Here is a 72089-nt window from a genome sequence, read left to right as displayed (position 1 = left end):
GAATCACCACTCTGGATCCACACATCAAGGTTCCTTGGCACACTGACAGCTGTTCTCTTCTTTGCGAGAATGCTGGCAACAGTGGTTCGCCGTGTGCTGGCCATCCCTTCACTGTTAAATCGTAGACCCGTGAGAGAGTAGGGTCATTTCTTGTCTCCCTTTCAATGGCAGAATTTGTCACCGGTGGACATTCCACTATGGTAGAGTGGAATATCTCTACTGGGTCTACTGTAGGTGCCTCTTCTATCGTTGGCAACGGTAGGCATGATAAACCGTCAGCATTCCCATGCTGTTTTGACCCTTTGTATTCAATGTTGTATTGGTGTGCCCCTAGAAAAAGGGACCACCTCTGTAGTCTTTGTGCCGTCATAATGGGGACACCTTTTTTAGGGTTGAATATGGAGATGAGGGGTTGATGGTCAGTCAGCAAGGTAAATTTTTGTCCGTGTAGGTAATGGTTGAATTTCTTCACTCCCCATACCAGGCTGAGTGCTTCCCTGTCTATCTGGGCATAGTTACGCTCAGCTGAGTTCAATGAGCGTGACGCAAAAGCTATCGGCCGTTCCGAGCCATCAGGGAATCTATGGGACAATACCGCTCCTATGCCGTAAGGGGATGCATCGCATGCCAGTCTGATTGGTAGTGATGGGTTGTAATGAGCCAAAATTTTCTCGGATGTGATTAAGTCTTTACATTTATGGAAGGCACGTTTACATTCTTCGTTCCATTTCCAAATCACTCCTGTCTGTAGAAGATCATTAAGAGGGTGTAGAATAGTTGATAAGTTCGGTAAAAATTTATGATAGTAATTTATTAATCCCAGGAATGACCTTAATTGTGAAACATTTTCAGGTGCTGGGGCTTTTATAACTGCTTCAATTTTTTCAGGTGACTTATGCAACCCTTCCTTATTAATTATGTGGCCACAATATGATATCTGATTTTGGAAAAATTCGCACTTGGGGCGATTTGCTCGTAGGCCCCGTTCTTTCAGCCTAGTGAGCACCTGCTCCAAATTGGCAAGGTGCTCGTTGTCGTTTTCTCCTGTTATAAGGATGTCGTCTAGGTAGCATTGAGTCCCCGGAATCCCTTGCAGGACTTGCTCCATAGCTCTTTGCCAGATAGCTGGAGCTGATGCTATTCCAAAAACCAGTCGATTGTACTGGTACAGGCCTTTGTGTGTGTTTATTGTGAGATACTTTTTAGAGGTCTCCTCAACCTCCATCTGTAGATATGCCTGTGCCAAGTCAATTTTTGTGAAACGTTTCCCTCCGGATAGTGAGGTGAAAATATCTTCTATCCTCGGAAGAGGATACTGTACCGTGTGAAGGACCGGGTTTACAGTCACCTTAAAGTCCCCACAGATGCAAATTTTTTTCTGTTCCTCAGAGTTATTTTTCAATGTTTTTTTCATGACTGGAACGATGGGTGTTGCCCATTCGCTCCAATCTATTTTGGATAATACGCCTGCCTTTTCCAAATTCTTCAGCTCTGCCTCGACTGCCGGACGTATTGCGTATGGCACCGGTCTTGCCTTAAAAAATTTTGGAATTGCTGTATCTTCCACTTTTATTGAGGCGGTGATGCCTTTCAAGGTTCCTAGTTTCTCTTGAAACACTTCTTTGGCATTGGCCAAGATGTCTTTTAATCGTTCAGGTATGATGTCGTCATTGTTTTTTTCCTTACTGGTCACCGTCAATGCCTGAATGGAGTGCCAGTCTAAACGTATCTTCCTTATCCATTCACGTCCCAACAACGGTGGACCACCATCTTGTAGAATGTATAAATACAACTTTTGTATTTCCTTGCCGTTGTATACCACAGGCACCCTTATTTTTCCTTTGGGGTAGACTTTCTGCCCCGTATATGTTTTTAAGATAATGGATGTGTCTTTTAGAGGTATATGCGAAAATAGCTTCTCGTAATCTCGTCGATTTATTACGGTTAGAGCTGATCCTGTATCTAGCTCCATTTTAACTGGGGACCCTGCTATTGTGAGGGTAACCCAAATGGTTTGGTAATCCTCTTTGGCAAGTACATTATGTAATTTGAGACAGCTTAGTCTCTTGTTTCCGGAGTCGCTATCGCTATTCTGGTCTTCGGAGCTACTGTCCGCCATCATTTGTACCTTCCTGTACTTTTCTTTATTGATTTTTTGTTTTCTGTCAGTGGATTTATTTTGTCCAGATTGGCATACCCGTGCAATGTGTCCAATCTTACCACATTGCCTGCATGCTTTGCTCTTGAACCAGCAGTCCATCTGGTTATGGGTGGCTCTGCCGCAGCGATAACATCTTCCGAACTCCTGTGTCATTTTATGGGTGCCGAAGTCCTGTGTCTCTTGTTGTATCTCTGCAGCTCCTTTTGCTGCTGCTTCGTATGATACAGCCATACTGAAAGCTTTGTCCAATGTTGAATCTTTTTCAGAAAGCAGTCTTTTTTGTGTTCCTTCACTTAAGAGAACGCAAACAAATTTGTCTCGAAGATAATCCGATAGTCCTGCTCCGAATTGGCAGTACTTTGATAGCTTTCTTAATTCGGTTAGGTAATCAGCGTTACTTTCATTCTTGTGTTGATTTCTCTTGAAGAACTTGAATCGTTCTGCTATCAGCAGTGGTGTTGGGTTTAAATGCTCCTGCAGGGTATCAACAATTTCTTTAAAAGTCTTGTCCTTTGATTTGGCTGGAGTGATTACATTTCGTAACAGCCCGTATGTCTTCGCGCCCATTAAGTTCAGAAGTACTGAAGCTTTTTTTTCATCTGTTATTCCATTTGCAGTGCAATAAACCTCTACTCTTTCCACGTATGTGGTCCAATCTTCTATTTCGCCATCAAAAGCCTCAATATTACCAGATTTAGGCATTTCAGAAAAGATATGGCGCTTCCCGCGCTTTTTTTTTCTCTCTGTAGCAACGATATGGCGCTTCCCGCGCTTTCCCGCCGCTGCTACCGATAACAACGCTGTTTATTCACTGTTGGAGACTCGTTCCCGACGGAGGTCTAAACGCTGACCTGCTTGCCGCGCCGGCCGTCTCTCGAGTGCACCCTCCCAGTCCGTTATTGCTTGCCTCCGATTTCGCTGCCTGTCTCAGCTGTAGAGCCCGCCGCTGGAGCTCCAGCCTGACGCCCAGGAAGGATTAGCACAGTACCTGTCACCAGCTTGGACAGCTGGTGAAACCACAGTTTCTATTACTTCCTTGAGTCTTCTGGACGCTGGAGGAATCGATGTCCTTGAGGTGCTGCCGAATTGCAGGTAAGTCCGTTTCCACTTCGTCGCCACTGTGGTGTCCGTGTGTAGATAAAGACACTGAAGACAGGAGTTGGTTCATAGGTATTTACTAAGCAAGTCTGGGTGGGGGGTGGGGTTTCTAAAGGATATACACAATACACAGGCTTATATAGCCCAAGTGGCAATTACCGGCATTACGCACACCTGGGGCTCTTAAAGGCACATACACCATAATTGCTCTTAAAGGCACATACACCACAGAGATGATGCCCCACTCTGTTAATCAACTCTTTGACACATTTCCATTTCTTAATTTACAAAGATCACAACTCCATTAGTGAACAATGGATTGCCAGTCTGCCACTTTTTAGTGAGGCTTGAAAGGATTCGCTGTGAAGCTACACCTGCCCATCTGTCCATGTGTCAGTGTGTTTGGATTGTGTTAGACAACAGTCCTAATATCTCGCCTACATACATTACAATTTTTGGAATGTTAGACTGTACCTGGAAGAAGTTGAGTTTGAATCTAACAATTCTGAAATTGGGAGCTGTTAATGATTTCTGTTTTTCACATAACTATATAGTGATGTGATCAGTCAAAGTAAATTAAAAGATGCTGCTATTTACTGAACACAACTGAATAATTCTACAAGGATGCTTTCACAGTCTTCCTCAGTATTAACTACACCCTCCAATTTAGTGTCATCTGCAAATTTTGAAATTGAACTTCTGATTCCCGAGTCCAAATCATTCATGTAAATGGTGAACAACAGTGGTCCCAATACCGATCCCCATGGAACACCACTTCCCACCACCTTACTTGGTTTGGACTTGTCTCCATTCCTGTGCCGAGGGGATTGCTGTACCAGACGGGAGGGGCAACATTTGGGGACTCTCGATTCTCCACCAATTCCCATTCCCCTTCTTTCTGGTGGATAATGGAGGTGCCACTGTGTGTAATGTGCAAGTCAGTAAGAATTGTCAGCGAGGATTAATCAGCACTTTCTAATTGGAGATGTTAATCAGCGTAACCTTTCAGACACTGAATTGTACCAAAGATTAATATAGGATTGGAGTAAAATGTATAATTTAATTGTGAACTAATTTCTGATGAGAGAATTAAGCGGAAGGATCGCAGAGAGCGGTTCTTAAAGGGACACTGCAGTCCCGAGAACTCAATCAGCTATATATCCAGCACGGTGGCATAGTGGTTAGCACTGTTGCCTCACAGCGCCAGGGACCCGGGTTCGAATCCAGCCTCGGGTGACTGTCTGTGTGGAGTTTGCACATTCTCCCCGTGTTTGCGTGGGTTTCCTCCGGGTGCTCCGGTTTCCTCCCACAGTCCAAAGATGTGTGGGTTAAGTTGATTGGCTATGATAAATTGACCCTTAGTGTTAGGGGGATTAAATACGTAGGGTTACGGGGATAGGGTGGGATATGTGTTGGTGTAGGGGTTACGGGGATCGGGTGGGATATGTGTCGGTGCAGGCTCGATGGGCCGAAATGGCCTCTATCTGCATTGTGGGGTTTCTGTGATCTGTGATTAAACTCCAGCCCAATTATAGGGGTTATTAACATCAGCAGAAACCAACCCCACTGTCAGAATAAACATGGTTCAGTCGTGGATGTGATTAACAGCAGCAATAACAGCAGAATGCAACCTCTGCAGTCACTTGTGAACTCGCTGGTGTCTCAGCAGGTGTGATGACCGAGTGAATCCCTTCTCACACACGGGGCAGGTGAACGGTCTCTCCCCAGTGTGAACTCGCTGGTGTGCAATCAGGTTTGATGAACACCTGAACCTCTTGCCACAGTGAGAGCAGCTGAGTGGTCTCTCATCAGTGTGAATTCTCTGGTGTGACTGGAGGCAGAATGACTGAGTGAATCCCTTCCCACACTCGGAGCAGGTGAACGGCCTCTCCCTGGTGCGACTGCGCCTATTATTTTCCAGCTGGGACGGTGAATTGAATCCCTCCCACAGTCCCCACATTTCCACGGTTTCTCCATGGTGTGGGTATCCTTGTGTCTCTCCAGGTTGGACAATCGGTTGAAGCCTCGTCCACACACACAACACGTGTACGGTTTCTCCCCGCTGTGAATGGTGCGATGTTTTTTCAGGCTGTGTAACTAGTTAAAGCTCTTTCCACAGTCAGTCCACTGGAACACTCTCACTCGGGTGTGGGTGTCTCAGTGCTTTTCCAGTCACACTGATGTTTGAAATCTTTTCCCACAGCACAGACAAACATTTCTCCTTCCACATTCAAAGGCTGATGATATTCGGGTCCTGATGAATGGACTAGCTCTGTCAGATCTTGATGTGATGTTTGGTTTGAGTTTGTGGTGTGTAAATGCTGCCCTTCTTACAGCCTGTAAAAGGAGTTTACAAAAGCCATCACTGTGAGTCCAGGATAGAAAATGACAAGCTTCTCACCTCCTGGTCCCTGGCCAAGGGGGCCGTGCATGCGCCCTGCTGCCCCCGAGCCTCTCAAGATGGCGGCCGTTAACCCGGGCATGTCACCGGGAGAAAGCCCCGCAGCTGCCGCCCTGCTCGGGCTAAACGCCCGGTCGTGAGGCTCTTGTTCAGGGTCAGAGGCCCCCCACGGGTGTTGATAAAGCCTCCCCGCCGGTTCTATTGCTCCCCTGCGCTCCGCCGTCTGCTCCCCGCTCCGGAATCTTCTCTCCGCCTTCTGCCGCCATCACCTGACTGACGGCACTGCAGACGCGCGGGACCCGCCCCGCACCGAGCCCTCCCCGCGCCTGCATATACCAGCCCCCTGCAGCATTGATCGGACATATTCTAGAGCGCGGAGTGTTCTGGGTAACAATCATCACCATTTTGGGTCAACAACAAGGTGGCAGAAAAGTGAGGACTAGCTGAAGACAGAGATAACTTTGGAGGAGGGACTAGGAGGAGGATGAACGGTGTGGCACAGAGCTCGAGAATCTACTTAACGGAGAGACTTACTAAACAGAGTGGTAAGTGGAATTTGGTGAGAATGGGAATTGGATGCTGAGGGGGAAGGAGGTGCTCAGTAATTTAAACCAAGGAGCAACAGTAAATAATAAATAATCGCACCGGAGGACACTGAAAAAGTGGCATCATAACACACAGCAGAGCAAATTAACATAAGTATATCGGTTAGTGCATTGATATACATTTGTTAGTTTAGTCTCGTAAGTGGTTAGTGAAACAATGCCGCAGGAAAATCAACGCTGGAGCACTCATCTTCAAGAAAGAAGGCCCTATTCAGCCTGCGCCTCAAATAACCCGACGACTCCCAGTGATGCAGAGACACAGAGTGTCCACAGTGCCTGGTCTGCACTCAAGGCCTCCATAATCAGCACCTGTGAAGAGATGCTTGGTCACTCAACCAGGAAACACCAAGACTGGTTTGACGAGAATGACCAGGAGATCCAGGAGCTAATAAGCCGCAAGCGCAAGGCATTCCTGATCTGGAAACAGCAACAAAACTTGAGAGCAAGAATGCAGCGCTACAGACACCTGAAGGCCGAGGTCCAACAACAAACTCGCGACCTAAAGATCAGATGGTGGGTGGAGAAAGCGCAGGAGATCCAGCAGCTAGCCGACAACCACGACGTGCATGGATTTTTTAGCGCAGCCAAGACCATCTATGGCCCAAGCACCCAAGGTCCTACCCCTCTGCGGGCCAAGAATGGAGAGGTACTCATCAAGGTCAGAGAGGCAGTCAGTGCCCGCTGGAAGAAGCACTTCGAAGATCTTAACCGAGACTCTGTCTTTGACACAAGTGTCCTCAACTGCATCCCGCAGCATGCTACCCGCCACCATCTCAGCACAATCCCAGCCTGGCATGAGGTTGAAAAGGCCATCCGACAACTGAAGAACAACAATGCCTCAGGAGCAGATGGAATCCCCGCCGAGGCACTAAAGCATGGCGGAGAAGCACTACTGGCGCAAATTCATGAACTAATTTTCTCTTATCTGGCAGGAGGGGAGCATGCCAAGGGATCTCAGATGCTGTAATTGTGACCATCTTCAAGAAAGATGACAAATGCAGTAATTACAGAGGAGTTTCCCTGCTGTCTGTCACAGGGAAAGTCATCGCAAGAATCCTCAATCGCCTTCTCCCAGTGGCCAAAGAGCTCCTCCCAGAGCTGCAATGTGGATTCCGCCCACTAAGGGGCACAATGGACATGATCTTCACCGCACGTCAATTACAAGAGAAATGCAGGGAACAGCACCAACCACTGTACATGGCCTTCTTTGTCCTCACAAAGGCCTTCAACACTGTCAACCATGAGGGATTATGTAATGTCTTCCTCAAATTCGGCTGCCCTCAAAAGTTTGTCACCATCCTCTGCCAGCTTCACAACAGCATGCAAGCTGTGATCCTGACCAATGGTTCCACCACAGACCCAATTCACGTATGAACCGGGGTCGAGCAAGGCTGTGTCATCGCACCAACGCTCTTCTCGATCTTCCTTGCTGCAATGCTCCATCTCACCCTCAGTAGGCTCCCTGCTGGAGTGGAGCTAATTTACAGAACAAATGGGAAACTGTTCAACCTGCATCACCTCCAGTCTCAAGGTCGTCCCATCCTCTGTTGTCGAATTACAGTATGCAGATGACGCTTGTGTCTGCGCTCACTCGGAGGTCAAATGCCAAACCATCGTCAACATCTTCACCGAAGCATACGAGAGCATGGGCCTTACACTAAACATCCGTAAGACAAAGGTCCTCTACCAACCTGCCCCCACCACACAGTACTACCCTCTGATCATCAAAATCCATGACAAAGCCTTGGACAAAGTGGACCACTTTCCATACCTCGGGAGCCTACTGTCAACAAGGGCAGACGTCGACGACGAAGTCCAACACCGCCTTCAGTGTGCCAGTGCAGCCTTCGGTCGCCTGAGGAAGAGAGTGTTTGAAGACCAGGACCTCAAACTCGGCACTAAGCGCATGGTCTACAGAGCAGCAGTGATACCCACCCTGCTTTATGCCTCAGAGACATGGACCATATACAGCAGGCACCTCAAAGCACTAGAGAGGTACCACCAATGCTGCCTCCGCAAGATCCTGCAAATTCATTGGCAGCATAGGCATACCAATGTCAGTGTTCTCGCTCAGGCCAACATCCCCAGCATCGAAGCTTTGACCACGCTCAATTAGCTCTGATGGACGGGTCACATCGTCCGCATGCCCAATACGAGACTCCCAAAACAAGTGCTGTACTCAGAGCTCCGGCACGGCAAGAGAGCCCCAGGTGGGCAGAGGAAACGCTTCAAGGACACCCTCAAAGCCTCCTTGAAAAAGTGCAACATCCCCACCGACACCTGGGAATCCCTGGCCCAAGACCGCACAAAGTGGAGAAGCATCCGGGAAGGCGCCGAACACCTCGAGTCTCTTCGCCGGGAGCAAGCGGAAGCCAAGCGCAAGCAGCGGAAGGAGCGCACGTCAACCCAAGCCCCCCCACCCACCCGCCCCTTCAACCACCGTCTGCCCCACCTATGACAGAGACTGTAGGTCCCGCATTGGACTCATCAGTCACCTGAGAACTCACTTTTAACATGGAAGCAAGTCATCCTCAGTCCCCAGGGACTGCCTAAGAGAGAGTGTTAAGCTTGACTTAATAAGGATTTATTAGTGCAAGTGTATTCTTTTTGGGGAAGCAATAAACAAATAAACTAACTTAACAAATACATTAAATGAAATGTAACAACTTGAATTAAAATTTGGTTGCCGGGGGTGACGATGTGCTCCTATCCCTGCGGTGTCCACCAGTCTCGGAAGGCCTCGAATGTGCTGGTGGACACCGCGTGCTCCATCTCCAGGGCCACCCGGGCGTGAACGTGGCCACGGAAGAGAGGTAGGCATGCAAGTAACTGTAAGTCAAAGGAAAACGATGTAAGTGATTAAATTCTAACTACTGTTAAAGATGCTCATAACTGATAAATAGCGAAGTAATTAATCGCAGTTCCAGAAATAAACTACAGATAACAAAAAATAAATTCATTAATTCATTAATAAAGACCAGGCAGTGTGTGGGGATTGTAGTATGTGGGAGTTTGTGAACAACGAGACTGTCCCAGATGGCCACATCTGCAACAAATGTCTCTGCCTCATGACATTCCAGCTCAGAGTCAGTGAGCTGGAGTCCGAGCTAGAGACACTCCGACATATAAGGGAGGAGCAGAAATTACTGGATAATTTACTCGAGTACAGTCACACACCAGAAGAAAGCACAGGTGCAGGAAGGGGAGAGTGTGACTGTCAGTCAGCTGGGAATGGGGAATGTAGGAGAAGTAGTGAAGGAAGTCCAGCAGACACTGCTCCTGTCCAACAGGTACAAAGTACTCAATACCTGTGAGGATAAGGAGAAAGACTGGGAAGGACAACTAGAATGCTGCCCAAGGCACCATGGGACAAGAGGCTGTCCAAGGGGTGGAGGAGCAGAGTGGAAACGTAGTATAGGGGATTATCTAATTAGAAGGATAGATAGTTGTCTTTACAGTCCGGATCGAGAGTCCCGAAGGGTGTGTTGCCTTTCTGGTGTCAGGGTAAGGGACATCTCAAAATGGCTGGAAAAGAATCTGGAAAGGGAGGGCGAGACTCCAGTTATTGTGCTCCATGTCAGAATCAACGACGTAGGAAAGATTAGGGAAGACGTCCTGCTAAGGGAGTATCAGGAGTTAGGAGCTAACTCCTAGGTTAGGACCTCACGGATAATAATCTCGGGATTATTACCCGAGCCACGTGCAAATTGGCATAGGGAGAAACAGATTAGGAAAGTCAACACGTGGCTAAAGGAGTGGTGTGGGAAAGAGGGGTTCCATTTCATGGGACACTGGCAGTAGTACTGGAACAGGAGGGAGCTGTACCACCGGGACCCAAACCGGGCTGGGACCAAGGTCTGAGCAGAACGGATAACCAGGGCTGTAAATAATAAGACTAATAACATGGGGGGAGACAACTGCTAGAAATTAAAGAAACCAAACAATAAAAGAATCAGGAAAAGAGCGTAAAGGACAAACTAAAGGAAGGAATAAGGAGAACACGAATGACCAGAGATCAGATGAAGTCAAACAGCATAAAGGTAAAATAACTACTAAAAACAAAGAGAGGAATAATAAATAAAAACCATTAAAACTGTTGCTCCAGCAATGCACCTGGTATTCATAACAGAATGGATGAACTGGAGGCAACAATTTGTAGAGAGGATTCGGATACAGTAGGATGGCTGAACCATGGCTACATAGAGAATAGGATTGACAACTAAGTAATGCCAGATATAACACATTTAGGAAGGAGGGAGGGGAGGTGGAGTAGCTGTACTTGTTAAAGCTGTCAGAAATAAAAGATGCAACCAGCAGTAGGGTAGTTACAGAATCTCTCTGGATTGAGTTAAAAGATAAGAAGGGATCTATCACCCTAATAGGGGTAAACTATAGACCACCACATAGTGGAAGGGAATTGGAGGAAGAAATATTTAGGCAAATCTATGAGGTGAGTACCAGGCATAGAATAATAATCATGGGAGATTTAAACCCCCAAATAAACTGACCACCATTTAAAACATACTCTGCTTTTCTATTTTTCCCACCAAAGTGGACAACTTCACACTTCTCCACATTATATTCCATCTGCCACGTTCTTGTCTCGATCCCTTTTGCAGCCTCTTTGCGTCCTCCTCACAGCTTACTTTCCCACCTGACATTATATCGTCAGTAAACGTGGATACATTACACTTGGTCCCCTCATCCAAGTCACTGATATAGATTGTAAATAGCTGAGGCCCAAGCACTGATTTTTGCAGTACCCCACTAGTTACAGCCTGCCAACCCGAAAATGACTCGGTTATTCCTGCTCTCTGTTTTCTGTCCATTAACCAATCCTCAATCCATTCTAATATATTACCCCCAACCCCATGAGCCCTAATTTTGTGCAATAACCTCTTGTGTGGCACCTTATCGAATGCCTTTTGGAAATCCAAATACACTACATCCACTGGTTCCCCCTTATCTACCTTGCTAGTTACACCCTCAAAAAACTCTTCGATTTGTCAAATGTGATTTCCCTTTCATAAATCCGTGTTGACTCTGCCCAATCATATTCTGATTTTCTAAGTGTCCTGTTACCACGTCCCTAATAATAGATTCTAGCATTTTCCCTTGCATTAATGATTTGGACTTGGCATTAACGAACTCAATTTGCAGATGATACCAAACTAGGGGGTATAGCTAACACTGAGGAAGAATGCAACATAATACAAGAAGATATTTAAAAACTTGCAGACTGGGCAGTTAAGTGGCAAATGAACTTTAACATCGATAAATGTGAGGTGATGCACTTTGGTTGGAAAAACAGAAAGATCACCAACACCTTAGAAAATAACAAACTGAATGGGATAAAAGAGCAAAGGGATTGAGGGATACAGGTGAACAAATCATTTAAAAGCCGCATCGCAGGTCAGAAAAGCAATTAACAACGTTAACAAAGCAGTGGGATTTATTTCTAGGTGTATAGAATTCAAAAGTAGTGAAGTTATGTTAAACTTGTATAGGACCTGGTCAGGCCACACTTCCCACAGGCGTACTGTGCACAGTTCTGGTCTCCATACTATAAAAAAAGAGATAGAGGGACGGGAGAAGGTGCAAAAAAGATTTACAAGGATGGTACAAGGGCTGAGAAATTACAGCTATCGGGAAAGATTAAACACGTTGGGACTTCCTGAGAAAACTGAAGACTTAGAGGTGACCTGATAGAAATCTTTAAAATGATGAATGGGTTGGACAGGGTAGATGTGGAAAGAATATTTCCACTTGTGGGAGAATCTAAAATTATGGGCCATAAATACAAGAGAGTTACTAATAAATCCAACAGGGAAATCAGGTGAAATGTCTTTACTCAGAGAGTGGTTAGAATGTGGAACTCGCTGCCGCAGGAAGTGGTAAATAGCTCAGATGCTTTCAAAAAGAAACAAAACGAGTCCAGGAGAGGAAAGGGAATAGAAAGATATGCTGCAAGGCTGAGATGAGGCAGACAGAATGGGAGGAGACTCGTGTGGAGGATAAACAGCAGCACCAGAGACTAGTGGGGCCGAATGGCCTGTATCTGGGCTGTATATTCCATGTCATTCGATCATTAAAGTCAATGAAACTTCAACCCTGTGATTCCAGGCCCCAGACAGCTGGAGCCGCGCACGCTGGGATCCTCAGGAGCAACACTCGGATATACTCACAGCGCAGGCCCACCACTACAATTATACACAGCTTCAGAAAATCAATACAGTCACAGCACAGGGCCACCATTACAATTATACACAGCTTCAGAAAATCAATCCTCTGTAATTACCGCAATCGGACTTGTCACCTTTCTTGAAGATGGTCACAATTACGGCGTCTCTGAGATCCCCTGGCATGCTCTCCTCCTTCCAGATACATACATTGATAAATACATTGACATCAAATGTCTGATATAATGTGTATTGTGGGAAAGAGAAGTTTAGTCTGAGTTAGAAACTCAAACAGACGCTTCACTGCAGACAGGTTGCCATGGCAACACTGATAAGATGATAGCAAAATACTGCAGATGCTGGAAATCCGAAATAACAACAGAAAATGCTGGAAAAACTCAGCAGGCCAGGCAACATCCGTGGAGAGAAAATAGAGTCAACGTTTCGGGTGAACTCTTTGTCAACTCTCCACAGATGTTGCTTGGCCTGCTGAGTTTTTCCAGCATTTTCTGTTGTTAACACTGATAAGACATTCCATTCAGTGAATCTACTGGTTGGAATCTGTAATCAGATCAGGAGAAAGAACAGGTTTTGTCTGTTATTCACCATAAGATTAGAATCATAGAATGGTTACAGCACAGAAGGAGGCCATTCGGCCCGTCGAGCCCGTGCTAGCTCTCTGCAAGACCACTTCAGCTAGTCCCACTCCCCGCCCCTTTCCCCATAACCCTGCACATTTCTTTACTTCAGGTACTTATCCAATTCCCTTTTGAAAGCCGTGATTGAATCTGCCTCCTCCACCCTTTCAGGCAGTGCATTCCAGATCCTAACCACTCGCTGCGTAAAAAAGTTTTTCCTCATGTCGCCTTTGGTTCTTCCGCCAATCACCTTAAATCTGTGTCCTCTGATTCTCGACCCTTCCGCCAATGGGAACAGTTTCTCTATCTACTCTGTTCAGAACCCTCATGATTTTGAACACCTCTATCAGATCTCTCAACCTTCTCTGCTCTAGGGAGAACAACCCCAGCTTCTCCAGTCTATCCACGTAACTGAAGTCCCTCATCCCTGGAATCATTATTGTAAATCTTTTCTGCACCATCTCTAAGACCTTCACATCCTTCCTAATGTGCGGGGCCCAGAATTGGACACAATACTCCAGTTGAGGCCGAGCTAGTGTTTTATGAAGGTTCAGCATAACTTCCTTGCTTTTGTTGCCTCTTGTTGCTGGCTCCAGGCACTGGAGCGATTCCTGTGTGTTCAGCTCTCAGCTGCAGTCAGTACCTGGGCCGGGCTCAGCACTTTACCCAGCACATCTCGTCCACGTTGTCATACTTGACACGGAGGGGCTGCGCAGGCTTCTCGTCCACCTCGGTCAGGGCGAGAGGTCCCGACCACTTGTACAAGTCTACAGGCATGTTGCGGCCGCACTGCGGACAGCCCGAGCTAAGGCTGCGTGAGCTGGAGCTGCGTGAGCTACACTGGAGAAGGTTGAGATTCCAGAAATAGTGGGGAACCAAGGGGCTAATGAGAGTGAGGAACTTAAAGTAATTAATATCAGTCCAGAAAAAGTACTCGAGAAACTAACGGGACTAAAAGCCGACAAATCCCCTGGACCTGATGGCCTACATCCTAGGGTTCTAAAAGAGGTGGCTGCAGAGATAGTGGATGCATTGGTCGTGATCTTCCAAAATTCACTAGATTCTGGAAAGGTCCTAGCGGAATGGAAGGTAGCAAATGTAACACCGCTATTCAAGAAAGGAGGGAGAGAGAAAACAGGGATCTACAGGCCAGTTAGCCTGACATCAGTCCTCGGGAAAATGCTGGAATCCATTATTAAGGAAGTGGAACAGGGCACTTAGAAAATGATTATATGATTAGGCAGAGTCAACATGGGTTTATGAAAGAGAAATCGTGTTTGTATAAAGCTCAAAAGTGGGTTCCAAATCATTAATGCTCCAGCTTCTAAGATTGGGAAGTGAACAGCTGTGAAATGGTAGGTTTTAGATACATACATAGAGATAGGAACAGGAGTAGGCCATTCGGCCCTTCGAGCCTGCTCCGCCATTCAATGAGATCATGGCTGATCTTCGTCTGAGATCATAGCTGATCTTACCAGTTCAGTACCCCGTCCCCGCCTTTTCTCCGTAACCCTTAATCCCCTTAGCCTTCAGAAATATATCCAATTCTCTCTTGAAAATATTTATTGAATTAGCCTTCACAGCCCTCTGTGGCAGGGAATTCCACAGGCTCACCACTCTTTGAGTGAAGAAATTCTTCCTCATCTCTGTTTTAAATGATTTGCCCGCTATTTTTAGACTGTGGCCCCTGGTTCTGTGCTCCCCGGCCATTGGAAACATTCTCTCTGAATTCAGCCTGTCCAGGCCTGCCATAATTTTATATGTTTCGATGAGATCCCCTCTCAATCTTCTAAACTCCAGTGAGTACAAGCCCAAACTATTTAATCTCTCTTCGTAGGTCATTCCCGCCATTCCAGGTATCAGCCTGGTGAATCGCCGTTGCACTCTTTCCATGGCAAGAACATCCTTCCGCAGATGGGGCGACCAAAACTGTACACAATACTCCAGATGCGGTCTCACCAGCACCTTGTACAGCTGTAGTAAGGTATCCCTATTCCTATACTCGAACCCCCTTGATATGAAGGCCAACATACCATTTGCCTTCTTAATCGCCTGTTGCACCTGCATGCTCTCCTTCAGTGACTGGTGCACAAGAACACCCAGGTCCCTCTGCACTTCCCCATCTCCCAATCTATTGCCATTTAGATAATAATCTACCCTCCTGTTTTTACCCCCAAAGTGGATAACCTCGCATTTATCCACATTATAGTGCATCTGCCACGTATCCGCCCATTCCCCCAACCTGTCCAAATCACACTGTAGCCTCCTGACATCCTCATCAGAGCCCACCCCTCCTCCTAGTTTAGTGTCGTCAGCGAATTTGGAAATATTGCATCCAATTCCCTGATCCAGATCATTTATATATATTGTGAACAGCTGGGGTCCCAGGACAGATCCTTGCGGCACCCCGCTGGTCACTGCCTGCCACTCCGAAAACGAGCCGTTTATTCCAACTCTCTGTTTTCTATCCGCCAGCCAGTTCTCTATCCACGTTAATACTTTGCCCCCAATCCCATGAGCCTTAATTTTGCATGATGATCTTTTGTGTGGAACCTTATCGAAGGCTTTCTGGAAGTCAAGGTACACCACATCCACTGGCTCTGCCCCATCTATTCTACCAGTTACCTCCTCAAAAAATTCCAGCAGATTAGTCAAACACGATTTACCCTTTGTAAATCCATGTTGACTCTGTCCGATCCTTTCCCCATTTGTCAAGTGCTCCGCTATTTTATCCTTAATAATGGACTCTAGCATTTTGCCCACAACCGATGTAAGGCTTACTGGTCTATAATTCCCTGCTTTCTCTCTACCCCCCTTTTTAAATATTGGGATAACATTAGCTACCCTCCAATCCACGGGTACTGTTCCCGAGTCAATGGAGTTCCGGAAGATGATCCTTAGAGCATCTGCTATCTCCAGGGCCACCTCCTTAAGTACCCTAGGATGTAGTTTATCAGGCCCTGGGGATTTGTCGGCCTTCAGTCCCCTCAACTTACCCAACACCATATCCCTAGAGATACTAATTTCTGTCAGCTCCTCCCTCTCATTAGTCCCTATGTTTGCCGATATTCCTGGGAGGTTATTTGTGTCCTCCTTTGTGAATACAGAACCAAAGTATGAGTTTAATTGGTCTGCCATTTCCTTATTCTCCATTATATATTCTCCCGAATCGGACTGCAAGGGACCGACTTGGGATTTTACCAGTCTTTTCCTCCTGATATACCGATAAAAGCTTTTGCAGTCTGTCTTTATGTTTGCTGCAAGTTTACTTTCGTATTCTATTTTCCCCTTCCTGATTAATCCCTTTGTCCTCTTTTGCTGTATCCTGTACTGCCCCCAATCTTCCGGTCTGGTGCTTTTTTTTGCCAGTTGATATGCCCTTTTTTTTGATTTTATGCTGTCCCTAATTTCCCTCGTTATCCACGGTTGAGTCACCTTTTTAGGTTTATTTTTATGCCAAACCGGTATAAACATGTTCTGGAATTCTTCCATTCTATCTTTGAATGCTTGCCATTGTCTATCCACTGTCAATCCCCCCAGAAACACCACCCAATCAATCTTACCCAATTCCCGTCTCATACCCTCGTAATTCCCTTTATTTAAGTTCTGGACCTTAGTCTCTGATTCAATTTCCTCACTCTCCATCTCGACTGAGAGCTCGATCATATTATGATCGCTCTGACCCAAGGGGCCTCGTACAAGAAGATTGCTGATAAGTCCCTTCTCATTGCACAATACCCAGTCTAAAATGGCCTGATCTCGAGTCGGCTCCTCGACATATTGGTCCAGATAACCGTCCCGAAAACATTCCAGGAATTCCTCCTCCTCAGAATTTTTACTAATTTGGGTAGTCCAATCAATATGTAAATTAAAGTCACCCATGATGACAGCTGTGCTCTTATCGCACGCTTCTCTAATTTCCCTTTTTATGCCTTCCCTCACCTCCATATTACTATTTGGAGGCCTATATATCACACCCACTAACGTTTTCCTCCCCTTGCTATTTCTCATTTCTACCCATACAGATTCCGTTTCATCCGAGTTAATATCCTTCCTTTCCATTGCATTAATCCCCTCCTTTACCAGCAATGCTACCCCACCTCCCCTACCTTTTTGCCGATCCTTCCTAAATATTGTATATCCCTGGATGTTAAGTTCCCAGCCTTGCCCACCCTGCAGCCACGTTTCTGTAATCCCAATCAAATCATACTTGTTTACCTCTATTTCCACAACTAATTCATCCACCTTGTTCCTAATGCTTCTAGCATTAAGATACAAAGCCTTCAGGCTTGCTTTTTTCACACTCTCATTATGAATTAGTTTGGCCCTTTGTGTTTCTCTCCTTTGCTTATTGCTTCTCACCTTTCTACCATCTATTTCTGACTTCATATGACTTCCCTCTTTTCCACTACCTAGGTTCCCATCCCCCTTCTGGTTTTAGACCACTTCTGCAGCTTTCACCTATTCACAGCAATCCACAGTCATTGAGAACCCGGCATACTTACCTGACGTGATAGCCGCTCTCCGGGAACCTCATTAAAAACTTGGGAAAATGGTGCTTAACTATCTTTTAACAAGCTTTAAAGTATCTAAATTGACTGACCTGCCACTTGGTGTCGGGTCTGTTCAGGGATGACAGACCCGACACTTAGGAAACTCACAAGGAGGTGGTTCAGAGCAGGATACCGACCCGTTGTCAATCTTTTTGGTTTTGACAGCGGACTCGCCTCCAAACCCACACTCTGAGCGCTGGCAAAAATCAGCCCTTAGAGAACTGCGTCCAGTTCTGGTCACCATATTATAAATAGGATATAGAGGCACTGGAGAGGGTGCAGAGAAGATTTAGAAGGACGATACCAGAAATGCGAGGGTATACATATCAGGAAAGGATGAACAGGCTGGGTCTCTTTTCTCTTGAAAAAAGGCTGAGGGGTGACCTAATAGAGGTCCTTAAAATTATGAAATTTTTTTGATAGAGTGGATACAGAGAGAATGTTTCCACTTGTGGGGAAGAGCATAACTAGAGGCCATCAATATAAGATAAGTTAGCAAGAAATCCAATAGGGAATTCAGAAGAAACTTCTTTACCCAGAGAGTGGTGAGAATGTATCGATGCATTTAAGGGGAGGCTGGACAAGCAGATGAGGGAGAAGGGAATAGAGGGTTATGCTGATAGATTTAGATGAGGAAAGACGGGAGGAGGCTCGTGTGAGGCAACCACAGAAGGCAGTTGAGGCCAATTCATTAAATATATTCAAGAAGGAGTTAGATATATTTCTTAAGGCTAAAGGGATCAAGGGGTATGGGGAATGTACACTCTCGGGAGCCGCAAGCCTACATTTCGTTGTACTGCACTTGTGCACTAACAATGACGATGCGGTCTCCTCTACATTGGGGAGACCAAACGCAGATTGGGTGACCGCTTTGCGGAACACCTCCGTTCAGTCCGTAAGGGTGACCCCGAGCTTCCGGTCGCCTGTCATTTTAATTCACCGCTCCATTCCCACTCGGACCTCACCGTCCTTGGCCTCTTGTATTGTTCTACGGAAGCTCAACGTAAACTCGAGGAACAGCACCTCATCTTCCGATTAGGCAGTCTGCAGCCTTCCGGACTCAATATCGAGTTCAACAATTTCAGATCATAAGCTCGGCCCCCATTTCATTTTCTCTTGTAATTGTTCCACTCCTTTTCCCCCCCCTTTCCTTTTGTTTCTCTCTCACACCTGGCAGCTATCTTTTGCCCTGCCAGTACACTTTACACCTAATCCCAGCCTATTACTATCTCGTCTAGCTTCTAATCTCTTTTACTTCTTTTGTTTCTTTTATTCTTTTGTCCGATCGCAGCCCTGCCTCCGATCTAGTTTCTTTTCTTTCCAGTTTTGAAGAAGGGTCCAACCCGAAACGTCAACTCAAATTTCTCTCCACGGATGTTGCCTGACCTGCTGAGTTTTTCCAGCATTTTCTGTTGTTATAATGACAATAAAGTTGATTATTATTATTATTATTAAGGGATATGGGGAGAAAGCAGGGTCAGGTACTGAGTTTGGATGATCAGCCATGATCTCATTGAATGGCGGAGCAGGCTCGAGGGGCCGAATGGCCTACTCCTGCTCCTATCTTCTATGTTTCTATGAATGGAACAGAAACACCAGCATGGACTGGTTGGGCCGAATGGCCTGTTTCTGTGCTGTATATCCTGTGTAATCCTGTGTAAAACTAACAATCTCAGTTTTGCAATTTTCAATTCACTATTCCCTGTAAAGTGATTGTTAAAACCTGAGCCAGTGTGTTGTGAAACAAAGAGCCTTGTGTCCAATAAGGGGAATAAAGGCCCACAGCCTCCCCTGGCCCCGGGCCCTGAACAAGGGACTGGAGAAACTCGCTGCCCTGCGGATCAGACAATCAGCCGGCGCTAGTCCCGCCCCTCGGGCTCCCCGATTGGTTGGAGGACCCGCCGCCGGCTCGCTCCTCCAGCCCCACCCCGCTCGCTCCCTATTGGTCGGCAGCTCCCGTCAATCAGGCCCGGGTCACGTGCCCCCAAGGAGATCACGTGAACCGCCCAACTGACGCTGCTGTGTCCGGGGCCTCGCGGACTCTCAGGTTTTTCTATTCCTCTTTATTCTCTCCCGATCCACCCCAACCCCGCGCGATTCTCCACCCAATCGGAGCGGAGAAAACTCACTTTGCGTCACCGATCGCGACTCTGTAACCGACACCTAGGCCTTTCCCCACAATGCCCCGCGCCGACTCCGTCCGACAGGATCCGAATGCGCAGGCGCAGCTCCGAGTGGGGGAGGGATGGTGGTGTCCGTGGTTATTACCTTTGGTGACCGGGAGGGTTCGCTGTGCCGGACTCGGCCCAAACTGGCGTCCCGCGTACGCATGCGCGGACTCTGGGCTGTCAATCAACCAACAGCCAGAAGAGGTCGCTGGTGAGGCCAGTGAAGAAAAAGATTTGCATTTATATAGCGCCTTTCACCACCACCGGACGTTCCAAAGCGCTTTACAGTCAATGAAGTACTTTTGAAATGTAGTCACTGTTGTAATGTAGGAAACGCGGAAGTCAATAATCGCACAGCAAGCTCCCACAAACAGCAATGTGATAATGAGCAGATAATCTATCTTTTTGTTGTAGCGGTACTAGCGAGCTAATATATATAATTCCCTTTAACTTACCTGTACGGGACATTCCTCCTTTGGGAGCGCGGGCGAACGCGATGACGCGGGCGAATGTGATGATGCGGGCGAACGCGATGACGTCACGTCGCACATCACGTGACGGCCCCAAGTGCGGGCAAACGCGATGACATCACGTCGAAAGCGCGGGAAAACGCGGACAACGCGATGATGTCACGACGCAAACGTGATGATGTCATCGCGCAAACCTCCGGACTGCCTAGTCAGTCCTCGTGGTGTCCCCGCTGGGGAAAGACCTACTCCACGGCTCTCCTGTATCGATCTCTATTGTTTGCTGTACTTCGTCAAGTTCTTCATTAAAAACTTATTGGATTGTTTCTCCTGAGTCGACCTCAGTGATTTGGTTAGGAATACACCTATTCCTACATTGGTGACCCCGTATCCATGAATGTCTTTCGCAGAAGAAGCGCAGCCAACAACACCTACATTGGTGACCCAACGACGTGAGGACGGGAGCTCATCAATACCTACAATTGGTGACCCCGTTTTCCGTGAACGTTTTTCACGGAAGCAGCGCACAGCCTGAACCCCATCTCTGAACGATTTCACAGAGGAGGAGCCCGACGAGCAACTTCCGACGAACAACCTTCGACAAGCAACAACCGACGAACACCAATTCCTACATTGGCGACCCCGCCTTTGCGAACATATTCGCAAAGGAAGCGCAGCCTGGAGGTGAGCCCATTTTTCACGATCGAAACGCAGCCAGACCCCGATTTTTGTGAACGATTTTCACAAAAGAAGCAGGCCATGGAAGCATCAGCCGTTTCGCTGTCACTACCGCAATTCATGGAGCAGCAACCGCCCTCGTGCTTTCTTCTGGTAGAAGCCCCGTTCGCCAAGAACATCGATGCGGCGCAGACCACGCACCTGCTTACGGTCTCCGAATTCGACATTTCTACCGCCACACGGATCGTCTGCCTCCACGACATCTCCCAACGCAACAGCAAGTATGAATCCCTCCAAGCGCGGGTTCCGCAGATTTTCGGGCCCACAAGATCGGAGCGCGCCCCCGCGGAGACGCCACGAGGACTCGCTCCTCACAAACCATGAGGACGCACTCCTCGCGACCCACCCCTCGCAAACCACGAGTTCCCATCCCTCGTGAAACACGAAGACTCATGCCCCGCCGACGACGCACTAGCCCGTCAGCCTGCTGGTTGTGTTTGCTACCATGCTTTTCAGCGGGAAAGTGAAGCGTTACCACCCTCCCGGCAGTTTTCCCTTTCAATCAACTATAACTAGAAGTGTTGCCGCCCTCCCGGCAGTTTTTCCCCTCAAACAACAACTTGAAGCGTTGCTGCCCTCTACTGTGTTCCCCTCAACAAAAGCAAACATCTGCTGATGCTGCAAACATCGAGGACGGGTCCAGCGGGCATCCCGCGGCCGCAATCGGCCACGCGAAAGTAGCTGTCATCACCGATCAATGATCAACGCAGCAACGGTTCACTCTCTTTGGTGTTACCATCGTAGCACTACGGCACGCACCGTTCCATGTGTTCCCGACTGCCGAAGAGTTCGCTCGACCTGCCAGGACCCACGTTATTTCCTCCTGGATCGCCCGTTCGGTGTTCCTGCAGATTTCGTCAGGCTGGGGACTTTGTTTTTTTTTTCTAACGTCGACAGAGCCATAGTCCGCGCCTGCCCGGCTTGCAAGCCACCACGAGTTGGCCAGCGTATTTCGACCTCGCCCGCCTGACCATCAGCCGCTCATCGTTGTTATGGCACACCAGGTACGATCGTCCGCCTCTATGACGCGGCCAGCTGTTTCGCCCCGGCGCCCGCTTTGAACCACGGTCTGCAGAGGTCGCATGTCTTCACGGTCCTTCGCATGACGGATACGTTTTATTCACCACGACGCGCGTAAGGATCCGCTCACGATCAGCACCTCTAGACCTCGCCCTCCAAGACGAGACAGCATGACCACCGGCCACCGTCGTCGTTACGGCAGATCAAGCATGATCGTCCGCCTGACCACCAGCCACCCATCGTCCTTTCGCCAACCCAAGTACAACGCCCACCAGACCGGCAGCCACCCAACAGTCTCCATCTCGAGACTACAGGACTCATTCATTAAAGCGAATTCTGGGGGGGGGCGCATGTAGCGGTACTACCAAGTTAATTAATATATATAATTCCCTTTAACTTACCTGTACGGGGCATTCCTCCTTTGGGAGCACGGGCGAACGCGATAGCGCGGGTGAACGCGATGACGCAGGCGAACACGATGACGCGGGTGAACGTGATAATGCGGGCGAACGCGATGACGTCACGTTGCACATCACGTGACGGCTCCAAGCGCGGGCAAACGCGATGACGTCACGTCGAAAGTCACGTGACGCCCCAAGCGCGGGCAAACACGATGACGTCACGACGCACATCACGTGACCGTCCCAAGCGCGGGAAAACGCGGACAACGCGATGATGTCACGACGCAAACGTGATGACGTCATCGCGCAAACCTCCGGACTGCCTAGTCAGTCCTCGTGGCATCCCCGCTGGGGAAAGACCTACTCCACGGCTCTCCTGTATCGATCTCTATTGTTTGCTGTACTTCGTCAAGTTCTTCATTAAAAACTTATTGGATTGTTTCTCCTGAGTCGACCTCAGTGATTTGGTTAGGAATACAGCTATTCCTACATTGGTATGTTAATTGAGGGATACACATTGGCTAGGACACCGGGGATACTCAGGGATATATCTGTTTATACACTGTATGGATAGGTCTGCGTTTATGTGTTCAACCATAAATGTTTTTTCGATGCTTTGGCAACATAAGATGTACCTTGTCATCATGCCAATAAAGCGATTTGAATTGAATTGAATTGATAACTCCCCTGCTCTTTCCCACATTATAATAGTGACTACACTCCAAAAGTACCTCGTTGGTTGTAAAGCACTTCAAGACGTCTGCTGGTCATGAAAGCACTGTATAAATGTAAGCCTATTTTTCTCGAAATAGTGTCATGGGATCTTTTACATCCTCGTGAGAGAGCAGACAGGGCCTCAGTTTAATGTCTCATCTGAAAGACGGCACCTCTGACAATGCAGCTCTCCCTCAGCACTGCACTGGAGTGTCAGCCTAGATTTCTATGTTCAAGTTTCTGGAGTGGGACTGGAACCCACAACTTTCTGACTCTGAGGTGACAGTGCTACCCACTGAGTCACTGGCTGACACTAAAGATCAAGCAGTTCTGACGAAAGGTCATCGACCTGAAACGTTAACTCTGTTTCTCTCTCCACAGATGCTGCCTGACCTGCTGAGTATTTCCAGCATTTTCTGTTTTTATTAAAGAAACGAGGGAGTGATTGCTGACAGGAAGAATGTTGGGTCATCCTGCGCATGCACACCTCCCTGGCGGCTGAGGTGAAACACCGACTCGCCCCCACCTCAGCCGTGCACACGTACCAGATGTTGCGGCTCCGCATGCGCGCCCGGTGTTCCAACCGCGGGGTTTTGTGTGCTGAGCATGCGCGTTGCAGACCGATTGGGATGGGCGATTGTGGAGCAGGAGGGAGAGCGCGGGGGCCATGAGCACATGCGCGGGACTCAGAGTCAACAAAGCGCTTTCTGGAGCGCCGGGAGCTTGTGGGTATTACAGCCGCCATTAATGCTGATCCTTTCAACCAACCTGTGCAGCAGCTGGGGCCTGAAAATCAGCTTCACTGCCCCTAGGTTCGGAAAGGGGAAAATTAAACAACAGTTTACCTCTGATCCTTTTCTGAACTCAATTTACAGGGTTATAGAAGTGGAGCAGTTACAGGCGGAAAGCTCAGACCAAACATCACGTCAAGATCTGACAGAGTCGCTCGATTCATCAGGACCTGAATATCATCGGCCTTTGCACATGGAAGGAGAAAGCAGCGATCGCAACGATGACAAACCGCACACGTGTTCGGTGTGTGGACGCGGATTCAGCCGATCGTCTGACCTGGCGAGACACGTGCACCGTCACACCGGGGAGAAACTGGGTAAAGGTGGGGACGGCGGGAAGGGATTCAGTTTCCCATCTGCATTGGAAGTTCAACGGCGCAGTCACACCAGGGACAGTCCGTTCACCTGCTCCGTGTGTGGAAAGGGATTTGTTTGTTCATCCCACCTGCAAACACACCAGCGAGTTCACACTGACGAGAGACCATTTCAGTGTTCTGACTGTGGGAAGAGCTTTAAAAGCTCTGGGGATCTGAAGGGACACCAGCGAGTTCACACTGATGAGAGACCATTTCAGTGTTCTGACTGTGGGAAGAGCTTTAAAAGCCCCAGGCATCTGAAGGAACACCAGCTTGTTCACACTGGGGAGAGACCATTTCAATGCTCTGAGTGTGGGAAGAGCTTTAAAAGCCCCGGGGAGCTGAAGGGACACCAACTTGTTCACACTGGGGAGAGACCATTTCAGTGTCCTAACTGTGGGAAGAGCTTTAAAAGCGCCAGGGAACTGAAGGGACACCAGCTTGTTCACACTGATGAGAGACCATTTCAGTGTTCTGACTGTGGGAAGAGCTTTAAAAGCCCCGGGGAGCTGAAGCGACACCAGCTTGTTCACACTGGGGAGAGACCATTTCAATGCTCTGAGTGTGGGAAGAGCTTTAAAAGCCCCGGGGAACTGAAGGGACACCAGCTTGTTCACACTGACGAGAGACCATTTCAGTGTCCTAACTGTGGGAAGAGCTTTAAAAGTCCCCGGGATCTGAAGGAACACCAGCGAGCTCACACTGATGAGAGACCATTTCAATGTTCTGACTGTGGGAAGAGCTTTAAAAGCCTCGGGCAGCTGAAGGAACACCAGCTTGTTCACACTGGGGAGAGGCCGTTTAACTGTTCTGACTGTGGGACGAGCTTTAAAAGCCCCGGGAAACTGAAGCGACACCAGCTTGTTCACACTGATGAGAGGCCATTTAACTGTTCTGACTGTGGGACGAGCTTTAAAAGCTCCGGGGATCTGAAACAACACCAGCTTGTTCACACTGATGAGAGGCCGTTTAACTGTCCTGACTGTGGTAAGAGCTTTAAGAGCTCCAGGGAGCTGAAGCGACACCAGCGAGTTCACACTAGCGAGAGACCCTTTAAACGTTCTGACTGTGGGAAGTGTTTTAAAATCCCCCGGGAGCTCAAGCAACACCGGCTCCTCCACACTGGGGAGAGGCCGTTCAGCTGCTCCGTGTGTGGGAAGGGATTCACTCATTCATCCACCCTCCTGTCACACCAGCTTGTTCACACTGACAAGAGACCCTTTAAATGTTCTGACTGTGGGAAGAGCTTTAAAAGCTCCAAGAACCTTAAGGGACACCAGCGTGTTCACACTGATCATAGAATCTAACAGCACAGAAGGAGGTGATTCGGCCCATCGTGTCTGTGCCGGCTCTTTGAAAGAGCTGTCCAATTTAGTCCCAAACCCCAGCTTTATCCCCAGAACTCTGCAAACTAGTCCTCTTCAAGGACATGTCCAATTACCGTTTGAAAGTTCCTGTGGAACCTGATTCCTGCATCCTTTCAGATGGTGCGTTCCAGATCTGAACAACCCTCTGTGTGAAAACAATTCTCCTCATTTCCCTCTAGTTCTTTTAGCAACGATTTTAAATCTGTGTCCTTTGGTTACTGACCCACTTGCCCGAGTGAACATTTTTCCCGACTTGCTCGATCAAAACCCCTCATCATTTTGAACACCTCTATTAGGTTTCCTCTTAACCTTCTCTGCTCTAAGGGGAGCAATCCCAGCTTCTCCAATCTCTCCACATAACTGAAGTCCCTCATCCATGGTACCATCCTGGTCAACCTCCTCTGCACCCTCTCCAAGGCCTTGACATCCTTCCGAAAGTGTGGTGCCCAGAACTGTACACAAGACTTCAGCTAAGGCCAAAACCCTGCAGCTGTACAAAACCCTGGTTAGACCACACCTGGAGTACTGTGAGCAGTTCTGGGCACCACACCTTAGGAAGGATATATTGGCCTTGGAGGGAGTGCAGCGTAGGTTTACCAGAATGATACCCGGACTTCAAGGGTTAAGTTACGGGGAGAGATTACACAAATTAGGGTTGTATTCCCTGGAATTTAGAAGGTTAAGGTGTGATCTGATCGAAGTTTTCAGGATATTAAGGAGAACAGATAGGGTAGATAGAGAGAAACTATTTCTGCTGGTTGGGGATTCTAGGACTGGGGACATAGTCTAAAAATTAGAGCCAGACCTTTCAGGAGTGAAATTAGGAAACATTTCTACACACAAAGGGTGGTAGAAGTTTGGAACTCTCTTCCGCAAACGGCAATTGATGAGAGATCAATTGTTAATTTTAAATCTGAGATTGATAGGTTTTTGTTACCCAAAGGTATTAAGGAATATGGGCCAAAGGCGGGTGTATGGAGTTAGGTCGCAGATCAGCCATGATCTCATTGAATGGCGGAACTGGCTCGAGGGGCTGAATGGCCTCCTCCTGTCCTATGTTCCTAACTAGTGATTTGTAAAGGTTTAGTGTAACTTCCTTGTTTTTGTATTCAATGGCCCTCTTTGCAAAGCCAAGTATCCCATACGCTTTCTGAGCCGCCTCACCAACTTGCCGTGGCACTTTCAAAGATTTGTGAATATGGACCCCCAGGTCCCTCTGCTCTTGCACCCCCTCAAAATAGTCCCATTTAGATTATACGGCCTCTCCCTGTTGTTTCTCCCAAAGTGCATCACTTCACACTTATCCTCATTTAATTTCATCTGCCTTGTGTCTGCTCATTTCACAGTCTGTCTCTGTCCTCCTGAAGTCTGCTACTACTATGCTCACTAGCTACTACGTTGCCAAGTTTTGTATCATCCGTAAACTTCAAACTTGTACACCTATACCCAAGTCCAGGTCAGTTATATATAACAAGAAAAGCAATGGTCCTAATCCCGACCCCTGGGGGAACCCACTGCATACTTCCCTCCAGTCAGAAAAACATCCCTCAGCACTGCTCACTGTCTCCTATCCCTTAGCCAATTATATACCCAAATTACCATCAGCCCTTTAATTCCCTGTGCTTCTATTTTCCGAGTAAGTCTCTTATGTGGTACTTTATCAAATGCCTTTTAAAAGTCCATATATACAACATCTACTGCACTTCCTTCATCAACCCTCTGTTACTTCATCAAAGAACTCAATCAGGTTAGTCAGACACGATTTATCTTTAACAAATCCATACTGGCTGCCCCTTATTAACCCATGCTTCTCCAAGTGAGAATTAGTTTTGTCTTTAACAATGGTCTCTAGTCGTTCACCCACCACTGACATTAGACTGATTGGCCTGTAGTTACCAGGTTTATCCCTCTCCCCTATTTTAAACAGGCTGTAACATTTGCAATCCTCCAGTCTTCTGGCACCACTCCCATATATCTGAGGGAGATTGAAAGATTGTGGTCAGAGCTTCTGCTATCTCCACCCTAGCTTCCCTCAGCAATCTAGGATGCATCACATCTGGACCGGGTGACTTGTTAACTTTGAGTGATGACAACCTATTTAACACCTCCTTTCTATCTATTTTTATCCAATTTCTCTACTCCCCCCTCCTCTACTGCGACATTAACTTTGTCCTCTTCTTTTGTGAAGACAGATGCTAAGTACTCATTCAGTACCTCAGCCACACCCTCTGCCTCTGTATGATGAGCTCCTATTTGGTCCCTAATCGGCCCCACCATTCCTTTAACTATCCTTTTACTTTTCATATGTTTATAGAAGATTTTTGGGTTCTCTTTTATGTTACCCGCTAATCTTTTCCCATATTGTCTCTTTGCCCTTCTTATATCCTGTTTCAATTTCCCCCACACTCTGTATTCTGCCTGGTTTTTGACTGTATTCTGTACCTGACATTTGTCGTAAACCTTTTTCTGTTTTATTCTAACCTCAATATCCTTTCTCATCCAGGGAGCTCTAGCTTTGGATGCCCCATCTTTCCTCCTTATGGGAATATGCTTGGATTGAACACCATCGGATGTTCCCGATGGTTGGGGAGTCCAGAACCAGAGGTCACAGTCTAAGGATAAGGGGTAAGCCATTTAGGACAGAGATGAGGAGGAATTTCTTCACCTAGAGAGTGGTGAACCTGTGGAATTCTTTACCACAGAAGGCAGTTGAGGCCAATTCATTAAATATATTCAAAAAGGAGTTGGATATATTTCTTAAGGCTAAAGGGATCAAGGGATATATGGAGAAAGCAGGGACAGGGTACTGAATTTGGATGATCAGCCATGATCTCATTGAATGGCGGAGCAGGCTCGAGGGGCCGAATGGCCTACTCCTACTCCTATCTTCTATGTTTCTATGTTTACCCGAACTATCTCAGCCTTGAAGGCCTGCCATTGGTCATTCACTGTTTTCCTGGACAATCTTTGTTTCCAGTCCACCTGAGCTCGATCCCTTCTCAAATCACGGAAATTGGTTCTCTTCCAGCTGGGTATTTTCACTGTTGATTTTTCTTCATCGCTTTCCATAACTACTTTAAACCTAATGATATAGTGATCACTGTTGACCAGATCCCTCCTGCCCCAGAACCGATGAGAGACCCTTTAAATGTTCTGACTGTGCAAAGAGGTTTCAGAGTTCATCCAACCTGCTGAGTCACCAGCGAGTTCACACAGATCCTCAAAGAAAGGAAGATGTTTTAGAAAGGCTGGTGACACTAAAAGTTCGCAGCCATCTCAGAGTAGTGTCCCTTTAATTACAATCTCGCAGAACAAGGAGAATCACTGTCCCTTTAACTACCACAAATCCCTGTGTGGAGGAGAGGGGGAGATACAGTCTGTCCCAGTAACTGTCGCAGAACAGAATTAGCGACCCTGTCCCATAAGGGCTTGACCCTCCCCCACTCCCTGCTTTTCCTCAAGTGTCTCATCCTTAAAATTCTCATCCTTGTTTTCAAATCCCTCCGTGGCCTCGCCCCTCCCTATCTCTCTAATCTCTTCCAGCCCCACAACCCCCCGAGATATCTGCGCTCCTCTAATTCCGGCCTCTTGAGCATCCCCGATTTTAATCGCTCCACCATTGGTGGCCGTGCCTTCAGCCGCCTGGGCCCTAAGCTCTGGAATTCCTTCCCTAAACCTCTCCATCTCTCTACCTCTCTCTCCTTTAAGATGCTCCTTAAAACCTACTTCTTTGACCAAGCTTTTGGTCATCTGCCCGAATATCTCCTTATGTGGCTCGGTGTCAAATTTTGTTTTATAACGCTCCTGTGAACAGCCTTGGGATGTTTTACTACATTAAAGGTGCTTTATAAATACAAGTGGTTGTTGTTTCCTGAAACTAATAATAAATTCCCCAGAGGGAAAAAAACTTGTACTTTTACTCCCAAATATTAAAAAGTTTGTTCCACAGAAGCACGAAGTTTATCTGCTTTTATTGATGAATTTTAAAAGCCTATAGTAAAACCTGAGCCAGTGTGTTGTGAGACAAAGAGCCTGGTGTCCAATAAGGGGAATAAAGGCCCACAGCCTCCCCTGGCCCCGGGCCCCGAACAAGGGACTGGAGAAACAACAGAAAATGCTGGAAAAACTCAGCAGGCCAGGCAACATCCGTGGAGAGAGAAATAGAGTCAACGTTTCCGGTCGAAACCCTTCGTCAGGACTGAAAAAACACAGGAAATGAAACCGATTAAAAGGCCAATTTGGGGGCTGGGAAATGGGGATGAAAGAACAAAAGACAAGTGAAGAGACATTAAGAGGTATTCAAAACCAGACGAGATGGTGATCGGACTAGTGGAGACAAAAGACGGCTCTAGAATAGGTGTGAGATGTGCTGGCAGAATGAGAGACAGCTGCCATGTGGGAGAGAGAAAAAGGCGGAAGACCCAAAACAAAGGTGTGGATAAAAAATAATCATGAACTCTGTTTCAACAACAGTTTCTGGCAAAAAAATCCACACTCTGTAAAGAAATGTAAAATCCCCCTTCATTTTCAGACTCCCCGATGTTAATCTGAGGGCTTTAATTATCTCTACCGGTTAGTGCATTTGGGAAATGTGCCTTTCTGTAACAGTCATGAAACTCTCTTATTTTAAAGATGTAATAGCTGTGTTAAAATAGTGCACAAAGGAATTTTATGCAAAGGCATGTGTGACCAGAGGAGGGCAAACTCCTGGGTGTTCAAATGTGAAACTGTTCCATTCTTGCAGCAGAAAGCATCATGTCAAGACACAACACTGGCTGTATCTGAGTCAGAGTTAATGTCAAGACACGACACTGGCTGTATCTGAGTCAGAGTTAATGTCAAGAAACAACACTGGCTGTATCTGAGACAGAGTTAATGTCAAGACAACACTGGCTGTATCTGAGTCAGAGTTAATGTCAAGACACAACACTGGCTGTATCTGAGTCAGAGTTAATGTCAAGACACAACACCAGCTGTATCTGAGTCAGAGTTAATATCAGGACACAACACTGGCTGTATCTGAGTCAGAGTTAATGTCAAGACACAACACTGGCTGTATCTGAGTCAGAGTTAATGTCAAGACACAACACTGGCTGTATCTGAGACAGAGTTAATGTCAAGACAACACTGGCTGTATCTGAGTCAGAGTTAATGTCAAGACAACACTGGCTGTATCTGAGTCAGAGTTAATGTCAAGACACAACACTGGCTGTATCTGAGTCAGAGTTAATGTCAAGACACAACACTGGCTGTATCTGAGTCAGAGTTAATGTCAAGACACAACACTGGACTGGCTGTATCTGAGTCAGAGTTAATGTCAAGACACAACACTGGCTGTATCTGAGTCAGAGTTAATGTCAAGACACAACACTGGCTGTATCTGACTCAGAGTTAATGTCAAGACACAACACTGGCTGTATCTGAGTCAGAGTTAATGTCAAGACACAACACTGGCTGTATCTGAGTCAGAGTTAATGTCAAGACACAACACTGGCTGTATCTGAGTCAGAGTTAATGTCAGGACACAACACTGGCTGTATCTGAGTCAGAGTTAATGTCAAGAAACAACACTGGCTGTATCTGAGTCAGAGTTAATGTCAAGACACAACACTGGACTGGCTGTATCTGAGTCAGAGTTAATGTCAAGACACAACACTGACTGTATCTGAGTCAGAGTTAATGTCAAGACACAACACTGGCTGTATCTGAGTCAGAGTTAATGTCAAGACACAACCCTGGCTGTATCAGAGTCAGAGTTAATGTCAAGACACAACACTGGCCGTATCTGAGTCAGAGTTAATGTCAAGACACAATACTGGACTGGCTGTATCTGAGTCAGAGTTAATGTCAAGACACAACACTGACTGTATCTGAGTCAGAGTTAATGTGAAGACACAACACTGGCTGTATCTGAGTCAGAGTTAATGTCAAGACACAACACTGGCTGTATCTGAGTCTGAGTTAATGTCAAGACAACACTGGCTGTATCTGAGTCAGAGTTAATGTCAAGACAACACTGGCTGTATCTGAGTCAGAGTTAATGTCTAGACACAACACTGACTGTATCTGAGTCAGAGTTAATGTCAAGACACAACACTGGCTGTATCTGAGTCAGAGTTAATGTCAAGACACAACACTGGACTGGCTGTATCTGAGTCAGAGTTAATGACAAGATACAACACGCTGTATCTGAGTCAGAGTTAATGTCAAGACACAACACTGGCTGTATCTGAGTCAGAGTTAATGTCAAGACAGAACACTGGCTGTATCTGAGTCAGAGTTAATGTCAAGACACAACACTGGCTGTATCTGAGTCAGAGTTAATGTCAAGAAACAACACTGGCTGTATCTGAGTCAGAGTTAATGTCAAGACACAACACTGGCTGTATCTGAGTCAGAGTTAATGTCAAGACACAACACTGGCTGTATCTGAGTCAGAGTTAATGTCAAGAAACAACACTGGCTGTATCTGAGTCAGAGTTAATGTCAAGACACAACACTGGCTGTATCTGAGTCAGAGTTAATGTCAGGACACAACACTGGCTGTATCTGAGTCAGAGTTAATGTCAAGACACAACACTGGCTGTATCTGAGTCAGAGTTAATGTCAAGACACAACACTGGACTGGCTGTATCTGAGTCAGAGTTAATGTCAAGACACAACACTGACTGTATCTGAGTCAGAGTTAATGTCTAGACACAACACTGGCTGTATCTGAGTCAGAGTTAATGTCAAGACACAACCCTGGCTGTATCAGAGTCAGAGTTAATGTCAAGACACAACACTGGCTGTATCTGAGTCAGAGTTAATGTCAAGACACAACCCTGGCTGTATCAGAGTCAGAGTTAATGTCAAGACACAACACTGGCTGTATCTGAGTCAGAGTTAATGTCAAGACACAACACTGGCTGTATCTGAGTCAGAGTTAATGTCAAGTCACAACACTGGCTGTATCTGAGTCAGAGTTAATGTCAAGACACAACACTGGCTGTATCTGAGTAAGAGTTAATGACAAGGCAGAACACTGGCTGTATCTGAGTCAGAGTTAATGTCAAGACACAACAGTGGCTGTATCTGAGTCAGAATTAATGTCAAGACACAACACTGGCTGTATCTGAGTCAGAGTTAATGTCAAGACACAACACTGGCTGTATCTGAGTCAGAGTTAATGTCAAGACACAACACTGGCTGTATCTGAGTCAGAGTTAATATCAAGACACAACACTGGCTGTATCTGAGTCAGAGTTAATGTCAAGACACAACACTGGCTGTATCTGAGTCAGAGTTAATGTCAAGCCACAACACTGGCTGTATCTGAGTCAGAGTTAATGTCAAGACACAACACTGGCTGTATCTGAGTCAGAGTTAATATCAAGACACAACACTGGCTGTATCTGAGTCAGATTTAATGTCAAGACACAACACTGGCTGTATCTGAGACAGAGTTAATGTCAGGACACAATACTGGCTGTATCTGAGTCAGAGTTAATGTCAAGACACAACACTGACTGTATCTGTGTCAGAGTTAATGTCAAGACACAACACTGGCTGTATCTGAGTCAGAGTTAATGTCAAGACACAACACTGGCAGTATCTGCATCAGAGTTAATGTCAGGACACAACACTGGCTGTATCTGAGTAAGATTTAATGTCAGAACACAACACTGGCTGTATCTGAGTCAGAGTTAATGTTAGGACACAACACTGGCTGTATCTGAGTCAGAGCTAATGTCAAGAAACAACACTGGCTGTATCTGAGTCAGAGTTAATGTCAAGACACAACACTGGCTGTATCAGAGTCAGAGTTAATGTCAGGACACAACACTGGCTGTATCTGAGTCAGAGTTAATGTCAGGACACAACACTGGCTGTATCTGAGTCAGAGTTAATGTCAAGACACAACACTGGCTGCATCTGTGTCAGAGTTAAAGTCAGGACACAACACTGGCTGTATCTGAGTCAGAGTTAATGTCAGGACACAGCACTGGCTGCATCTGAGTCAGAGTTAAGGTCAGGACACAACACTGGCTGTATCTGAGGCAGAGTTAATGTCAGGATGCAGCACTGGCTGCATCTGAGTCAGAGTTAATGTCAAGACACAACACTGGCTGTATCTGAGTCAGAGTTAATGTCAGGACACAACACTGGCTGTATCTGAGTCAGAGTTAATGTCAGGACACAACACTGGCTGTAACTGAGTCAGAGTTAATGTCAAGACACAACACTGACTGTATCTGTGTCAGAGTTAATGTCAAGACACAGCACTGGCTGTATCTGAGTCAGCGTTAATGTCAAGACACAACACGGGCTGTATCTGAGTCAGTTAATGTCAAGACACAACACTGGCTGTATCTGAGTCAGAGTTAATGTCAAGACACAACACTGGCTGTATCTGAGTCAGAGTTAATGTCAAGGCACAACACTGGCTGTATCTGAGTCAGAGTTAATGTCAGGACACAACACTGGCTGTATCTGAGTCAGATTTAATGTCAGGACACAACACTGGCTCTATCTGAGTCAGAGTTTATGTCAAGACACAACACTGGCTGTATCTGAGTCAGAGTTAATGTCAAGACACAACACTGGCTGTATCTGAGTCAGAGTTAATGTCAAGACACAACACTGGCTGTATCTGAGTCAGAGTTAATGTCAAGACACAACACTGGCTGTACCAGAGTCAGAGTTAATGTCAGGACACAACACTGGCTGTATCTGAGTCAGAGTTAATGTCAAGACACAATACTGGCTGTATCTGAGTCAGAGTTAATGTCAAGACACAACAATGGCTGTATCTGAGTCAGAGTTAATGTCAGGACACAACACTGGCTGCATCTGAGTCAGAGTTAATGTCAAGACACAATACTGGCTGTATCTGAGTCAGAGTTAATGTCAAGACACAACACTGGCTCTATCTGAGTCAGAGTTAATGTCAAGACACAACACTGACTGTATCTGAGTCAGAGTTAATGTCAGGACACAACACTGGCTGTATCTGAGTCAGAGTTAATGTCAGGACACAACACTGGCTGTATCTGAGTCAGAGTTAATGTCAAGACACAACACTGGCTGTAACTGAGTCAGAGTTAATGTCAAGACACAACACTGGCTGTATCAGAGTCAGAGTTAATGTCAAGACACAACACTGGCTGTATCTGAGTCAGAGTTAATGTCAAGACACAACACTGGCTGTATCTGAGTCAGAGTTAATGTCAAGACACAACACTGGCTGTATCAGAGTCAGAGTTAATGTCAGGACAGAACACTGGCTGTATCTGAGTCAGAGTTAATGTCAGGACACAACACTGGCTGTATCTGAGTCAGAGTTAATGTCAAGACACAACACTGGCTGTATCTGAGTCAGAGTTAATGTCAGGACACAACACTGGCTGTATCTGAGTCAGAGTTAATGTCAGGACACAACACTGGCTGTATCTGAGTCAGAGTTAATGTCAAGACACAACACTGGCTGTATCTGAGTCAGAGTTAATGTGAAGACACAACACTGGCTGTATCAGAGTCAGAGTTAATGTCAAGATACAACACTGGCTGTATCTGAGTCAGAGTTAATGTCAAGACACAACACTGGCTGCATCTGAGTCAGAATTAATGTCAAGACACAACACTGGCTGTATCTGAGTCAGAGTTAATGTCAAGACACAACACTGGCTGCATCTGAGTCAGAGTTAATGTCAGGACACAACACTGGCTGTATCTGAGTCAGAGTTAATGTCAAGACACAACACTGGCTGTATCTGAGTCAGATTTAATGTCAAGACACAACACTGGCTGTATCTGAGACAGAGTTAATGTCAGGACACAACACTGGCTGTATCTGAGTCAGAGTTAATGTCAAGACACAACACTGACTGTATCTGTGTCAGAGTTAATGTCAAGACACAACACTGGCTGTATCTGAGTCAGAGTTAATGTCAAGACACAACACTGGCTGTATCTGAGTCAGAGTTAATGTCAGGACACAACACTGGCTGTATCTGAGTCAGAGTTAATGTCGGAACACAACACTGGCTGTATCTGAGTCAGAGTTAATGTCAGGACACAAAACTGGCTGTATCTGAGTCAGAGTTAATGTCAAGACACAACACTGGCTGTATCTGAGTCAGAGTTAATGTCAAGACACAACACTGGCTGTATCTGAGTTAGAGTTAATGTCAGGACACAACACTGGCTGTATCTGAGTCAGAGTTAATGTCAGGACACAACACTGGCTGTATCTGAGTCAGAGTTAATGTCAAGACACAACACTGGCTGCATCTGTGTCAGAGTTAATGTCAGGACACAACACTGACTGTATCTGAGTCAGAGTTAATGTCAGGACACAGCACTGGCTGCATCTGAGTCAGAGTTAATGTCAGGACACAACACTGGCTGTATCTGAGTCAGAGTTAAGGTCAGGACACAATACTGGCTGCATCTGAGTCAGATTTAATGTCAAGACACAACACTGGCTGTATCTGAGTCAGAGTTAATGTCAGGACACAACACTGGCTGTATCAGAGCCAGAGTTAATGTCAGGACACAACACTGGCTGTATCTGAGTCAGAGTTAATGTCAAGACACAACATTGACTGTATCTGAGTCAGAGTTAATGTCAGGACACAACACTGGCTCTACATGAGTCAGAGTTAATGTCAAGACACAACACTGGCTGTATCTGAGTCAGAGTTAATGTCAAGACACAACACTGGCTGTATCTGAGTCAGAGTTAATGTCAAGACACAACACTGGCTGTATGTGAGACAGAGTTAATGTCAAGACACAACACTGGCTGTACCTGAGTCAGAGTTAATGTCAGGACACAACACTGGCTGTATCTGAGTCAGAGTTAATGTCAAGACACAACACTGGCTGTATCTGAGTCAGAGTTAATGTCAAGACACAACACTGGCTGTATCTGAGTCAGATTTAATGTCAAGACACAACACTGGCTGTATCTGAGTCAGAGTTAATGTAAGGACACAAGACTGGCTGTATCTGAGTCAGAGTTAATGTCAGGACACAACACTGGCTCTACATGAGTCAGAGTTAATGTCAAGACACAACACTGGCTGTATCTGAGTCAGAGTTAATGTCAAGACACAACACTGGCTGTATCTGAGTCAGAGTTAATGTCAAGACACAACACTGGCTGTATGTGAGACAGAGTTAATGTCAAGACACAACACTGGCTGTACCTGAGTCAGAGTTAATGTCAGGACACAACACTGACTGTATCTGAGTCAGAGTTAATGTCAGGACACAACACTGGCTGTATCTGAGTCAGAGTTAATGTCAAGACACAACACTGGCTGTATCTGATTCAGAGTTAATGTCAAGACACAACACTGGCTGTATCTGAGTCAGAGTTAATGTCAAGACACAACACTGGACTGGCTGTATCTGAGTCAGAGTTAATGTCAAGACACAACACTGGCTGTATCTGAGTCAGAGTTAATGTCAAGACACAACACTGGCTGTATCTGAGTCAGAGTTAATGTCAAGACACAACACTGGCTGTATCTGAGTCAGAGTTAATGTCAAGACACAACACTGGCTGTATCTGAGTCAGAGTTAATGTCAAGACACAACACTGGCTGTATCTGAGTCAGGGATAATGTCAGGACACAACACTGGCTGTATCTGAGTCAAAGTTAATGTCAAGAAACAACACTGGCTGTATCTGAGTCAGAGTTAATGTCAAGACACAACACTGGACTGGCTGTATCTGAGTCAGAGTTAATGTCAAGACACAACACTGACTGTATCTGAGTCAGAGTTAATGTCAAGACACAACACTGGCTGTATCTGAGTCAGAGTTAATGTCAAGACACAACCCTGGCTGTATCAGAGTCAGAGTTAATGTCAAGACACAACACTGGCCGTATCTGAGTCAGAGGTAATGTCAAGACACAACCCTGGATGTATCAGAGTCAGAGTTAATGTCAAGACACAACACTGGCTGTATCTGAGTCAGAGTTAATGTCAGGACAGAACACTGGCTGTATCTGAGTCAGAGTTAATGTCAGGACACAACACTGGCTGTATCTGAGTCAGAGTTAATGTCAAGACACAACACTGGCTGTATCTGAGTCAGAGTTAATGTCAAGACACAACACTGGCTGTATCAGAGTCAGAGTTAATGTCAGGACAGAACACTGGCTGTATCTGAGTCAGAGTTAATGTCAGGACACAACACTGGCTGTATCTGAGTCAGAGTTAATGTCAAGACACAACACTGGCTGTATCTGAGTCAGAGTTAATGTCAGGACACAACACTGGCTGTATCTGAGTCAGAGTTAATGTCAGGACACAACACTGGCTGTATCTGAGTCAGAGTTAATGTCAAGACACAACACTGGCTGTATCTGAGTCAGAGTTAATGTGAAGACACAACACTGGCTGTATCAGAGTCAGAGTTAATGTCAAGATACAACACTGGCTGTATCTGAGTCAGAGTTAATGTCAAGACACAACACTGGCTGCATCTGAGTCAGAATTAATGTCAAGACACAACACTGGCTGTATCTGAGTCAGAGTTAATGTCAAGACACAACACTGGCTGCATCTGAGTCAGAGTTAATGTCAGGACACAACACTGGCTGTATCTGAGTCAGAGTTAATGTCAAGACACAACACTGGCTGTATCTGAGTCAGATTTAATGTCAAGACACAACACTGGCTGTATCTGAGACAGAGTTAATGTCAGGACACAACACTGGCTGTATCTGAGTCAGAGTTAATGTCAAGACACAACACTGACTGTATCTGTGTCAGAGTTAATGTCAAGACACAACACTGGCTGTATCTGAGTCAGAGTTAATGTCAAGACACAACACTGGCTGTATCTGAGTCAGAGTTAATGTCAGGACACAACACTGGCTGTATCTGAGTCAGAGTTAATGTCGGAACACAACACTGGCTGTATCTGAGTCAGAGTTAATGTCAGGACACAAAACTGGCTGTATCTGAGTCAGAGTTAATGTCAAGACACAACACTGGCTGTATCTGAGTCAGAGTTAATGTCAAGACACAACACTGGCTGTATCTGAGTTAGAGTTAATGTCAGGACACAACACTGGCTGTATCTGAGTCAGAGTTAATGTCAGGACACAACACTGGCTGTATCTGAGTCAGAGTTAATGTCAAGACACAACACTGGCTGCATCTGTGTCAGAGTTAATGTCAGGACACAACACTGACTGTATCTGAGTCAGAGTTAATGTCAGGACACAGCACTGGCTGCATCTGAGTCAGAGTTAATGTCAGGACACAACACTGGCTGTATCTGAGTCAGAGTTAAGGTCAGGACACAATACTGGCTGCATCTGAGTCAGATTTAATGTCAAGACACAACACTGGCTGTATCTGAGTCAGAGTTAATGTCAGGACACAACACTGGCTGTATCAGAGCCAGAGTTAATGTCAGGACACAACACTGGCTGTATCTGAGTCAGAGTTAATGTCAAGACACAACATTGACTGTATCTGAGTCAGAGTTAATGTCAGGACACAACACTGGCTCTACATGAGTCAGAGTTAATGTCAAGACACAACACTGGCTGTATCTGAGTCAGAGTTAATGTCAAGACACAACACTGGCTGTATCTGAGTCAGAGTTAATGTCAAGACACAACACTGGCTGTATGTGAGACAGAGTTAATGTCAAGACACAACACTGGCTGTACCTGAGTCAGAGTTAATGTCAGGACACAACACTGGCTGTATCTGAGTCAGAGTTAATGTCAAGACACAACACTGGCTGTATCTGAGTCAGAGTTAATGTCAAGACACAACACTGGCTGTATCTGAGTCAGATTTAATGTCAAGACACAACACTGGCTGTATCTGAGTCAGAGTTAATGTAAGGACACAAGACTGGCTGTATCTGAGTCAGAGTTAATGTCAGGACACAACACTGGCTCTACATGAGTCAGAGTTAATGTCAAGACACAACACTGGCTGTATCTGAGTCAGAGTTAATGTCAAGACACAACACTGGCTGTATCTGAGTCAGAGTTAATGTCAAGACACAACACTGGCTGTATGTGAGACAGAGTTAATGTCAAGACACAACACTGGCTGTACCTGAGTCAGAGTTAATGTCAGGACACAACACTGACTGTATCTGAGTCAGAGTTAATGTCAGGACACAACACTGGCTGTATCTGAGTCAGAGTTAATGTCAAGACACAACACTGGCTGTATCTGATTCAGAGTTAATGTCAAGACACAACACTGGCTGTATCTGAGTCAGAGTTAATGTCAAGACACAACACTGGACTGGCTGTATCTGAGTCAGAGTTAATGTCAAGACACAACACTGGCTGTATCTGAGTCAGAGTTAATGTCAAGACACAACACTGGCTGTATCTGACTCAGAGTTAATGTCAAGACACAACACTGGCTGTATCTGACTCAGAGTTAATGTCAAGACACAACACTGGCTGTATCTGAGTCAGAGTTAATGTCAAGACACAACACTGGCTGTATCTGAGTCAGGGATAATGTCAGGACACAACACTGGCTGTATCTGAGTCAAAGTTAATGTCAAGAAACAACACTGGCTGTATCTGAGTCAGAGTTAATGTCAAGACACAACACTGGACTGGCTGTATCTGAGTCAGAGTTAATGTCAAGACACAACACTGACTGTATCTGAGTCAGAGTTAATGTCAAGACACAACACTGGCTGTATCTGAGTCAGAGTTAATGTCAAGACACAACCCTGGCTGTATCAGAGTCAGAGTTAATGTCAAGACACAACACTGGCCGTATCTGAGTCAGAGGTAATGTCAAGACACAACCCTGGATGTATCAGAGTCAGAGTTAATGTCAAGACACAACACTGGCTGTATCTGAGTCAGAGTTAATGTCAGGACACAACACTGGCTGTATCTGAGTCAGAGTTAATGTCAAGACACAACACTGGCTGTATCTGGGTCAGAGTTAATGTCAAGACACAACATGGCTGTATCTGAGTCAGATTAAATGTCAAGACACAACACTGGCTGTATCTGAGTCAGAGTTAATGTCAAGACACAAAACTGGCTGTATCTGATTCAGAGTTAATGTCAAGACACAACACTGGACTGGCTGTATCTGAGTCAGAATTAATGTCAAGACACAACACTGACTGTATCTGAGTCAGAGTTAATGTCAAGACACAACACTGGCTGTATCTGAGTCAGAGTTAATGTCAAGACAACACTGGCGGTATCTGAGTCAGAGTTAATGTCAAGACAACACTGGCTGTATCTGAGTCAGAGTTAATGTCAAGACACAACACTGGCTGTATCTGAGTAAGATTTAATGTCAGAACACAACACTGGCTGTATCTGAGTCAGAGTGAATGTCAGGACACAACACTGGCTGTATCTGAGTCAGAGCTAATGTCAAGAAACAACACTGGCTGTATCTGAGTCAGAGTTAATGTCAAGACACAACACTGGCTGTATCAGAGTCAGAGTTAATGTCAGGACACAACACTGGCTGTATCTGAGTCAGAGTTAATGTCAGGACACAACACTGGCTGTATCTGAGTCAGAGTTAATGTCAAGACACAACACTGGCTGCATCTGTGTCAGAGTTAAAGTCAGGACACAACACTGGCTGTATCTGAGTCAGAGTTAATGTCAGGACACAGCACTGGCTGCATCTGAGTCAGAGTTAAGGTCAGGACACAACACTGGCTGTATCTGAGGCAGAGTTAATGTCAGGACGCAGCACTGGCTGCATCTGAGTCAGAGTTAATGTCAAGACACAACACTGGCTGTATCTGAGTCAGAGTTAATGTCAGGACACAACACTGGCTGTATCTGAGTCAGAGTTAATGTCAGGACACAACACTGGCTGTAACTGAGTCAGAGTTAATGTCAAGACACAACACTGACTGTATCTGTGTCAGAGTTAATGTCAAGACACAGCACTGGCTGTATCTGAGTCAGCGTTAATGTCAAGTCACAACACGGGCTGTATCTGAGTCAGAGTTAATGTCAAGACACAACACTGGCTGTATCTGAGTCAGAGTTAATGTCAAGACACAACACTGGCTGTATCTGAGTCAGAGTTAATGTCAAGGCACAACACTGGCTGTATCTGAGTCAGAGTTAATGTCAGGACACAACACTGGCTGTATCTGAGTCAGATTTAATGTCAGGACACAACACTGGCTCTATCTGAGTCAGAGTTTATGTCAAGACACAACACTGGCTGTATCTGAGTCAGAGTTAATGTCAAGACACAACACTGGCTGTATCTGAGTCAGAGTTAATGTCAAGACACAACACTGGCTGTATCTGAGTCAGAGTTAATGTCAAGACACAACACTGGCTGTACCAGAGTCAGAGTTAATGTCAGGACACAACACTGGCTGTATCTGAGTCAGAGTTAATGTCAAGACACAATACTGGCTGTATCTGAGTCAGAGTTAATGTCAAGACACAACAATGGCTGTATCTGAGTCAGAGTTAATGTCAGGACACAACACTGGCTGCATCTGAGTCAGAGTTAATGTCAAGACACAATACTGGCTGTATCTGAGTCAGAGTTAATGTCAAGACACAACACTGGCTCTATCTGAGTCAGAGTTAATGTCAAGACACAACACTGACTGTATCTGAGTCAGAGTTAATGTCAGGACACAACACTGGCTGTATCTGAGTCAGAGTTAATGTCAGGACACAACACTGGCTGTATCTGAGTCAGAGTTAATGTCAAGACACAACACTGGCTGTAACTGAGTCAGAGTTAATGTCAAGACACAACACTGGCTGTATCAGAGTCAGAGTTAATGTCAAGACACAACACTGGCTGTATCTGAGTCAGAGTTAATGTCAAGACACAACACTGGCTGTATCTGAGTCAGAGTTAATGTCAAGACACAACACTGGCTGTATCAGAGTCAGAGTTAATGTCAGGACAGAACACTGGCTGTATCTGAGTCAGAGTTAATGTCAGGACACAACACTGGCTGTATCTGAGTCAGAGTTAATGTCAAGACACAACACTGGCTGTATCTGAGTCAGAGTTAATGTCAGGACACAACACTGGCTGTATCTGAGTCAGAGTTAATGTCAGGACACAACACTGGCTGTATCTGAGTCAGAGTTAATGTCAAGACACAACACTGGCTGTATCTGAGTCAGAGTTAATGTGAAGACACAACACTGGCTGTATCAGAGTCAGAGTTAATGTCAAGATACAACACTGGCTGTATCTGAGTCAGAGTTAATGTCAAGACACAACACTGGCTGCATCTGAGTCAGAATTAATGTCAAGACACAACACTGGCTGTATCTGAGTCAGAGTTAATGTCAAGACACAACACTGGCTGCATCTGAGTCAGAGTTAATGTCAGGACACAACACTGGCTGTATCTGAGTCAGACTTAATGTCAAGACACAACACTGGCTGTATCTGAGTCAGATTTAATGTCAAGACACAACACTGGCTGTATCTGAGACAGAGTTAATGTCAGGACACAACACTGGCTGTATCTGAGTCAGAGTTAATGTCAAGACACAACACTGACTGTATCTGTGTCAGAGTTAATGTCAAGACACAACACTGGCTGTATCTGAGTCAGAGTTAATGTCAAGACACAACACTGGCTGTATCTGAGTCAGAGTTAATGTCAGGACACAACACTGGCTGTATCTGAGTCAGAGTTAATGTCGGAACACAACACTGGCTGTATCTGAGTCAGAGTTAATGTCAGGACACAAAACTGGCTGTATCTGAGTCAGAGTTAATGTCAAGACACAACACTGGCTGTATCTGAGTCAGAGTTAATGTCAAGACACAACACTGGCTGTATCTGAGTTAGAGTTAATGTCAGGACACAACACTGGCTGTATCTGAGTCAGAGTTAATGTCAGGACACAACACTGGCTGTATCTGAGTCAGAGTTAATGTCAAGACACAACACTGGCTGCATCTGTGTCAGAGTTAATGTCAGGACACAACACTGACTGTATCTGAGTCAGAGTTAATGTCAGGACACAGCACTAGCTGCATCTGAGTCAGAGTTAATGTCAGGACACAACACTGGCTGTATCTGAGTCAGAGTTAAGGTCAGGACACAATACTGGCTGCATCTGAGTCAGATTTAATGTCAAGACACAACACTGGCTGTATCTGAGTCAGAGTTAATGTCAGGACACAACACTGGCTGTATCAGAGCCAGAGTTAATGTCAGGACACAACACTGGCTGTATCTGAGTCAGAGTTAATGTCAAGACACAACATTGACTGTATCTGAGTCAGAGTTAATGTCAAGACACAGCACTGGCTGTATCTGAGTCAGAGTTAATGTCAAGACACAACACGGGCTGTATCTGAGTCAGAGTTAATGTCAAGACACAACACTGGCTGTATCTGAGTCAGAGTTAATGTCAAGACACAACACTGGCTGTATCTGAGTCAGATTTAATGTCAAGACACAACACTGGCTGTATCTGAGTCAGAGTTAATGTAAGGACACAAGACTGGCTGTATCTGAGTCAGAGTTAATGTCAGGACACAACACTGGCTCTACATGAGTCAGAGTTAATGTCAAGACACAACACTGGCTGTATCTGAGTCAGAGTTAATGTCAAGACACAACACTGGCTGTATCTGAGTCAGAGTTAATGTCAAGACACAACACTGGCTGTATGTGAGACAGAGTTAATGTCAAGACACAACACTGGCTGTACCTGAGTCAGAATTAATGTCAGGACACAACACTGGCTGTATCTGAGTCAGAGTTAATGTCAAGACACAACACTGGCTGTATCTGAGTCAGATTTAATGTCAAGACACAACACTGGCTGTATCTGCGTCAGAGTTAATCTCAGGACACAACACTGGCTGCATCTGAGTCAGAGTTAATGTCAAGACACAACACTGGCTGTATCTGAGTCAGAGTTAATGTCAAGACACAACTCTGGCTCTATCTGAGTCAGAGTTAATGTCAAGACACAACACTGACTGTATCTGAGTCAGAGTTAATGTCAGGACACAACACTGGCTGTATCTGAGTCAGAGTTAATGTCAAGACACAACACTGGCTGTATCTGATTCAGAGTTAATGTCAAGACACAACACTGGCTGTATCTGAGTCAGAGTTAATGTCAAGACACAACACTGGACTGGCTGTATCTGAGTCAGAGTTAATGTCAAGACACAACACTGGCTGTATCTGAGTCAGAGTTAATGTCAAGACACAACACTGGCTGTATCTGACTCAGAGTTAATGTCAAGACACAACACTGGCTGTATCTGAGTCAGAGTTAATGTCAAGACACAACACTGGCTGTATCTGAGTCAGAGTTAATGTCAAGACACAACACTGGCTGTATCTGAGTCAGGGATAATGTCAGGACACAACACTGGCTGTATCTGAGTCAAAGTTAATGTCAAGAAACAACACTGGCTGTATCTGAGTCAGAGTTAATGTCAAGACACAACACTGGACTGGCTGTATCTGAGTCAGAGTTAATGTCAAGACACAACACTGACTGTATCTGAGTCAGAGTTAATGTCAAGACACAACACTGGCTGTATCTGAGTCAGAGTTAATGTCAAGACACAACCCTGGCTGTATCAGAGTCAGAGTTAATGTCAAGACACAACACTGGCTGTATCTGGGTCAGAGTTAATGTCAAGACACAACATGGCTGTATCTGAGTCAGATTAAATGTCAAGACACAACACTGGCTGTATCTGAGTCAGAGTTAATGTCAAGACACAAAACTGGCTGTATCTGATTCAGAGTTAATGTCAAGACACAACACTGGACTGGCTGTATCTGAGTCAGAATTAATGTCAAGACACAACACTGACTGTGTCTGAGTCAGAGTTAATGTCAAGACGCAACACTGGCTGTATCTGAGTCAGAGTTAATGTCAAGACAACACTGGCGGTATCTGAGTCAGAGTTAATGTCAAGACAACACTGGCTGTATCTGAGTCAGAGTTAATGTCAAGACACAACACTGACTGTGTCTGAGTCAGAGTTAATGTCAAGACACAACACTGGTTGTATCTGAGTCAGAGTTAATGTCAAGACACAAAACTGGCTGTATCTGATTCAGAGTTAATGTCAAGACACAACACTGGACTGGCTGTATCTGAGTCAGAGTTAATGTCAAGACACAACACTGACTGTATCTGAGTCAGAGTTAATGTGAAGACACAACACTGGCTGTATCTGAGTCAGAGTTAATGTCAAGACACAACACTGGCTGTATCTGAGTCAGAGTTAATGTCAAGACAACACTGGCTGTATCTGAGTCAGAGTTAATGTCAAGACAACACTGGCTGTATCTGAGTCAGAGTTAATGTCTAGACACAACACTGACTGTATCTGAGTCAGAGTTAATGTCAAGACACAACACTGGCTGTATCTGAGTCAGAGTTAATGTCAAGACACAACACTGGACTGGCTGTATCTGAGTCAGAGTTAATGTCAAGATACAACACTGGCTGTATCTGAGTCAGAGTTCATGTCAAGACACAACACTGGCTGTATCTGACTCAGAGTTAATGTCAAGACACAACACTGGCTGTATCTGAGTCAGAGTTAATGTCAAGACAGAACACTGGCTGTATCTGAGTCAGAGTTAATGTCAAGACACAACACTGGCTGTATCTGAGTCAGAGTTAATGTCAAGACACAACACTGGCTGTATCTGAGTCAGAGTTAATGTCAAGAAACAACACTGGCTGTATCTGAGTCAGAGTTAATGTCAAGACACAACACTGGCTGTATCTGAGTCAGAGTTAATGTCAGTACACAACACTGGCTGTATCTGAGTCAGAGTTAATGTCAAGTCACAACACTGGCTGTATCTGAGTCAGAGTTAATGTCAAGACACAACACTGGCTGTATCTGAGTAAGAGTTAATGACAAGGCAGAACACTGGCTGTATCTGAGTCAGAGTTAATGTCAAGACACAACACTGGCTGTATCTGACTCAGAGTTAATGTCAAGACACAACACTGGCTGTATCTGAGTCAGAGTTAATGTCAGGACACAAAACTGGCTGTATCTGATTCAGAGTTAATGTCAAGACACAACACTGGACTGGCTGTATCTGTGTCAGAGTTAATGTCAAGACACAACACTGGCTGCATCTGAGTCAGAGTTAATGTCAAGACACAACAGAGGCTGTATCTGAGTCAGAGTTAATGTCAAGACACAACAGTGGCTGTATCTGAGTCAGAGTTAATGTCAGGACACAACACTGGCTGTAACTGAGTCAGAATTAATGTCAGGACAGAACACTGGCTGTATCTGAGTCAGAGTTAATGTCAGGACACAACACTGGCTGTATCTGAGTCAGAGTTAATGTCAAGACACAACACTGGCTGTATCTGAGTCAGAATTAATGTCAAGACACAACACTGGCTGTATCTGAGTCAGAGTTAATGTCAAGACACAACACTGGCTGTATCTGAGTCAGAGTTAATGTCAAGACACAACACTGGCTGTATCTGAGTCAGAGTTAATGTCAAGACACAACACTGGCTGTATCTGAGTCAGAGTTAATGTCAGGACACAACAATGGCTGTATCTGAGTCAGAGTTAATGTCAAGACACAACACTGGCTGTATCTGAGTCAGAGTTAATGTCAGGACACAACACTGTCTGTAACTGAGTCAGAGTTAATGTCAGGACACAACACTGGCTGTATCTGAGTCAGAGTTAATGTCAGGACACAACACTGGCTGTATCTGAGTCAGAATTAATGTCAAGACACAACACTGGCTGTATCTGAGTCAGAGTTAATGTCAAGACACAACACTGGCTGTATCTGAGTCAGAGTTAATGTCAAGACACAACACTGGCTGTATCTGAGTCAGAGTTAATGTCAAGACACAACACTGGCTGTATCTGAGTCAGAGTTAATGTCAGGACACAACAATGGCTGTATCTGAGTCAGAGTTAATGTCAAGACACAAAACTGGCTGTATCTGAGTCAGAGTTAATGTCAAGACACAACACTGGCTGTATCTGAGTCAGAGTTAATGTCAAGACACAACACTGGCTGTATCTGAGTCAGAATTAATGTCAAGACACAACACTGGCTGTATCTGAGTCAGAGTTAATGTCAAGACACAACACTGGCTGTATCTGAGTCAGAGTTAATGTCAGGATGCAACACTGGCTGTATCTGAGTCAGAGTTAATGTCAAGACACAACACTGGTTGTATCTGAGTCAGAGTTAATGTCAGGACACAACACTGGCTGTATCTGAGTCAGAGTTAATGTCAAGACACAACACTGGCTGTATCTGAGTCACAGTTGATGTCAAGACACAACACTGGACTGGCTGTATCTGAGTCAGAGTTAATGTCAAGACACAACACTGACTGTATCTGAGTCAGAGTTAATGTCGAGACACAGCACTGGCTGTATCTGAGTCAGAGTTAATGTCAAGACACAACCCTGGCTGTATCAGAGTCAGAGTTAATGTCAAGACACAACACTGGCTGTATCTGAGTCAGAGTTAATGTCAAGACACAACACTGGCTGTATCAGAGTCAGAGTTAATGTCAAGACACAACACTGGCTGTATCTGAGTCAGAGTTAATGTCAAGACACAACACTGGCTGTATCTGAGTCAGAGTTAATGTCAAGTCACAACACTGGCTGTATCTGAGTCAGAGTTAATGTCAAGACACAACACTGGCTGTATCTGAGTAAGAGTTAATGACAAGGCAGAACACTGGCTGTATCTGAGTCAGAGTTAATGTCAAGACACAACACTGGCTGTATCTGACTCAGAGTTAATGTCAAGACACAACACTGGCTGTATCTGAGTCAGAGTTAATGTCAGGACACAAAACTGGCTGTATCTGATTCAGAGTTAATGTCAAGACACAACACTGGACTGGCTGTATCTGAGTCAGAGTTAATGTCAAGACACAACACTGGCTGCATCTGAGTCAGAGTTAATGTCAAGACACAACACTGGCTGTATCTGAGTCAGAGTTAATGTCAAGACACAACAGTGGCTGTATCTGAGTCAGAGTTAATGTCAGGACACAACACTGGCTGTAACTGAGTCAGAATTAATGTCACGACAGAACACTGGCTGTATCTGAGTCAGAGTTAATGTCAGGACACAACACTGGCTGTATCTGAGTCAGAGTTAATGTCAAGACACAACACTGGCTGTATCTGAGTCAGAATTAATGTCAAGACACAACACTGGCTGTATCTGAGTCAGAGTTAATGTCAAGACACAACACTGGCTGTATCTGAGTCAGAGTTAATGTCAAGACACAACACTGGCTGTATCTGAGTCAGAGTTAATGTCAAGACACAACACTGGCTGTATCTGAGTCAGAGTTAATGTCAGGACAGAACAATGGCTGTATCTGAGTCAGAGTTAATGTCAAGACACAACACTGGCTGTATCTGAGTCAGAGTTAATGTCAGGACACAACACTGTCTGTAACTGAGTCAGAGTTAATGTCAGGACACAACACTGGCTGTATCTGAGTCAGAGTTAATGTCAGGACACAACACTGGCTGTATCTGAGTCAGAGTTAATGTCAAGACACAACAGTGGCTGTATCTGAGTCAGAATTAATGTCAAGACACAACACTGGCTGTATCTGAGTCAGAGTTAATGTCAAGACACAACACTGGCTGTATCTGAGTCAGAGTTAATGTCAAGACACAACACTGGCTGTATCTGAGTCAGAGTTAATGTCAGGACACAACACTGGCTGTATCAGAGCCAGAGTTAATGTCAGGACACAACACTGGCTGTATCTGAGTCAGAGTTAATGTCAAGACACAACATTGACTGTATCTGAGTCAGAGTTAATGTCAAGACACAGCACTGGCTGTATCTGAGTCAGAGTTAATGTCAAGACACAACACGGGCTGTATCTGAGTCAGAGTTAATGTCAAGACACAACACTGGCTGTATCTGAGTCAGAGTTAATGTCAAGACACAACACTGGCTGTATCTGAGTCAGATTTAATGTCAAGACACAACACTGGCTGTATCTGAGTCAGAGTTAATGTAAGGACACAAGACTGGCTGTATCTGAGTCAGAGTTAATGTCAGGACACAACACTGGCTCTACATGAGTCAGAGTTAATGTCAAGACACAACACTGGCTGTATCTGAGTCAGAGTTAATGTCAAGACACAACACTGGCTGTATCTGAGTCAGAGTTAATGTCAAGACACAACACTGGCTGTATGTGAGACAGAGTTAATGTCAAGACACAACACTGGCTGTACCTGAGTCAGAATTAATGTCAGGACACAACACTGGCTGTATCTGAGTCAGAGTTAATGTCAAGACACAACACTGGCTGTATCTGAGTCAGATTTAATGTCAAGACACAACACTGGCTGTATCTGCGTCAGAGTTAATCTCAGGACACAACACTGGCTGCATCTGAGTCAGAGTTAATGTCAAGACACAACACTGGCTGTATCTGAGTCAGAGTTAATGTCAAGACACAACTCTGGCTCTATCTGAGTCAGACTTAATGTCAAGACACAACACTGACTGTATCTGAGTCAGAGTTAATGTCAGGACACAACACTGGCTGTATCTGAGTCAGAGTTAATGTCAAGACACAACACTGGCTGTATCTGATTCAGAGTTAATGTCAAGACACAACACTGGCTGTATCTGAGTCAGAGTTAATGTCAAGACACAACACTGGACTGGCTGTATCTGAGTCAGAGTTAATGTCAAGACACAACACTGGCTGTATCTGAGTCAGAGTTAATGTCAAGACACAACACTGGCTGTATCTGACTCAGAGTTAATGTCAAGACACAACACTGGCTGTATCTGAGTCAGAGTTAATGTCAAGACACAACACTGGCTGTATCTGAGTCAGAGTTAATGTCAAGACACAACACTGGCTGTATCTGAGTCAGGGATAATGTCAGGACACAACACTGGCTGTATCTGAGTCAAAGTTAATGTCAAGAAACAACACTGGCTGTATCTGAGTCAGAGTTAATGTCAAGACACAACACTGGACTGGCTGTATCTGAGTCAGAGTTAATGTCAAGACACAACACTGACTGTATCTGAGTCAGAGTTAATGTCAAGACACAACACTGGCTGTATCTGAGTCAGAGTTAATGTCAAGACACAACCCTGGCTGTATCAGAGTCAGAGTTAATGTCAAGACACAACACTGGCTGTATCTGGGTCAGAGTTAATGTCAAGACACAACATGGCTGTATCTGAGTCAGATTAAATGTCAAGACACAACACTGGCTGTATCTGAGTCAGAGTTAATGTCAAGACACAAAACTGGCTGTATCTGATTCAGAGTTAATGTCAAGACACAACACTGGACTGGCTGTATCTGAGTCAGAATTAATGTCAAGACACAACACTGACTGTGTCTGAGTCAGAGTTAATGTCAGGACGCAACACTGGCTGTATCTGAGTCAGAGTTAATGTCAAGACAACACTGGCGGTATCTGAGTCAGAGTTAATGTCAAGACAACACTGGCTGTATCTGAGTCAGAGTTAATGTCAAGACACAACACTGACTGTGTCTGAGTCAGAGTTAATGTCAAGACACAACACTGGTTGTATCTGAGTCAGAGTTAATGTCAAGACACAAAACTGGCTGTATCTGATTCAGAGTTAATGTCAAGACACAACACTGGACTGGCTGTATCTGAGTCAGAGTTAATGTCAAGACACAACACTGACTGTATCTGAGTCAGAGTTAATGTGAAGACACAACACTGGCTGTATCTGAGTCAGAGTTAATGTCAAGACACAACACTGGCTGTATCTGAGTCAGAGTTAATGTCAAGACAACACTGGCTGTATCTGAGTCAGAGTTAATGTCAAGACAACACTGGCTGTATCTGAGTCAGAGTTAATGTCTAGACACAACACTGACTGTATCTGAGTCAGAGTTAATGTCAAGACACAACACTGGCTGTATCTGAGTCAGAGTTAATGTCAAGACACAACACTGGACTGGCTGTATCTGAGTCAGAGTTAATGTCAAGATACAACACTGGCTGTATCTGAGTCAGAGTTCATGTCAAGACACAACACTGGCTGTATCTGACTCAGAGTTAATGTCAAGACACAACACTGGCTGTATCTGAGTCAGAGTTAATGTCAAGACAGAACACTGGCTGTATCTGAGTCAGAGTTAATGTCAAGACACAACACTGGCTGTATCTGAGTCAGAGTTAATGTCAAGACACAACACTGGCTGTATCTGAGTCAGAGTTAATGTCAAGAAACAACACTGGCTGTATCTGAGTCAGAGTTAATGTCAAGACACAACACTGGCTGTATCTGAGTCAGAGTTAATGTCAGTACACAACACTGGCTGTATCTGAGTCAGAGTTAATGTCAAGTCACAACACTGGCTGTATCTGAGTCAGAGTTAATGTCAAGACACAACACTGGCTGTATCTGAGTAAGAGTTAATGACAAGGCAGAACACTGGCTGTATCTGAGTCAGAGTTAATGTCAAGACACAACACTGGCTGTATCTGACTCAGAGTTAATGTCAAGACACAACACTGGCTGTATCTGAGTCAGAGTTAATGTCAGGACACAAAACTGGCTGTATCTGATTCAGAGTTAATGTCAAGACACAACACTGGACTGGCTGTATCTGTGTCAGAGTTAATGTCAAGACACAACACTGGCTGCATCTGAGTCAGAGTTAATGTCAAGACACAACAGAGGCTGTATCTGAGTCAGAGTTAATGTCAAGACACAACAGTGGCTGTATCTGAGTCAGAGTTAATGTCAGGACACAACACTGGCTGTAACTGAGTCAGAATTAATGTCAGGACAGAACACTGGCTGTATCTGAGTCAGAGTTAATGTCAGGACACAACACTGGCTGTATCTGAGTCAGAGTTAATGTCAAGACACAACACTGGCTGTATCTGAGTCAGAATTAATGTCAAGACACAACACTGGCTGTATCTGAGTCAGAGTTAATGTCAAGACACAACACTGGCTGTATCTGAGTCAGAGTTAATGTCAAGACACAACACTGGCTGTATCTGAGTCAGAGTTAATGTCAAGACACAACACTGGCTGTATCTGAGTCAGAGTTAATGTCAGGACACAACAATGGCTGTATCTGAGTCAGAGTTAATGTCAAGACACAACACTGGCTGTATCTGAGTCAGAGTTAATGTCAGGACACAACACTGTCTGTAACTGAGTCAGAGTTAATGTCAGGACACAACACTGGCTGTATCTGAGTCAGAGTTAATGTCAGGACACAACACTGGCTGTATCTGAGTCAGAATTAATGTCAAGACACAACACTGGCTGTATCTGAGTCAGAGTTAATGTCAAGACACAACACTGGCTGTATCTGAGTCAGAGTTAATGTCAAGACACAACACTGGCTGTATCTGAGTCAGAGTTAATGTCAAGACACAACACTGGCTGTATCTGAGTCAGAGTTAATGTCAGGACACAACAATGGCTGTATCTGAGTCAGAGTTAATGTCAAGACACAAAACTGGCTGTATCTGAGTCAGAGTTAATGTCAAGACACAACACTGGCTGTATCTGAGTCAGAGTTAATGTCAAGACACAACACTGGCTGTATCTGAGTCAGAATTAATGTCAAGACACAACACTGGCTGTATCTGAGTCAGAGTTAATGTCAAGACACAACACTGGCTGTATCTGAGTCAGAGTTAATGTCAGGATGCAACACTGGCTGTATCTGAGTCAGAGTTAATGTCAAGACACAACACTGGTTGTATCTGAGTCAGAGTTAATGTCAGGACACAACACTGGCTGTATCTGAGTCAGAGTTAATGTCAAGACACAACACTGGCTGTATCTGAGTCACAGTTGATGTCAAGACACAACACTGGACTGGCTGTATCTGAGTCAGAGTTAATGTCAAGACACAACACTGACTGTATCTGAGTCAGAGTTAATGTCGAGACACAGCACTGGCTGTATCTGAGTCAGAGTTAATGTCAAGACACAACCCTGGCTGTATCAGAGTCAGAGTTAATGTCAAGACACAACACTGGCTGTATCTGAGTCAGAGTTAATGTCAAGACACAACACTGGCTGTATCAGAGTCAGAGTTAATGTCAAGACACAACACTGGCTGTATCTGAGTCAGAGTTAATGTCAAGACACAACACTGGCTGTATCTGAGTCAGAGTTAATGTCAAGTCACAACACTGGCTGTATCTGAGTCAGAGTTAATGTCAAGACACAACACTGGCTGTATCTGAGTAAGAGTTAATGACAAGGCAGAACACTGGCTGTATCTGAGTCAGAGTTAATGTCAAGACACAACACTGGCTGTATCTGACTCAGAGTTAATGTCAAGACACAACACTGGCTGTATCTGAGTCAGAGTTAATGTCAGGACACAAAACTGGCTGTATCTGATTCAGAGTTAATGTCAAGACACAACACTGGACTGGCTGTATCTGAGTCAGAGTTAATGTCAAGACACAACACTGGCTGCATCTGAGTCAGAGTTAATGTCAAGACACAACACTGGCTGTATCTGAGTCAGAGTTAATGTCAAGACACAACAGTGGCTGTATCTGAGTCAGAGTTAATGTCAGGACACAACACTGGCTGTAACTGAGTCAGAATTAATGTCACGACAGAACACTGGCTGTATCTGAGTCAGAGTTAATGTCAGGACACAACACTGGCTGTATCTGAGTCAGAGTTAATGTCAAGACACAACACTGGCTGTATCTGAGTCAGAATTAATGTCAAGACACAACACTGGCTGTATCTGAGTCAGAGTTAATGTCAAGACACAACACTGGCTGTATCTGAGTCAGAGTTAATGTCAAGACACAACACTGGCTGTATCTGAGTCAGAGTTAATGTCAAGACACAACACTGGCTGTATCTGAGTCAGAGTTAATGTCAGGACAGAACAATGGCTGTATCTGAGTCAGAGTTAATGTCAAGACACAACACTGGCTGTATCTGAGTCAGAGTTAATGTCAGGACACAACACTGTCTGTAACTGAGTCAGAGTTAATGTCAGGACACAACACTGGCTGTATCTGAGTCAGAGTTAATGTCAGGACACAACACTGGCTGTATCTGAGTCAGAGTTAATGTCAAGACACAACAGTGGCTGTATCTGAGTCAGAATTAATGTCAAGACACAACACTGGCTGTATCTGAGTCAGAGTTAATGTCAAGACACAACACTGGCTGTATCTGAGTCAGAGTTAATGTCAAGACACAACACTGGCTGTATCTGAGTCAGAGTTAATATCAAGACACAACACTGGCTGTATCTGAGTCAGAGTTAATGTCAAGACACAACACTGGCTGTATCTGAGTCAGAGTTAATGTCAAGCCACAACACTGGCTGTATCTGAGTCAGAGTTAATGTCAAGACACAACACTGGCTGTATCTGAGTCAGAGTTAATGTCAAGACACAACACTGGCTGTATCTGAGTCAGAGTTAATGTCAAGACACAACACTGGCTGTATCTGAGTCAGATTTAATGTCAAGACACAACACTGGCTGTATCTGAGTCAGAGTCAATGTCAGGACACAACACTGGCTGTATCTGAGTCAGAGTTAATGTCAGGACACACCAATGGCTGTATCTGAGTCAGAGTTAATGTCAAGACACAAAACTGGCTGTATCTGAGTCAGAGTTAATGTCAAGACACAACACTGGCTGTATCTGAGTCAGAGTTAATGTCAAGACACAACACTGGCTGTATCTGAGTCAGAGTTAATGTCAAGACACAACACTGGCTGTATCTGAGTCAGAGTTAATGTCAGGATGCAACACTGGCTGTATCTGAGTCAGAGTTAATGTCAAGACACAACACTGGTTGTATCTGTGTCAGAGTTAATGTCAAGACACAACACTGGCTGTATCTGAGTCAGAGTTAATGTCAAGACACAATACTGGCTGTATCTGAGTCAGAGTTAATGTCAAGACACAGCACTGGCTGTATCTGTGTCAGAGTTAATGTCAGGACACAACACTGGCTGTATCTGAGTCAGAGTTAATGTCAAGACACAACACTGGCTGTATCTGAGTCAGAGTTAATGTCAAGACACAACAGTGGCTGTATCTGAGTCAGAGTTAATGTCCAGACACAACACTGGCTGTATCAGTGTCAGAGTTAATGTCAAGACACAACACTGGCTGTATCTGAGTCAGAGTTAATGTCAAGACACAACACTGGCTGTATCTGAGTCAGAGTTAATGTCAAGACACAACACTGGCTGTATCAGAGTCAGAGTTAATGTCAAGACACAACACTGGCTGTATCTGAGTCAGAGTTAATGTCAAGACACAACACTGGCTGTATCTGAGTCAGAGTTAAGGTCAAGACACAACACTGGCTGTATCTGAGTCAGAGTTAATGTCAGGACACAACACTGGCTGTATCTGTGTCAGAGTTAATGTCAAGACACAACACTGGCTGTATCTGAGTCAGATTTATTGTCAAGACACAACACTGGCGGTATCTGAGTCAGAATTAATGTCAGGACACAACACTGGCTGTATCTGTGTCAGAGTTAATGACAAGACACAACACTGGCTGTATCTGTGTCAGAGTTAATGTCAAGACACAACACTGGCTGTATCTGAGTCAGAGTTAATGTCAAGCCACAACACTGGCTGTATCTGAGTCAGATTTAATGTCAAGACACAACACTGGCTGTATCTGAGTCAGATTTAATGTAAAGACACAACACTGGCAGTATCTGAGCCAGAGTTAATGACAAAACACAACACTGGCTGTATCTGAGTCAGAGTTAATGTCAAGACACAACACTGGCTGTATCTGAGTCAGAGTTAATGTCAAGACACAACACTGGCTGTATCTGAGTCAGAGTTAATGTCAAGACACAACACTGGCTGTATCTGAGTCAGAGTTAATGTCAAGACACAACACTGGCTGTATCTGAGTCAGAGTTAATGTCAAGCCACAACACTGGCTGTATCTGAGTCAGAGTTAATGTCGAGACACAACACTGGCTGTATCTGAGACAGATTTAATGTCAAGACACAACACTGGCTTTATCTGAGTCAGAGTCAATGTCAGGACACAACACTGGCTGTATCTGTGTCAGAGTTAATGTCAGGACACAACAATGGCTGTATCTGAGTCAGAGTTAATGTCAAGACACAAAACTGGCTGTATCTGAGTCAGAGTTAATGTCAAGACACAACACTGGCTGTATCTGAGTCAGAGTTAATGTCAAGACACAACACTGGCTGTATCTGAGTCAGAGTTAATGTCAAGACACAACACTGGCTGTATCTGTGTCAGAGTTAATGTCAGGCTACAACACTGGCTGTATCTGAGTCAGAGTTAATGTCAAGACACAACACTGGTTGTATCTGTGTCAGAGTTAATGTCAAGACACAACAGTGGCTGTATCTGAGTCAGAGTTAATGTCAAGACACAACACTGGCTGCATCTGAGTCAGAGTTAATGTCAAGACACAGCATTGGCTGTATCTGTGTCAGAGTTAATGTCAGGACACAACACTGGCTGTATCTGAGTCAGAGTTAATGTCAAGACACAACACTGGCTGTATCTGAGTCAGAGTTAATGTCAAGACACAACACTGGCTGTATCAGAGTCAGAGTTAATGTCAAGACACAACACTGGCTGTATCTGAGTCACAGTTAATGTCAAGACACAACACTGGCTGTATCTGAGTCAGAGTTAATGTCAAGACACAACACTGGCTGTATCTGAGTCAGAGTTAATGTCAGGACACAACACTGGCTGTATCTGAGTCAGAGTAAATGTCAAGACACAACACTGGCTGTATCTGAGTCAGATTTAATGTCAAGACACAACACTGGCTGTATCTGAGTCAGAGTTAATGTCAGGACACAACACTAGCTGTATCTGTGTCAGAGTTAATGACAAGACACAACACTGGCTGTATCTGAGTCAGAGTTAATGTCAAGCCACAATACTGGCTGTATCTGAGTCAGATTTAATGTCAAGACACAACACTGGCTGTATCTGAGTCAGAGTTAATGACAAGACACAACACTGGCTGTATCTGTGTCAGATTTAATGTCCAGACACAACACTGGCAGTATCTGAGTCAGAGTTAATGACAAGACACAACACTGGCTGTATCTGACTCAGAGTTAATGTCAAGACACAACACTGGCTGTATCAGAGTCAGAGTTAATGTCAAGACACAACACTGGCTGTATCTGAGTCAGAGTTAATGTCAAGACACAACACTGGCTGTATCTGAGTCAGAGTTAATGTCAGGACACAACACTGGCTGTATCTGAGTCAGAGTTAATGTCAAGACACAACACTGGCTGTATCTGAGTCAGAGTTAATGTCAAGACACAACACTGGCTGTATCTGAGTCAGAGTTAATGTCAAGACACAACACTGGCTGTATCTGAGTCAGAGTTAATGTCAAGACACAACACTGGCTGTATCTGAGTCAGAGTTAATGTCAAGACACAACAGTGGCTGTATCTGAGTCAGAGTTAATGTCAGGACACAACACTGGCTGTAACTGAGTCAGAATTAATGTCACGACAGAACACTGGCTGTATCTGAGTCAGAGTTAATGTCACGACACAACACTGGCTGTATCTGAGTCAGAGTTAATGTCAAGACACAACACTGGCTGTATCTGAGTCAGAATTAATGTCAAGACACAACACTGGCTGTATCTGAGTCAGAGTTAATATCAAGACACAACACTGGCTGTATCTGAGTCAGAGTTAATGTCAAGACACAACACTGGCTGTATCTGAGTCAGAGTTAATGTCAAGACACAACACTGGCTGTATCTGAGTCAGAGTTAATGTCAGGTCAGAACAATGGCTGTATCTGAGTCAGAGTTAATGTCAAGACACAACACTGGCTGTATCTGAGTCAGAGTTAATGTCAGGACACAACACTGTCTGTAACTGAGTCAGAGTTAATGTCAGGACACAACACTGGCTGTATCTGAGTCAGAGTTAATGTCAGGACACAACACTGGCTGTATCTGAGTCAGAGTTAATGTCAAGACACAACAGTGGCTGTATCTGAGTCAGAATTAATGTCAAGACACAACACTGGCTGTATCTGAGTCAGAGTTAATGTCAAGACACAACACTGGCTGTATCTGAGTCAGAGTTAATATCAAGACACAACACTGGCTGTATCTGAGTCAGAGTTAATGTCAAGACACAACACTGGCTGTATCTGAGTCAGAGTTAATGTCAAGCCACAACACTGGCTGTATCTGAGTCAGAGTTAATGTCAAGACACAACACTGGCTGTATCTGAGTCAGAGTTAATGTCAAGACACAACACTGGCTGTATCTGAGTCAGAGTTAATGTCAAGACACAACACTGGCTGTATCTGAGTCAGATTTAATGTCAAGACACAACACTGGCTGTATCTGAGTCAGAGTCAATGTCAGGACACAACACTGGCTGTATCTGAGTCAGAGTTAATGTCAGGACACACCAATGGCTGTATCTGAGTCAGAGTTAATGTCAAGACACAAAACTGGCTGTATCTGAGTCAGAGTTAATGTCAAGACACAACACTGGCTGTATCTGAGTCAGAGTTAATGTCAAGACACAACACTGGCTGTATCTGAGTCAGAGTTAATGTCAAGACACAACACTGGCTGTATCTGAGTCAGAGTTAATGTCAGGATGCAACACTGGCTGTATCTGAGTCAGAGTTAATGTCAAGACACAACACTGGTTGTATCTGTGTCAGAGTTAATGTCAAGACACAACACTGGCTGTATCTGAGTCAGAGTTAATGTCAAGACACAATACTGGCTGTATCTGAGTCAGAGTTAATGTCAAGACACAGCACTGGCTGTATCTGTGTCAGAGTTAATGTCAGGACACAACACTGGCTGTATCTGAGTCAGAGTTAATGTCAAGACACAACACTGGCTGTATCTGAGTCAGAGTTAATGTCAAGACACAACAGTGGCTGTATCTGAGTCAGAGTTAATGTCCAGACACAACACTGGCTGTATCAGTGTCAGAGTTAATGTCAAGACACAACACTGGCTGTATCTGAGTCAGAGTTAATGTCAAGACACAACACTGGCTGTATCTGAGTCAGAGTTAATGTCAAGACACAACACTGGCTGTATCAGAGTCAGAGTTAATGTCAAGACACAACACTGGCTGTATCTGAGTCAGAGTTAATGTCAAGACACAACACTGGCTGTATCTGAGTCAGAGTTAAGGTCAAGACACAACACTGGCTGTATCTGAGTCAGAGTTAATGTCAGGACACAACACTGGCTGTATCTGTGTCAGAGTTAATGTCAAGACACAACACTGGCTGTATCTGAGTCAGATTTATTGTCAAGACACAACACTGGCGGTATCTGAGTCAGAATTAATGTAAGGACACAACACTGGCTGTATCTGTGTCAGAGTTAATGACAAGACACAACACTGGCTGTATCTGTGTCAGAGTTAATGTCAAGACACAACACTGGCTGTATCTGAGTCAGAGTTAATGTCAAGCCACAACACTGGCTGTATCTGAGTCAGATTTAATGTCAAGACACAACACTGGCTGTATCTGAGTCAGATTTAATGTAAAGACACAACACTGGCAGTATCTGAGCCAGAGTTAATGACAAAACACAACACTGGCTGTATCTGAGTCAGAGTTAATGTCAAGACACAACACTGGCTGTATCTGAGTCAGAGTTAATGTCAAGACACAACACTGGCTGTATCTGAGTCAGAGTTAATGTCAAGACACAACACTGGCTGTATCTGAGTCAGAGTTAATGTCAAGACACAACACTGGCTGTATCTGAGTCAGAGTTAATGTCAAGCCACAACACTGGCTGTATCTGAGTCAGAGTTAATGTCGAGACACAACACTGGCTGTATCTGAGACAGATTTAATGTCAAGACACAACACTGGCTTTATCTGAGTCAGAGTCAATGTCAGGACACAACACTGGCTGTATCTGTGTCAGAGTTAATGTCAGGACACAACAATGGCTGTATCTGAGTCAGAGTTAATGTCAAGACACAAAACTGGCTGTATCTGAGTCAGAGTTAATGTCAAGACACAACACTGGCTGTATCTGAGTCAGAGTTAATGTCAAGACACAACACTGGCTGTATCTGAGTCAGAGTTAATGTCAAGACACAACACTGGCTGTATCTGAGTCAGAGTTAATGTCAGGCTACAACACTGGCTGTATCTGAGTCAGAGTTAATGTCAAGACACAACACTGGTTGTATCTGTGTCAGAGTTAATGTCAAGACACAACAGTGGCTGTATCTGAGTCAGAGTTAATGTCAAGACACAACACTGGCTGCATCTGAGTCAGAGTTAATGTCAAGACACAGCATTGGCTGTATCTGTGTCAGAGTTAATGTCAGGACACAACACTGGCTGTATCTGAGTCAGAGTTAATGTCAAGACACAACACTGGCTGTATCTGAGTCAGAGTTAATGTCAAGACACAACACTGGCTGTATCAGAGTCAGAGTTAATGTCAAGACACAACACTGGCTGTATCTGAGTCACAGTTAATGTCAAGACACAACACTGGCTGTATCTGAGTCAGAGTTAATGTCAAGACACAACACTGGCTGTATCTGAGTCAGAGTTAATGTCAGGACACAACACTGGCTGTATCTGAGTCAGAGTAAATGTCAAGACACAACACTGGCTGTATCTGAGTCAGATTTAATGTCAAGACACAACACTGGCTGTATCTGAGTCAGAGTTAATATCAGGACACAACACTAGCTGTATCTGTGTCAGAGTTAATGATAAGACACAACACTGGCTGTATCTGAGTCAGAGTTAATGTCAAGCCACAATACTGGCTGTATCTGAGTCAGATTTAATGTCAAGACACAACACTGGCTGTATCTGAGTCAGAGTTAATGACAAGACACAACACTGGCTGTATCTGTGTCAGATTTAATGTCCAGACACAACACTGGCAGTATCTGAGTCAGAGTTAATGACAAGACACAACACTGGCTGTATCTGACTCAGAGTTAATGTCAAGACACAACACTGGCTGTATCAGAGTCAGAGTTAATGTCAAGACACAACACTGGCTGTATCTGAGTCAGAGTTAATGTCAAGACACAACACTGGCTGTATCTGAGTCAGAGTTAATGTCAGGACACAACACTGGCTGTATCTGAGTCAGAGTTAATGTCAAGACACAACACTGGCTGTATCTGAGTCAGAGTTAATGTCAAGACACAACACTGGCTGTATCTGAGTCAGAGTTAATGTCAAGACACAACACTGGCTGTATCTGAGTCAGAGTTAATGTCAAGACACAACACTGGCTGTATCTGAGTCAGAGTTAATGTCAAGACACAACACTGGCTGTATCTGAGTCAGAGTTAATGTCAGGACACAAAACTGGCTGTATCTGAGTCAGAGTTAATGACAAGACACAACACTGGCTGTACCTGAGTCAGATTTAATGTCAAGACACAACACTGGCTGTATCTGAGTCAGAGTTAATGTCAAGACACAACACTGGCTGTATCTGAGTCAGAGTTAATGTCAAGACACAACACTGGCTGTATCAGAGTCAGAGTTAATGTCAAGACACAACACTGGCTGTATCAGAGTCAGAGTTAATGTCAAGACACAACACTGGCTGTATCTGAGTCAGAGTTAATGTCACGACACAACACTGGCTGTATCTGAGTCAGAGTTAATGTCAAGACACAACACTGGCTGTATCAGAGTCAGAGTTAATGTCAAGACACAACACTGGCTGTATCTGAGTCAGAGTTAATGTCAATACACAACACTGGCTGTATCTGAGTCAGAGTTAATGTCAGGACACAACACTGGCTGTATCTGAGTCAGAGTTAATGTCAAGACACAACACTGGCTGTGTCTGAGTCAGATTTAATGTCAAGACACAACACTGGCTGTATCTGAGTCAGATTTAATGTCAGGACACAACACTGGCTGTATCTGAGTCAGAGTTAATGACAAGACACAACGCTGGCTGTATCTGAGTCAGAGTTAATGTCAAGACACAACACTGGCTGTATCTGAGTCAGAGTTAATGTCAAGACACAACACTGGCTGTATCTGAGTCAGAGTTAATGTCAGGACACAACAATGGCTGTATCTGAGTCAGAGTTAATGTCAAGACACAACACTGACTATCTGGATCAGAGTTAATGTCAGGACACAACAATGGCTGTATCTGAGTCAGAGTTAATGTCAAGACACAACACTGGCTGTATCTGAGTCAGAGTTAATGTCAAGAAACAATACTGGCAGTATCTGAGTCAGAGTTAATGTCAAGACACAACACTGGCTGTATCTGAGTCAGAGTTAATGTCAAAACACAACACTGGCTGTATCTGAGTCAGAGTTAATGTCAGGACACAACACTGGGTGTATCTGAGTCAGGGTTAATGTCATGACACAACACTGGCTGTATCTGAGTCAGAGTTAATGTCAAGACACAACACTGGCTGTATCTGAGTCAGAGTTAATGTCAAGACACAACACTGGCTGTATCAGAGTCAGAGTTAATGTCAAGACACAACACTGGCTGTATCTGAGTCAGAGTTAATGTCAAGACACAACACTGGCTGTATCTGAGTCAGAGTTAAGGTCAAGACACAACACTGGCTGTATCTGAGTCAGAGTTAATGTCAGGACACAACACTGGCTGTATCTGTGTCAGAGTTAATGTCAAGACACAACACTGGCTGTATCTGAGTCAGATTTATTGTCAAGACACAACACTGGCGGTATCTGAGTCAGAATTAATGTAAGGACACAACACTGGCTGTATCTGTGTCAGAGTTAATGACAAGACACAACACTGGCTGTATCTGTGTCAGAGTTAATGTCAAGACACAACACTGGCTGTATCTGAGTCAGAGTTAATGTCAAGCCACAACACTGGCTGTATCTGAGTCAGATTTAATGTCAAGACACAACACTGGCTGTATCTGAGTCAGATTTAATGTAAAGACACAACACTGGCAGTATCTGAGCCAGAGTTAATGACAAAACACAACACTGGCTGTATCTGAGTCAGAGTTAATGTCAAGACACAACACTGGCTGTATCTGAGTCAGAGTTAATGTCAAGACACAACACTGGCTGTATCTGAGTCAGAGTTAATGTCAAGACACAACACTGGCTGTATCTGAGTCAGAGTTAATGTCAAGACACAACACTGGCTGTATCTGAGTCAGAGTTAATGTCAAGCCACAACACTGGCTGTATCTGAGTCAGAGTTAATGTCGAGACACAACACTGGCTGTATCTGAGACAGATTTAATGTCAAGACACAACACTGGTTGTATCTGTGTCAGAGTTAATGTCAAGACACAACAGTGGCTGTATCTGAGTCAGAGTTAATGTCAAGACACAACACTGGCTGCATCTGAGTCAGAGTTAATGTCAAGACACAGCATTGGCTGTATCTGTGTCAGAGTTAATGTCAGGACACAACACTGGCTGTATCTGAGTCAGAGTTAATGTCAAGACACAACACTGGCTGTATCTGAGTCAGAGTTAATGTCAAGACACAACACTGGCTGTATCAGAGTCAGAGTTAATGTCAAGACACAACACTGGCTGTATCTGAGTCACAGTTAATGTCAAGACACAACACTGGCTGTATCTGAGTCAGAGTTAATGTCAAGCCACAATACTGGCTGTATCTGATCAGATTTAATGTCAAGACACAACACTGGCTGTATCTGAGTCAGAGTTAATGTCCAGACACAACACTGGCAGTATCTGAGTCAGAGTTAATGACAAGACACAACACTGGCTGTATCTGACTCAGAGTTAATGTCAAGACACAACACTGGCTGTATCAGAGTCAGAGTTAATGTCAAGACACAACACTGGCTGTATCTGAGTCAGAGTTAATGTCAAGACACAACACTGGCTGTATCTGAGTCAGAGTTAATGTCAGGACACAACACTGGCTGTATCTGAGTCAGAGTTAATGTCAAGACACAACACTGGCTGTATCTGAGTCAGAGTTAATGTCAAGACACAACACTGGCTGTATCTGAGTCAGAGTTAATGTCAAGACACAACACTGGCTGTATCTGAGTCAGAGTTAATGTCAAGACACAACACTGGCTGTATCTGAGTCAGAGTTAATGTCAAGACACAACACTGGCTGTATCTGAGTCAGAGTTAATGTCAGGACACAAAACTGGCTGTATCTGAGTCAGAGTTAATGACAAGACACAACACTGGCTGTACCTGAGTCAGATTTAATGTCAAGACACAACACTGGCTGTATCTGAGTCAGAGTTAATGTCAAGACACAACACTGGCTGTATCTGAGTCAGAGTTAATGTCAAGACACAACACTGGCTGTATCTGAGTCAGAGTTAATGTCAAGACACAACACTGGCTGTATCTGAGTCAGAGTTAATGTCAAGACACAACACTGGCTGTATCTGAGTCAGAGTTAATGTCACGACACAACACTGGCTGTATCTGAGTCAGAGTTAATGTCAAGACACAACACTGGCTGTATCAGAGTCAGAGTTAATGTCAAGACACAACACTGGCTGTATCTGAGTCAGGGTTAATGTCAAGACACAACACTGGCTGTATCTGAGTCAGAGTTAATGTCAGGACACAACACTGGCTGTATCTGAGTCAGAGTTAATGTCAAGACACAACACTGGCTGTATCTGAGTCAGATTTAATGTCAAGACACAACACTGGCTGTATCTGAGTCAGATTTAATGTCAGGACACAACACTGGCTGTATCTGAGTCAGAGTTAATGACAAGACACAACGCTGGCTGTATCTGAGTCAGAGTTAATGTCAAGACACAACACTGGCTGTATCTGAGTCAGAGTTAATGTCAAGACACAACACTGGCTGTATCTGAGTCAGAGTTAATGTCAGGACACAACAATGGCTGTATCTGAGTCAGGGTTAATGTCAAGACACAACACTGACTATCTGGATCAGAGTTAATGTCAGGACACAACAATGGCTGTATCTGAGTCAGAGTTAATGTCAAGACACAACACTGGCTGTATCTGAGTCAGAGTTAATGTCAAGAAACAATACTGGCAGTATCTGAGTCAGAGTTAATGTCAAGACACAACACTGGCTGTATCTGAGTCAGAGTTAATGTCAAAACACAACACTGGCTGTATCTGAGTCAGAGTTAATGTCAGGACACAACACTGGCTGTATCTGAGTCAGGGTTAATGTCATGACACAACACTGGCTGTATCTGAGTCAGAGTTAATGTCAAGACACAACACTGGCTGTATCTGAGTCAGAGTTAATGTCAAGACACAACACTGGCTGTATCTGAGTCAGAGTTAATGTCAAGACACAACACTGGCTGTATCTGAGTCAGAGTTAATGTCAAGACACAACACTGGCTGTATCAGAGTCAGACTTAATGTCAAGATACAACACTGGCTGTATCTGAGTCAGAGTTAATGTCAAGACACAACACTGGCTGCATCTGAGTCAGAGTTAATGTCAAGACACAACACTGGCTGTATCAGAGTCAGAGTTAATGTCAAGACACAACACTGGCTGTATCTGAGTCAGAGTTAATGTCAAGACACAACACTGGCTGCATCTGAGTCAGAGTTAATGTCAAGACACAACACTGGCTGCATCTGAGTCAGAGTTAATGTCAGGACCCAACACTGGCTGTATCTGAGTCAGAGTTAATGTCAAGACACAACACTGGCTGTATCTGAGTCAGATTTAATGTCAAGACACAACACTGGCTGTATCTGAGACAGAGTTAATGTCAGGACACAATACTGGCTGTATCTGAGTCAGAGCTAATGTCAAGAAACAACATTGGCTGTATCTGAGTCAGAGTTAATGTCAAGACACAACACTGGCTGTATCAGAGTCAGAGTTAATGTCAGGACACAACACTGGCTGTATCTGAGTCAGAGTTAATGTCAGGACACAACACTGGCTGTATCTGAGTCAGAGTTAATGTCAAGACACAACACTGGCTGCATCTGTGTCAGAGTTAAAGTCAGGACACAACACTGGCTGTATCTGAGTCAGAGTTAATGTCAGGACACAGCACTGGCTGCATCTGAGTCAGAGTTAATGTCAGGACACAACACTGGCTGTATCTGAGGCAGAGTTAATGTCAGGACACAGCACTGGCTGCATCTGAGTCAGAGTTAATGTCAAGACACAACACTGGCTGTATCTGAGTCAGAGTTAATGTCAGGACACAACACTGGCTGTATCTGAGTCAGAGTTAATGTCAGGACACAACACTGGCTGTATCTGAGTCAGAGTTAATGTCAAGACACAACACTGACTGTATCTGAGTCAGAGTTAATGTCAAGACACAGCACTGGCTGTATCTGAGTCAGAGTTAATGTCAAGACACAACACGGGCTGTATCTGAGTCAGAGTCAATGTCAAGAAACAACACTGGCTGTATCTGAGTCAGAGTTAATGTCAAGACACAACACTGGCTGTATCTGAGTCAGAGTTAATGTCAAGACACAACACTGGCTGTATCTGAGTCAGAGTTAATGTCAGGACACAACACTGGCTGTATCTGAGTCAGAGTTAATGTCAGGACACAACACTGGCTCTATCTGAGTCAGAGTTTATGTCAAGACACAACACTGGCTGTATCTGAGTCAGAGTTAATGTCAAGACACAACACTGGCTGTATCTGAGTCAGAGTTAATTTCAAGACACAACACTGGCTGTATCTGAGTCAGAGTTAATGTCAAGCCACAACACTGGCTGTACCTGAGGCAGAGTTAATGTGAGGACACAACACTGGCTGTATCTGAGTCAGAGTTAATGTCAAGACACAATACTGGCTGTATCTGAGTCAGAGTTAATGTCAAGACACAACACTGGCTGTATCTGAGTCAGAGTTAATGTCAGGACACAACACTGGCTGCATCTGAGTCAGAGTTAATGTCAAGACACAACACTGGCTGTATCTGAGTCAGAGTTAATGTCAAGACACAACACTGGCTCTATCTGAGTCAGAGTTAATGTCAAGACACAACACTGACTGTATCTGAGTCAGAGTTAATGTCAGGACACAACACTGGCTGTATCTGAGTCAGAGTTCATGTCAAGACACAACACGGGCTGTATCTGAGTCAGAGTTAATGTCAAGACACAACACTGACTGTATCTGAGTCAGAGTTAATGTCAGGACACAACACTGGCTGTATATGAGTCAGAGTTAATGTCAGGACACAACACTGGCTGTATCTGAGTCAGAGTTAATGTCAAGACACAACACTGGCTGTATCTGAGTCAGAGTTAATGTCAAGACACAACACTGGCTGTATCAGAGTCGGAGTTAATGTCAAGACACAACACTGGCTGTATCTGAGTCAGAGTTAATGTCAAGACACAACACTGGCTGTATCTGAGTCAGAGTTAATGTCAAGACACAACACTGGCTGTATCAGAGTCAGAGTTAATGTCAAGACACAACACTGGCTGTATCTGAGTCAGAGTTAATGTCAAGACACAACACTGGCTGTATCTGCATCAGAGTTAATGTCAAGACACAACACTGGCTGTATCTGAGTCAGAGTTAATGTCAAGACACAACACTGGCTGTGTCTGAGTCAGAGTTAATGTCAAGACACAACACTTGCTGTCTCTGAGTCAGAGTTAATGACAAGACACAACACTGGCTGTATCTGAGTCAGAGTTAATGTCAGGACAGAACACTGGCTGTATCTGAGTCAGAGTTAATGTCAGGACACAACACTGGCTGTATCTGAGTCAGAGTTAATGTCAAGACACAACACTGGCTGTATCTGAGTCAGAGTTAATGTCAGGACACAACACTGGCTGCATCTGAGTCAGAGTTAATGTCAGGACACAACACTGGCTGTATCTGAGTCAGAGTTAATGTCAAGACACAACACTGGCTATATCTGAGTCACAGTTAATGTCAAAACACAACACTGGCTGTATCTGAGTCAGAGTTAATGTCAAGACACAACACTGGCTGTATCTGAGTCAGAGTTAATGTCAGGACACAACACTGGCTGTATCTGAGTCAGAGTAAATGTCAAGACACAACACTGGCTGTATCTGAGTCAGATTTAATGTCAAGACACAACACTGGCTGTATCTGAGTCAGAGTTAATATCAGGACACAACACTAGCTGTATCTGTGTCAGAGTTAATGATAAGACACAACACTGGCTGTATCTGAGTCAGAGTTAATGTCAAGCCACAATAGTGGCTGTATCTGAGTCAGATTTAATGTCAAGACACAACACTGGCTGTATCTGAGTCAGAGTTAATGACAAGACACAACACTGGCTGTATCTGTGTCAGATTTAATGTCCAGACACAACACTGGCAGTATCTGAGTCAGAGTTAATGACAAGACACAACACTGGCTGTATCTGACTCAGAGTTAATGTCAAGACACAACACTGGCTGTATCAGAGTCAGAGTTAATGTCAAGACACAACACTGGCTGTATCTGAGTCAGAGTTAATGTCAAGACACAACACTGGCTGTATCTGAGTCAGAGTTAATGTCAGGACACAACACTGGCTGTATCTGAGTCAGAGTTAATGTCAAGACACAACACTGGCTGTATCTGAGTCAGAGTTAATGTCAAGACACAACACTGGCTGTATCTGAGTCAGAGTTAATGTCAAGACACAACACTGGCTGTATCTGAGTCAGAGTTAATGTCAAGACACAACACTGGCTGTATCTGAGTCAGAGTTAATGTCAAGACACAACACTGGCTGTATCAGAGTCAGACTTAATGTCAAGATACAACACTGGCTGTATCTGAGTCAGAGTTAATGTCAAGACACAACACTGGCTGCATCTGAGTCAGAGTTAATGTCAAGACACAACACTGGCTGTATCAGAGTCAGAGTTAATGTCAAGACACAACACTGGCTGTATCTGAGTCAGAGTTAATGTCAGGCTACAACACTGGCTGTATCTGAGTCAGAGTTAATGTCAAGACACAACACTGGTTGTATCTGTGTCAGAGTTAATGTCAAGACACAACAGTGGCTGTATCTGAGTCAGAGTTAATGTCAAGACACAACACTGGCTGCATCTGAGTCAGAGTTAATGTCAAGACACAGCATTGGCTGTATCTGTGTCAGAGTTAATGTCAGGACACAACACTGGCTGTATCTGAGTCAGAGTTAATGTCAAGACACAACACTGGCTGTATCTGAGTCAGAGTTAATGTCAAGACACAACACTGGCTGTATCAGAGTCAGAGTTAATGTCAAGACACAACACTGGCTGTATCTGAGTCACAGTTAATGTCAAGACACAACACTGGCTGTATCTGAGTCAGAGTTAATGTCAAGCCACAATACTGGCTGTATCTGATCAGATTTAATGTCAAGACACAACACTGGCTGTATCTGAGTCAGAGTTAATGTCCAGACACAACACTGGCAGTATCTGAGTCAGAGTTAATGACAAGACACAACACTGGCTGTATCTGACTCAGAGTTAATGTCAAGACACAACACTGGCTGTATCAGAGTCAGAGTTAATGTCAAGACACAACACTGGCTGTATCTGAGTCAGAGTTAATGTCAAGACACAACACTGGCTGTATCTGAGTCAGAGTTAATGTCAGGACACAACACTGGCTGTATCTGAGTCAGAGTTAATGTCAAGACACAACACTGGCTGTATCTGAGTCAGAGTTAATGTCAAGACACAACACTGGCTGTATCTGAGTCAGAGTTAATGTCAAGACACAACACTGGCTGTATCTGAGTCAGAGTTAATGTCAAGACACAACACTGGCTGTATCTGAGTCAGAGTTAATGTCAAGACACAACACTGGCTGTATCTGAGTCAGAGTTAATGTCAGGACACAAAACTGGCTGTATCTGAGTCAGAGTTAATGACAAGACACAACACTGGCTGTACCTGAGTCAGATTTAATGTCAAGACACAACACTGGCTGTATCTGAGTCAGAGTTAATGTCAAGACACAACACTGGCTGTATCTGAGTCAGAGTTAATGTCAAGACACAACACTGGCTGTATCTGAGTCAGAGTTAATGTCAAGACACAACACTGGCTGTATCTGAGTCAGAGTTAATGTCAAGACACAACACTGGCTGTATCTGAGTCAGAGTTAATGTCACGACACAACACTGGCTGTATCTGAGTCAGAGTTAATGTCAAGACACAACACTGGCTGTATCAGAGTCAGAGTTAATGTCAAGACACAACACTGGCTGTATCTGAGTCAGGGTTAATGTCAAGACACAACACTGGCTGTATCTGAGTCAGAGTTAATGTCAGGACACAACACTGGCTGTATCTGAGTCAGAGTTAATGTCAAGACACAACACTGGCTGTATCTGAGTCAGATTTAATGTCAAGACACAACACTGGCTGTATCTGAGTCAGATTTAATGTCAGGACACAACACTGGCTGTATCTGAGTCAGAGTTAATGACAAGACACAACGCTGGCTGTATCTGAGTCAGAGTTAATGTCAAGACACAACACTGGCTGTATCTGAGTCAGAGTTAATGTCAAGACACAACACTGGCTGTATCTGAGTCAGAGTTAATGTCAGGACACAACAATGGCTGTATCTGAGTCAGGGTTAATGTCAAGACACAACACTGACTATCTGGATCAGAGTTAATGTCAGGACACAACAATGGCTGTATCTGAGTCAGAGTTAATGTCAAGACACAACACTGGCTGTATCTGAGTCAGAGTTAATGTCAAGAAACAATACTGGCAGTATCTGAGTCAGAGTTAATGTCAAGACACAACACTGGCTGTATCTGAGTCAGAGTTAATGTCAAAACACAACACTGGCTGTATCTGAGTCAGAGTTAATGTCAGGACACAACACTGGCTGTATCTGAGTCAGGGTTAATGTCATGACACAACACTGGCTGTATCTGAGTCAGAGTTAATGTCAAGACACAACACTGGCTGTATCTGAGTCAGAGTTAATGTCAAGACACAACACTGGCTGTATCTGAGTCAGAGTTAATGTCAAGACACAACACTGGCTGTATCTGAGTCAGAGTTAATGTCAAGACACAACACTGGCTGTATCAGAGTCAGACTTAATGTCAAGATACAACACTGGCTGTATCTGAGTCAGAGTTAATGTCAAGACACAACACTGGCTGCATCTGAGTCAGAGTTAATGTCAAGACACAACACTGGCTGTATCAGAGTCAGAGTTAATGTCAAGACACAACACTGGCTGTATCTGAGTCAGAGTTAATGTCAAGACACAACACTGGCTGCATCTGAGTCAGAGTTAATGTCAAGACACAACACTGGCTGCATCTGAGTCAGAGTTAATGTCAGGACCCAACACTGGCTGTATCTGAGTCAGAGTTAATGTCAAGACACAACACTGGCTGTATCTGAGTCAGATTTAATGTCAAGACACAACACTGGCTGTATCTGAGA

The sequence above is a fragment of the Somniosus microcephalus genome, chromosome 4, assembly GCF_052327205.1.
Source record: "Somniosus microcephalus isolate GS21.2 chromosome 4, FLI_Smic_1.0, whole genome shotgun sequence".
Taxonomy (NCBI): domain Eukaryota; kingdom Metazoa; phylum Chordata; class Chondrichthyes; order Squaliformes; family Somniosidae; genus Somniosus; species Somniosus microcephalus.
This window is presented reverse-complemented; position numbering follows the sequence as displayed.